The sequence below is a fragment of the Crocodylus siamensis genome, chromosome 2 (assembly GCF_052110815.1).
Source record: "Crocodylus siamensis isolate JL-2025a chromosome 2, ASM5211081v1, whole genome shotgun sequence".
NCBI classification, from domain to species: domain Eukaryota; kingdom Metazoa; phylum Chordata; order Crocodylia; family Crocodylidae; genus Crocodylus; species Crocodylus siamensis.
This window is the reverse complement of record NC_143396.1, coordinates 170178528-170240109: the sequence shown is the minus strand read 5'-3', so window position 1 is coordinate 170240109 and position 61582 is coordinate 170178528. Positions and strand designations below refer to the sequence as shown.

Here is a 61582-nt window from a genome sequence, read left to right as displayed (position 1 = left end):
TCTCCCCTGTGACATGGGAATTTGGTCATGACAGGCCAGGCTGACTTCATTTGCAGGATCTGGTCCAGTTCCACTTACACGGGAGGACCTGATTCTGAACTTGGACCTGCTTTTTGTTTCCAGTTGGGATTGTATGACAGGGTTTCTTACTCTAGCAGGGGCTGAATCCCATGGCCTAGGGGCCTCCCTCCAGTCTCAGGCTCCTATGAGTTCAGGGGACTGACTTGTACTGACAAAACTGAGAATAAGAAGCAGGCACCTGGGGCCAGACCCTCAGGTAAGGCAGGTCCGCATAACTCCACTAGCTTCATTGCAGCTGCTGTGATTTACTCCAGTCTATGCCTGGCCCAGGTGGCTTGCATCCAAGGGCAGAGCTCAGCCCCATGCCCTCGAGCGCCCTCCCACATTGCTTCATCGTGGTCGTCGTATGTGTCCTGACCTCACCTCGTGCTCCATTCCATTCTGGGAGTTTCCTGCAGTCACAACTATTGACAAGCTAAAGATTTTCCGTGACACAAAAGGAAGTTTTGTTTGAAAGGGCCGCGGGTGTGTTGTTGCATGAGTGTCAGTCGGCAAGGTCGCAGGCTGGGCTAGGGTGGGGAGCACAGAGAGGGCTCAGTTCGTGGCTGTGCCTGTTGGTTTGAGAGAGGCACAGCTTCAGGCTCCCGGTGCCCAAGGAGATGGGAAGTGTCCTCCCCCTGGACGGGCTCCAGTGAGGTAAATACCATGCTGAGCTTGTGCCTCTTTGCTCCTTTCTTTTCTCTCTCGTCCCTGAGCAAAACAGACCAGGGTTTTGTTGTGCTCCCTTACCTGGGCAAAGCTGGCAGGAGGGGGTCTGGCTGTTTGGAGCAATGGCTGGCTTGGCATCTGGGTAGGCTGCGAGGCCTGATCCTGTTGGGGGTGGCAAGAGGTACAATGTGTGCCTGGCTTTCCACACTATAGGCCCACGAGGGAAATTTCAGGTGACCTTGTTCTGGAGTCATCTGCATTGATGCTGGAACAGAGATGCCGAGGGGCTGCCCCATCTAGCACTTTTTACCCTCATTAACCTTTCCTCCCTGCTGGAGAGCAGGCTTTGCTGGATGGGGCTAACTGGGGCTGGGGCAAGGTTTGTCCATGATCTGGCTATTCCCAGCTCCCCTGATGTCTTTCAGGGATGAGGGCAATAGGGCGTAGGTAACCAGGGTGATGCCCAGCCAACTGTGAGGGCTTTGTGGGACTGGAGCAATAGGCTTCACATGCTGGAAGGCCTCAATTCTGCAGAACCTGACTGTGCCCAAGCTTCTCAAGAAGCACAGGGTTTAGTGTGGGGGGATTGAAAAAGCCTCCCCAGCCTGCCTGAGAAAAAAAATATATTCTGGGTTGCAGCCCTTCAACCACTATCTCCTATATGTAACCCAGAGAGAGAGTGGCTTCAGGTAGTGAGTGCAGCCAACTGAGAATGGGGGTGGGATTCTGGGGTGTTAGCTGTTGAGCTATTGCTTTCAAACGTGCTGGCTGGTAACGCAAGGCTGCAGCAGACTCTGTTGTTACAGTGAAAGGCTGGGCTTTCCTATGCAGCCGCATGCCTCTTCGGATTTTCAGAAGCCCCCTAACCAAGTTAGGTACCTCACCGCAATGGAGATTAAAGCCAGTCACCTTCGTGATTCCCAGCAGTGCACTTTAAATCACCATGACTGTGGGCAGGGATTTTGAGAGAGCCCTGTGATTCCAAGCTGCAGGACCACAATGGGGCAGGATTAATAGTGATCCAGGGGAAACACCATGTATCTGGGTCCATGAAGGCAGTTTTCCTTAAGCCCCTGGGGGATAACTGTTCTTCTGGCACAGTTTGGTACCCACGGAGTTGTTGGGGCTTAAAGCCCACTTGATGGAAATGGGAGACTCCTCCCTAGCTTGCTTCTGTGGCCCGTGGCTGAGGGCAGGTGAAACATGGGGTCATCTGAATCCCAAGCCTGCGTATGCTTGGGCCTGCATATAGGATGCCTGCCAACAGACCTCAGAAATATCTGAAGCTCTTGGTGGGGGTGGAGGATGTTTGCCAGTTGTGGGGCCACTTACGGTTCTGGACTGACTCATGGATTTGGACTCGATTTGGCTGGGAACACGAAACATTTGTTTAAAAAAAAAAATCTCTGAGTTCACTGTGTCCTTGCTCTTCACCCCAGACAGGTTGTTTCTGCATGGAACTGGCTTAGTTTTAAAAACAAGTAAGCCTAGATGCAAGGCAGGATCTTTCCCCTATAGAGGCTGGGCTGTCTGGCAGAGACCTGACTGCTACCCAGGGAAGTTCAGCAGAGAGAAAGCCCCTCTTTTCTAAGCCTAAGCAGAAGGAGGTTCCCTCCTGATAAGCCTACTGAGTATATTGGGAGCAACCTCTGCCTCTCTCTGACTGGACAGTTCAGCAATTGTATGTTCCTTCTGTGCAGTATGCACAACACATGCACCTGTGTGTGGGGCAGGGCCACCCTGAGCAATGCAGTGCAAACCCCAATCCTCCATAAAATGCATGACATGAGCTCCTGCTCCTGCAGGAGAGCAAACGAGCCTAGCTGCAAGGTATGATCCCAGGCCAGGAGCTGGGATTTCCTGGATGATGAGACCCTCAAAGACCTACCCTTGAAACCAGAGGTTGGGCCAGATATTTAAAGTGATTTTGGTACTTTAGGATACTGGAAGGAGCCTGATCAGATTTTCAAAAGCTGCTGAGCAGCTTAAGCTCCATAGGGAACCAACTTGTCTCTCTGAATGCGGAACCAGTGGCCTCTGTGGTCTCCACTCATTCTCACATGCACTTTAAAGCTACCACTGTCCCCAGATCTGTTTCTGCAGCTTAACCATATCTGAAAACCCAGACTTGTATCACAGTGCCTCTAGCACACCAGTCAGAGGAGGACTGCTGTCATGGGTGGCCAGGAGGCTACAAAGTGCTGTGCTCTCCACCACTTACCTTTAGTTCCTCTATATGAAGGAAGTAGCCTTGCAGTCAAATCCATGCCCCCACCTGCCTGCTGTCCCTCCCCACCTCCACCTCCACCTCTGAGCTGGCCTGTCATCAGCCTCTACTGGGATAAAGACACATAATCTACATGCAGAAGTGATAGGCAAGGGGGGGAAGTAAGTCCAGTTTCCTTGCAGCTATTAAGATCCTTCTTGACCCAGTGGCTAAGTATAGACAGTCAAAAAGCTCAAGGCTGAATCGATTCAGTCTTTGCAGGTTAGTCTAAACTGCAGAGATTAAACTGAGAAACAACTGGACATACATTCACTTTTGATTCAGGAAATGCAGCCACATGCCTGCAGTGGCTCAGGCCAGAAGCTTGAGGGGGCGCTACAGCACAGCTCTCTGGCACACAGCCAACATGGGTTGTGTATTCTCTTTCTCTTCCTAATGCCCCTGAGGTCTCTGGGATTTGCAGTCCAGAATCACAGCAGCATGACTCGGCAGGGCTGCTCATCACTTCTTCCTGCTTCTATGTGCCTCTGGGATTTGTAGTCCTTAGTCATAGCCATCAATAAGTTTTTAGCAGGGCAGGGCAGCTCTGTACTTGGGGGAAGGAAAGTTTAACCCCCGTCCCAGGTGCCAGATCCCAGTCAGAGTTTGCTTGTGGGGTAGTCCTTGCTCCTCTCCCCCCCCCACCCTCCAGCCCTTCTTTGCTGGAGCAGACAGCACAGTACAGCCCAGGGCTGGAAAGCATGCTGGGGGACTGTGATTTAACTTGAACCAGGAAGGAGTCTGGGACCAAAGTTTCATAAACCAGTTTGACCCAAATCAGTTAAGTCTGATAATATATTCAATCAGGTTTATCTTAAACCAGTTTCAGCCATTTTGAAACTGTTTTATGTGCACTGAACTTCCGTTCTGTTACAGGTTTAAACCAGTTTCTGATGATTAAGTGTATGTATAACTTCTGTCCCTAGCCAATGAGACTACAGTGGGGCTGGGGAGGGGAGAGCAGTATTTCAAGGGAATACAAATTGCATACCAAGGAAACAGGCAAAAATTGAAGGTAAAAATGAAGAGAGGGCTTCTATGACTACCCCCTTCTCAGCCATTTTGAGTATTGCCTCCCCAGCTGCTGGCTTCTCTCTCGGCCCGTTGGCACAGGCATTACACAACCTAGAAACCCTCCACCCTCCTGGCCTCGACTAGACTGAGGGGGTAGGGTCCCAGGCAATACTGTTCAATTTACATCTTGCTAAACCTGATGGAATTAAATCTGTCCCTCAGTGAGCTTGTCTACATGTGAGGTTTAGTGTGCATTAGCCTATTTTAATGAGTATTAAAGCATCATAAAAAGACATGCTCTTTAGCATTGTGCATTAAAATAGACTAATGCACCTTTTTCCAGTAGTTCACAGTGGAGGGCACCTATATACGAGCATGGAGGCTGCTTTGATGCGCTGGAATTAAAAAGCGTTGAAGCAGACTCAGTTAATCAAGTCTGCTGGAGCGTGGCAATTACCGTGTTCCAGCAGCCTCCTGCATCTCGTGTATCATCCCCACGCTTAAAAATGGTAGTTTGATGAGCTTTAGTTCAAGTGCCCCGTGTGTGTGTGTGTGTGTGTGTGGAGATGCTGATACATGAGATGCAGCAGTGCTTTAATTAGAGCTGCTCTTGGTGGGGCTCTAATTAAAACAGCCCCCCTCTTCCCCTGGAGCACACGTAAAAATGCCTGGAGGTACTAAATTGAATGTGCATTACCTAATGCACACTAATGAATGTGTAGAAACACTCATGTGTGACTTCACTGGTATCAATGGCATTACACCAGGGAGCAATTTGGCATGGGGAACCTAGTGGTATTTTAATTGTGTGTTGTTACTATTATCATCATTTGCAGTAGTGTTTAAACAGCTACAAGCAAATGAATGCCATGTGGTGTAGGGCTTTTTTTTTTTTTTTTTTTCCTGTTTTTTTGCACCGGTCCTGGAAGCACTTTAATACCAGGTCAATGCATGGAGTGGATGGAGCACGCTCCGGTTCCACCACCCAATACCAAAAAGAATCTGTTCAATATAGACCTCCTATGGAGGACATATCAGAGACAATTACCCTGGGAAAACCACCTTCCAGATCATAGTGTCTCCCCTACTAGCTAAGTGGTTGAACAGCTAACTGAGTTCACATGCACACACACACAGAGGAGATAAAGTGGGTGTTGAAGAGGTAAAAGACCCCTGTCCCACCAGCTCTTGCTCTCTGACGGCTTAGGCAGTTTTTTTGATTCATCTCAGAAAATGAGCTCAGATGTTTTTTGCTTATGCATGTTGTTGTTGATATACTCTGTCACACACACGCAAACTCCTCATGTGCAACCACAAATGCACACGAAAATGTCGAACGTGCACACATATCCATATAAAAATTCCTTAAGCACACACATTCATGCCAACAAGCTCTTCACATGCAAACACAATCATGCACATGAACTCTTTCAGATATACACACTTTTATATGCATGCACTTCTGCACGCAAATTCCCCACACATGCTTGTGTTCAAATGCACAGGTTCCTCACATGCACATTTACACACATAGGCTTGTACACATATGCACACACACTCCTCTTTCTCACAGACACTCAAATTTCACAGATACTTATGCGCATATATATACACATGCACGCATACAGGGACAGATCCTGCTCACACTAGGGTAACTTCACTGACACTGGTACGATTACTCTTGTTTTACACCAGTTCAATTGACTCCATGGTCTCCTTCCTCCTGCGTCTTCTCTACCTCTCTGAAGTTGAAGGAATATCTAAATCTTGGGGAAAGAAACAATCTACTGACTGTCCCCCAGTTTGTGCCTGGAGGTCCAGTGAAGCATTGCTCCCCGTTGTAAGCTAGATCCTTTGCTGCAGTAGGATGCAAATGTGACTGATGGCACTGTAATGTGCCCTAGTGACTGAACTTTTCTTGGGTTCCTTAGAGGTGGCCTTTCCAGTGCAGCGTTGAGACCTAATGGTGCCTTGCACAGACTAGCCATACGCTGAAGCTGCCCCTTTGCTATACATAGACAATCCTAGGAAGTTTTGATCCCACAGCCTGCAATAGCTTGCAGTCACTGACATTTTTCTTTTTCAATAGGAACCTTTTTTTTTGCACAGGATTAAAACTTGCCTGACTCCTGTGGGGCTACATCTCACCCTGCCTGGTTAACTGTGAGGCATGTGGCCTCAAAACCCAATAGGACAGGTCCTGGTCTAGTGGGAAATGACAGAACTCTTCCAGTTTCATGGAAGCCTCATCGATTTCCATCAAGAGATCGAGTGGGGCTTGAAAGTAACCTACAGTGGTTATTAAGGTTAGAATAATTGTCTCCCTTTCCTTTACCTCCCTATATTGTCTGTCAGTCAGTCTGCTTGTCTGTCTGTCTAGGCTGAATTTATACATATCTACCCATCCATGCATCCATCCATAACAGCTGGTGAAATCTTCACGTTACCAACCCAGATTGCTAGTTTCATCCTTGTCGGTTTGGATAGGGGAATGCCATCAAGAGTATTCCAGACAGACTGTGCTGCCCAGCAACTAGAACAAGGGCCTGAATAGCAGGATTCTTGGGTTCATTTCCCAGATCTTTCCAGAGATCTATGAGGACTTGGTCCCTGCTCTGAGGAGCTTGCAGCCTCAGGAATAAGAAGTGGATGAGGGGTTGGGGAGAAGGGTCTTGTAAGAATGTCTGCCCATCCACTTAATCTTAGAATGTCCTTGCTAGTCCATCCTTCTTTCCTTCCTCCCTTTCTCATTTTATTCACAAGAAATGTCACCTACCACAGCATCAAAGTAAAACACAAACACAGAGCCACAGGGCAAAGTCAGCCCAGCCACAAGTGGCAGTATCCCCATGGAAGCCCAGCAGATAGCACGAAAAGGGGAACCAGTTTGCTCGGGGTGGAGGTGGAGGCTGTTTGTGCAAAGCAGTGTAGCTCTGTTGATTTCAGCTGGGCTACTGGAATCCATGCCAGCCCAAGGGCTAGCTCATTGACCCCAGTGAAGCAACGCCAGTGTAGATCACCATGGGTGTGCTCCACTGACCCCAGCAAAACCATGTCAGCTTACACCAGCTGGGGGATCTATCCCTGCAGACTGTGCCCCACTCCCTCCCCTGGAAGCTGGGACCCAGCTTAGATCCCGAGCTTGGAGGCCAGGCCCCTGTCCTGCCTCCATCCTGGTGCTCTCATTCAGCTGCTCTTATCTCTGTCATTAGTTTCTGTTCTCACAATAAAACACAACGCAGTAAACTGAGATGGTTGTGATCAAACCCACCCAGCCTCCCCAGGCACTGTTGGCACCACCACTCGTCTGCTCTGTTATTCCTGTCCTCTGTGCACATCCCTTTCCCCAGCACTTTCCTCACAGCAGGGAAATATTTAGCAACAACCCCCCTCCCCGCCAAAAAAAAAAAATCCCTCCAGTGAGCCCCCACTCCCTCTGCTGTCTCTAAATTTACCAGCTGCTGCTGCAGCTAATAAGATCCAGTGGGGTCACCAGGGTGACAGCTGCTCATCAGTCACCCTAGCAACAAATCCTGTCAGCAAAAATCCAGAAGGGCAAAGCAGGAGGCCTGGTCCTGCAGGCTAAAGCCCCCTTGGTTGCAGTGAGAGGAACTCGGGATCTGGTCTCACATGTCCCAGGCACCAAGTTAAGAGGGGTGCTGCAATTGGCCTTACCCCTGCAGGGCCTGTGCCCCAGAAGCAAGAGCAGCCCCATGGCATAGTCGTGTCGGGAGCTCCAAAATAGTCCTGGGTACCAATTCTCCTTGTTATGGCTCTGAACCAGTTCAGCAGGCAAGGCGCTCCCAAAGGCCATGACATGGAAAGCTCAGGGCCACGGCTCCACTGGGCTGCCGCTCTCTTGGAGTCAACCCCAATTTTCCACAGATGAAGATCAGCCCCTCAACACCCAGGGTTTCCCCTGAGAGTGTCTGAGAAGACTTTCTGCCCTCATTCTCCCTGCCGTGACCGCAGACGTGAGCAGACGCCCCCGGGCCTGCTCAGACACCGCTAGCCATGTAGCCACAGCGTTGCAGAACTCGGAGCACTGCAGGGGTCTGTGGGTACGTGCTTCAGTCCCGAGCACCCTAGCTAGCTGGTTTAATGATGGCTCTGGAGGATGTTCATGAGCTGCAGCCACTGCTGTAATGGCAATGTGGACACACCCTGAATCTCACTATCTTGGACTGCCCTTCACCTCCCACCCACAGCTCCAGCGCCAAGGACATGTGCCACTTAAGTCACAAAGTGTTTGCACCCACAGAAATCCCTCTTGACTTGAATGGTGCATGCAGGCACCCAACTCATGCCAGGATGGGGGCCATGGGGTGCTATGGTGTTAGAGCCCAGTCCCTCTATCCCAGTTCTGGCCTGATTGCTACATCTAAGGCTATCAGCCAGGGACTGACAAGTGTGTCAGTGATACCTTTCATCCCCCCACCCCCGAGATTTTTCAGCTGCTTCATGCAGAAGGGGATGCTCCTTTTTTGCACCCTTTGCAGCAGCAACAGCATTGCCGGAGGAAGTGGCTGGTGACAAACCCAGTCTGCAAAAGGTTCTCATAGTGCAGAAGGCTGCAGAAGTGGGGACAGATTTCACCCTCCCCCCTTCCACCCACCCTCCCACCCACTCACTCACTGCTGCTCCCCCCTCCCCGGAGCTCTCTGTGCTGCTCGCAAGAAGTGCTGCTGAGCAGGAGAGCAATGGGACTCAAAGAGATGGGGGAAAGACTGACAGGAGCCTCCTGTCAGTCTCTTAGAGGTGGGGTGGTTCCTGTTCACCTAGCACTTGGTCTGCTTAGGGTTAAATTATTTTAATAGGAGTCAGGGGAGGGGGGGCAGGATGTATTTGCTAGCGAAAGAAAAGAGCCAGATCCTTTCCTGGTGTGAAGTGGCAGTCATGGTAGAGTTGATAGGGTGGGGCTGACAGGCAGTTTTATGCCTGGCAAGGTCCGTTCAACACATGACTCCACTTTTACACCCTAAGCAATGCCCCTGTACACCCACTGACTCCTGTGGGGGTAGGCACGTTCACACCAGCTGGAAATCTATAAACTGGGCATTTATAAACTCTTTTGGGAGAAAGATAATTATTTCAAGTTGTGTGGCTGTGCCCAAACATTTCAAAACACACAGCTGCCTAGTCATGGTGGACCCAATACTCCTCTTGCCTGCTGTGTCGTAAATCAGAAGCAGCTGTGTAGTAAATCAGGAGGATCTCCAACTCCATGTAAAGATGATACAGCTGGTCTAATCCCAGAGGCCACTTGTGCTTCGGAGGCAACCCAGGGTAACCTGGAGGATTGCAGTGATTCCAGCTCAGTAGATGAGGGTATGCTCTTGTTGGAGTCTCTTATGCCAAGGTAGATCAGACATAAGTCCACTTAATGGGCCTGATTTGGGGCTGAAGCATGTTGCGGGAAAGTCAGATTGGTATTACTAAACCCATTTGAAGTCAGGGAAACTGAAATTACATGCACAAGTGAGGATGTAGGCACACACTCCTGGAGCAATACGAGTTTACCCCAGCCGGAGATTTGATCTGTTGACTTCAGTCTAGATTTATGTCCCCATAACTGAGATTGTGCCCCAGCTCCAGGGTAAACAGTAAGCAATTTGGGCCCACTGATTTCATCTGCATATAGGACCAGGACTTTAATTTAATGTTGCCTGATTTTCAGGCAGCCTGGTGTGAGCTGTCCACAAGCTACATGGGTAGATGATTCTCACTGCTGCTCTCTGGATTTTTGCTGGATTTGGATCCATTGATCCTACCGTTCTGCTGCTGAAACTTTTTGAATTGCTACCAGCAAAATTTTGCATTTACTTTGGTTCCAGCTCAGTGGTAAAAATCCCATTAAAGTGGATGGCTATTTTGCCTGAAAGAAAGAGAGGGAGCCTTTTAAACTTGTTTATTTAGATATTGAAGCTATTGGTCCAGATTAGCAGCAGATGATTTCTTTCTAACAACCTCTTCAGTCATTTTTTTTACCTCTTCTCCTGTTCATTAATTTTCTGCAGACAGATGGTGAAGTTCTCAGAGGTGCCTGTTATTTGGAATCTCATTCAAAAATGTCTTCAGCAATAATTCTCAGCCCGTGAGTCCCTGGTGAAATCTGCATTGCAGCAATTCAAAAGGAGTGAGATTTACACTACAAGGCGGCAGCACCTAGGTGAGGGAAATGTATTCCTTTAGTACAATTCTTATACTTCACTTAGGGGCTACTTCAACCCTGCAGAAGAATTGTCACAGGGTTTTGTTAGCAATGACATTTTTCAACTGAAAAATTTTCCCAGCGGAAAGTACAGTTTTGCCGGAATCAACATTTTCTGTGGAAAAAGAATGTCTGTTTTGAAACAATTTTCATGTGGGAAATTAAAATGAAAAGATTCATTTTGAATCACCATTTTGAAATGAAATTAATTTTGTTAATGCAATTCAAACTGAAATTTTTCATTCTGAAATGTTGATTCAACTCAAATTTTGTTTTGACTTAATGTGAAGAATTTTGCTTCAATTTTGCTTCATTTAGTAGAAACAGTAAAATTCAGGGAGGTTATTTTCAGTTTGGAGATTTTAGGCCTAAACCCTCTTTTCTCTCTCCCTCTCCCCCCGTCCCCCACCTTGTTATTTTATTTTTTTTATAATCTCTGATCCCTTTAATTCACTGGGAAGAAAAGCAGGAGGAAAAGGTAACCGTGTAAATGAAAGTAGGGAAAGCATATGTTTTTTAAATTTCTCTACACTTCTTTCTTTATTGTTTTCCACCTAAAAATAAATTTGAAAACAAATAAAAACGTGTGAAAATTGTTTTTTTTCCCCCTTAATGTTCGCAATATTACTGTTTTTCTTTTTCTTTTGGCAGTGGAAAAATGGTGCAAAAATGAAAAAGGCAAGGAAAAAAGAGAAAATATACCCCAACTTTCAAAACTCAAATGGAACCTAAAATCTTTTCAGTCAAAATGAACCGAATAGGTTTGATTCAGAAGGTAAATTCCTGCATTAAAACTCTATTTTCCCTCAGAAATTTAAGTGTTTTATTTTTCCTTTGGAACTTTCAGCTTGAAAATTGTTTGGTTTTTTATATAATTACGTCCCAACTCAGACTTTTAAAAAATCTTTTCTAATTGCTAATCTGTCTGTTCAGAATGCATTCTTACTTTCAAACTCCAGACAGCTTATTTGAGCTATTCGCTGTTTGCATTATTGTTAAGTTGAATGTACAATGTAAATATTAGCCCATTTATAAATATTCACACACCCAAGGTCTAACACTGGAACCTTTGATCACACTTTCTAGTTAACATACATTCATAAATAGTTTATAAAGGGAAATTACATTATTAATAGGTGTAATAAACACGTTACTGATAAGAGAAGCAAGATACAGATGGTTACAAATACATTGTTCCTCTCAATATTGAGGTGATAAGCAAGTCGGTAAGTTATTGTGAGTGAAAGTTTGCATTTAGGGGTCACATTGAGATTTGTTTTCAAAGTCGCACACAATTTTCAGTGTTGTTCACATAGATCATGTCCGGATCAAGAATGTCCCTCTGATCTGCAATTTTCTTTTGGCCCTTGTCTCTGTCACTTGCTGCAGAGTTACTGCTTTCCCCTAATTAGACTTTAGAAAGATCTGAAGCACAAGCTCTCTATTTCTGGCGGGTAGCTATGGTGTGGGCTATTTACTGCTAGCCCAAGAACCGGATTTGTTACAGTTTTTTAATTAACATTGGAAAGCTGCTAGTTCACTGCTGCTGCTAATGTGGTTTTAAAAAATGGTTCTGTAAAAGCCGGTGCTAATCACAATATTTTCATGAGCAACAAAGCAACCCCCATTCCCCATGTAATCAAACCGTTCCTATTAAAAAAGGATTTTTGTGTAGATTCTTCTTGCACCCTGATGCTACTGTATACCAAATACACAGTGAGATTGAGAAGGAGCCGAAGAGCCCACTCTTCACAGCTCAAACTGAGTGAAAAGTGTAAGTTAAACTGATGCACTATATGCAGTTGAATGGACTGAATGTTGTAGTAGCAGCATTGTTGCAGCAATGATGGTTCAAGGCCACAAGAGAAGCAAGATTTGTGAGATGAGGCAATACCTAAAAGCTCATCTGACATCTCTCCCCACTACATGCATTGATTCAATAAGAGAACTAAGTATTTTAGTTTCTTGTACTTGAAATGGACTAATGTTTTAATATGAAAAAGGGGGCAGAGATTGATATCTATTTAAACAGCAGCACTGATTTACATTAGCTGAAGATCTGTCCCCTTGACTCTAAAGAGATGCAGATGATTTACAGAAGCTGGGAATCTGGCCCCAAATTTTGAGAGGTCTCTTCTACGGCATCTAAAACCTTGGAATATCTGAAGCTCAGAGGAGCACAATTCACTTTCAGTATGAATTGTGAAGCTGGAGAAATGATACACATTTGAGATGATCTGAAATGCAGCTAACCAGATGCTGGATAATTGAGGCTTGCCTTATATGGTTTTGAATGTTACCCGTCTCTCTCAATTGTGTTTGGCATACAGATCAGCCTAGCCTTTCATTCCTCTCTGTCAGGTGGTGTAGCTGTGCATTATGATACATTATTATAATAGCTTTACTGGGCCTGAATCTTATTAACGCTAATGTCATTTTACACCACTCTGCCCAGGCAAAAGAAGCCTTAAAGTGAGTAGAAAGCAACTCCAGTTTGAATAAAAATCAGCCCATCATTTGTTATCACAGTATTAATGTATTAATAATTACTGCATTAGCTATATTTTTCCTGGTGACTGGAACCAAAATGTCAATAGATTAATAGTCCTACAGATTTTTACAGGAGGGCAGCTGTCAGAAAGATTTTGGCCTCCTTGTCTCTCTTTCAGAGCCTGAAATAATTTGTATTCACAGATGGAGGGAGCCTGTCACTTAATTCCAAACTCATTATAATTCAGCTTTTTTCTGTAAAGAACATCTATAGGGGCAAATCCTCAGTGGGTGTAAAATGGTGTCACTGTAAAAGTCAATGGACTGGATCTAATTTATGCCAGCTGAGGATCTGGACTGATATCATATTTTCTCTCAGAAGATACATTTGTGAGTAGAAGAATTTTAAAGGTGCTTTCAGTGTTTCCTGGACATGGACAATCATTTTGTATTGGCTCTAGCAGACGTGGGTAGTGGTATTTTCAGTAGTCTGTATGGCAGGGACATTAAGGCATTTTGCTTTGCTTCCAAAGCCATGAGTTGAAGCTCTGCTCTCAGCTTATGCCAAAGGTTGTCCCCCACCGATCCAGCTGTACATGAGTATCTGGTCATTTGGGTACATGCAGGCTGGAGAATCAAAGGTGGCTGATGTAATGCTGGACACATCACGACCTTGTGTGCTGTTGGCTACAGAAATGGGGGATGCCTCAGTTATATTTGGCTTTTTGGCTTAGGAGGATTTTTTACTCTGTAGTAATAATGCTATTTATTTATGCATTTTTCTCTGGTCTGGATTAAGTGAGAGAAGAATCAGGTCTATGGTTGTGGTGAGGTTGCGGGTCTAGGGTTAGGGTAGAGAGCTGACCACTCGTTAGATAGCAAGAGAAATGTTTCATGTGTCTCTCTCTGCCTGCGTAGTGTCAACAGCCATTAAGTAACAAGCCAAAGAAATGTGCTGATGCTTACAGAAAGGAAGCTCTAGCCTGTCCAGGGGGTAGGAGTTTGCCTCCTATGCTGCTGGACAGATATCTGTCTGGAATTGTTTAAAAACAACACAGCCTGGCTTTGTGCCAGGCAGTGGACTAGATGCCCTTTGATGTGCGTTCTAACCCTAGGATTCTGTTATAAAGGGGTGGCAGGTTACTTGATACACATTTATTCTCTCTTTGTCACTGAGATGTCAGCCCCTCCTCTCTAACCTTTTTCACAAGTAAAGTACAGAATTTTGAGACATTTGAATACGTTTTACTGGGAGTGTCAATCTGAATGACATCTATCTGTCTGTGTATCCATCCACCCAGTCACCTTCCCATTTCATTCCACCTATCCATCCATCTCATACCAGATGGTCTATCTATTCATTCATCCATTTTTTTGAGTTCTTGCTTGCTTGCTTGAATATGGTTTTTTGTTCATTCTTTCATTCTTTCTTTGTCTCAACTACAGGCTGTCTTGGTTTTGTTGCTATTTTGGTGCTTCATTCAGCCTTCCTGTGGCATAGGGCAAAGCCTTCTTTGTTTTGGGGCTGCGAGAACTTCTCCGAGTCAGTAAACAGCTGAAGGATGTGGCAGGGAGTGAATTTTCCACTGAGGCTGGTTTGAACTAGTCCCTCCTAGGTAGGTCTCTCCTCACCAGTACCTCCACCCTCCCCATGGTCTGCAGAGCAACCACAGTGAACATCAATGCTTCATAGCAGCTTGATGGTGAGGAAATGAACTCCTTTCCAGCACACGTAACAGGAGATAATGGTACCTGGGGAGGGAAATGGAAACCCACAGATGGAACAGATAAAGGAGCAGAAGGGATGGGGAAGGAGATACATTTCCGGGTTTAGGTTTCCAGTGGAAACAGCCACCTTGCCCTATTGTGCTGTGATGTGTTTTGCTGCATAGTATAGTAGAATGGCTCAGAAGCCATGGGGATGGGCATGATGGGCAGAAGAGAGAAGTCACTGATTCTGTTGCATTGCATGCTATTTTGCTGTACTGTGCAGACTATAATCTAGTGGATCAGAATATAGCATACTCAGGTGGCATCTAATATTATCATTAATGGACTCTGGTTGCTACTTGCTATAAAAAGTGTGGATAGTCAACATAACACTCTAACCAGGGGTAACCTTGCCCAGTCTGGTGGACAATTTTCTTTGGTAGAATCAGGGGTAAGAACCTATCAGCATAAGGTACACCACTTTAGATTTCATCTCAGTCCATCCCAGGTAATCCTCTGGTCATGGCAAACAGGCTATTACTTACTCCCCTGTTTCCTGAAACTGAGGCACAGACATAGCCACCTACTGTACACAGCATTATGTCCACTCCAAATCCTGGAGTAATTTACATCAGTATACAAAATGGATGTACATTACACCATACTATGTGATCACCTGTCTCTGCTCTTAGGTAGTTTTTTTCTTCTAATATCCAACATAAATCTTATTTGCTGCAGAGTAAGCTGATTTCTTCTTGCCCTTCCCTATTAGCAATGGAGAGCAGCTGGAGAGCAGTTGATAGCTATCCTCTTTGTAGCAACCTTTTGCCTATTGCAAGACCTTTTTCATGTCCCCAGTAAACACTTCATATTCCTCCAATTTTTCCTCCTAGGCAATGTTTTCTGAATTTCTGATCTTTCTTGTCACCACCCTCTGGACTCATTCCAGTTTGTCTACAACTTTCTTAACATGCAAAATGTTCCCAAAATGTGGATGGTAAAGGTGCCCAAAGCATAGATGGATAAGGTTCCACACTGGTTCCCATTCTTATTAATTCCGACTACCCCCAATTAATCCTGGCTACCCATATGCCCTATGGTTTCCTAATCCAGCGCTCCCCTGACTGTAATGGACTTTGGATATGACTGGATTACTTGTGAAGGGATTAGTCAATAATACCTCTCCCCCTTAACTCAGTGCTAACCCCTGCAGCGTGCTCCAAGGCTCTGAGCTGCCTAGGGCAGCTTTCCTCAGGGATTCCCTCCACCAGACTAATGATCCTGCCCTATTCCTCAATATAACCATCCTGGGAGACAGGGGCTGTGCCATATACTCTGTTGCATTATCTCCATGCTTCTAACATTGCAGTTTGAACTGCAGTGTGGCAGGTACATGGGGAGGCAGAGTCAGTGTCACGCTCTTAGCCTCAGAACTTGGCATTTGAGTGCAAAATGTTCTTCACAGGATGTTATATTGCCAAAACAGTGTCTTGCCCTTTGGATGGTGTGTGTGACAGCCTCTCTCAGATTAGAGCCACGCAAAGTACAACTTTCCTGTGCCCTTAAGTAGTGCATTAGACTATGGGATTGTGTATTGCTGGGCTTTCAGTTATATTCCCTTATAGGCTTGCATTAAGGTTTACTGTTGTGCGCTAAAGGGCACAGCACTAGATTAGAACTCTAGGATGCCTTAGCCATGTGGGAACACTGCTCTGATGTGCTGTAACTACAGCGTGTCAGAGCAGATTCAATTAATCAAGTCTGCTAGAGCGTGCTAGTTAGCGTGCTCCAGCAACCTCTGCATCTGGTGCATTCAGCATCCCTCCACTTCAAAATGGCAGCAGGGTCACTTTAACTAAAGCTCATGCAATGGCATGCTGCCATTTTGAAGTGTGGGATGCTGAATACATGAGATGCTGTAGGCGCTTAAATTAGAGTGGCTCTCTCCCACTCCCGGAGCACATGTAAAGACGCCCCTATATTTTCTCCCCGTCCTAATAAAGTTTGGCAAAGTATGAAAACACCTTCTGAGACATCTGGCAAGTTTTAACAACAAAGCGGTTCCCATTTGGTTGTGTCTGCACAGCCGTTTGCTTTACAACTTCCCATGGCTTTGTGAGCAGGAGTTCAGCGGTATTGCAAATGCTCACGTAGACAGTTGCTGGTACTTTTACCTCCACCTTCTCTGACCTAGCAAAGCAGATCTTTGCCAGTGGCACTAGTGTCATCATCACTTCGGAAAGCCGCAGAGGGTAGGAGATGGAAGGAAAATACCCTAGCTAAACCAATCAGGACTCGTAGTAGAGATGATATCTTTTATTAGACCAACAAGATTTTTGCAAAAAAAATTCTTTAGTTGCAAGCTTTCAGGCACAAACAACCCAGCTAAACCAGGCAGTGAGTGGATGGAATAAGAGGGACATTGCTTTTTCTTACCTTTGTCACTAGATGGCAGTAATGGCTGAAGGAACTCCTGCACATTTCAGGAGCTGAAGTCATTTCCTTGTGAGTGGGGTGGGGTTGGGGAGGAAATACCCTTCGAGCAGTATTTTTGAGATCTGGCCCTGAATCACTAAGAGGTCCAGGACCACGTTGGGCAGCGAGATCCCCTCAAAGCTATGAGGAAGGGAAGCCTCTCTTTCCCTCCAGGGTAGAAGTAGCTGTATGGCCTCTTAGCACAACCAGAAAGACACTAACGAGTTCATCCTGCTGATGCACAAAGACCTGCACTTTCCACTTCCCCGTGGGCCAGCCACGGGAAGCCTGGAGAGCCCTTGGGATCTCCCAGTCACTTGGTCCCTGAGGCTAGCCTTTCTGCCTCTCCCACGTAGCCTAAACCTGAATTAGCCTAGTGTTGGCCAGGCCCATGCATTGCAGGGAGCAGCTCTGGCCCAGGCCAGCTGGCGGGGGTGAGAGCAGGCCCAGAGCATGAGAGAGAAACCACATCCTGTGTCAGTTGTTGAGCGGTGGGGGAGGTGATGCCGGCACATGTGAACAGGTACAAAGGAAAAGAGCCAGCAGCACAAGGTTCAGTGCATGTCTGGGCTACAGGACACTTCTGGGGGATTTGCTAGCACAGAGGCTCAGCACATCCCTGAGTTTTCAGCATGAACCACAGTGTCTAGCCTTTGCCTTTAATGAAGGGACTACAGAGATGAGGATATGTGCATGTATGCAGGGCATGCTTGTCAGCCTTGTAAGGAATCAGCTCTGCAGTACTGAATGCTCTCTGCTATTCAGTTTCCACAGGGAAGTTGGTTGCTTGGTAGGTTGTCTGTGTTTGCAGGGGGAGGTGAACATTACACAGCATAAAAATACATAAGGGAGAAAGCAGTTCCAGCTGCCTGGAGGCAATCTCTGCGCGAGCAAATTGATTTAGCAACCAGTGCACCTGTAACAGAGGCTTCCTGAAGAAAGACATCCTTAAGTGTGAGAGGCAAGGATTTTGGCGGCAATCTCTTTTATTGGACTTACTACAGAGCTGGGATAAAGTTAGACTAACTTTGAATGCAAAGCATTCTTCTTTAGGTCTCCTTAACTGTGCCATGCTTAACTGAGACATCCTTTACTGAACTGAGACAGCCTTTCCCGTACCCACTCAGGGCCAAACCCCCAGCTCTGGATGAGGAATCCTTGCATAGTAGATTGCCCAAAGCCATCTTTCTACTCTCCTGAACCTGGCAAGAGCTGTTGAAGCTCCTTCTGTAATTTAGGGCAGTTTACAGAGCACTTGAAATGAAACCAGCAAGAGTTGCTGTCTACCCATGACTGTACGGTACTCCCGTCCCCACCATGCCTCCTCTGCAGTCCTCAACACAGGGGCGGACAATTATTTCAGGGAGAGGACCGCTTACTGAGTTTTGGCAAGCCATCAAGGGCTGCATGACAGGCAACCCAGGGCAGATAAACATTAATTTTCTAAATTTTTTAGGAGCCCCATGGGCCAGGCTTGGTGTGCCGTATCCAGCCCACGGGCCACATTTTGCCCACCCCTGCCTCAACAGGACATGGCAAATGTGGCACAACTGGCACAGCTGAGGTTTTTACCATCTGGAAATCTATAATTATTCTAAAGGGGCATGGCTTTGACCTATTTGGTCATACAGAAGGGCTGGACAATGGATTGGGGTACATAACATTCCCAACTGCTTGAGGTAACAGTGCCATCGTAAACCAAAGAGAAAACATCCTGATGTACAGACAAGAACTGTCTGGCTTTGACTGCTCGGAGAACTGCCAGTTTCCTTCCAGCTTAAATTGCTTTCCTTTCTGTAGCGAGGTCTACAAAACAAGCCATGGCTGATGCTTCTAGCATGAGCCTATTTTTATGGTATGGATCATAATCTAATGGAAACAGCCCCATTTCCCTCACCCCTTCTAGAAACATGTGCCCTTTGGCTGAAGCAAAGCCAAGAAAATTGCAACCGGAGAGGAAACTGGGGGTGAAAGTTGTAAGCCATTGGGGAAAAATAGGGCTTAGAATGGAAACAAGAATTCAATCTTACCTCTAGGGATTGGTGCTATCCATGTTACGTCAAACACATTTACACTTTGCTCCAATCACAGCAGCCCCTGTGGTGGAAATACAGGAGTTGGTGTCTATCAGAAACCATAGGAAGCAGAACTGTGTATGCTTCCCTCAGGAACTGCCTTTTCCTTGCTCTGTGATTTGCTCTCAGTGAAAGGCCTTTAAGGAAACCATTCAGTTGTGTGAATGGATATGGTGGGTGGGAGGGTGGTCCACCCCCCACTTCCCCGTCTTTTTTTGGCTGGAGTGCAGCTAGTGAGTGTGCTGTCAGTCAACATAGGAAGCACACACTGGGAGAGGTAAATGGATGATGAACCATCCCTGCTTCTCTCATCCAAGTGTTAAAATCTCAGCTTTGAGCCCTGTAGTGTTGCTGGTGGAAGAGGCATTTCCACATCCCAGACTGATGACTGGTGCTCAGGTGGGGAACCAGACTGAGCTGAGGGGAATGACCTACACGAGGCCAAATCAATCCTGCACAACAGATTATTGACCAGGCGGAAGTGACAGTGACATCCAAAATGTGTTGACCCTTTCTGCTCCCTGTAGAGCCCGAACCTGCTGCATACAGCATAAGCATAGACCCTGACAGCTAGATGACCAAGAGGGATGGTGCTCCCTTTCTACTACAAGGGAGAAAGCAAAAAGGTGATCATGGCCAGCTTCTTTTACATGAATGATGATGTTGCTTATCCGTAATTACCCCTGACAAGTGGTATTGTTTTAGTTGGAATTTAAGTTTTTCACATGTAAACGTGAGAATAAATAATCATTGGTACCTCCCTCACAAAAGTCCACAGGAATTGTGTGGGACGGAGGCCAGTGAGAAATTATCTTTCTGTCCTGCAGAACTTTTTGAGATTTTCCCACTTTTCATTGATGCAAAATTGCAGGGCAGCTCTGTGCCCCAGGCAGTGGCAGCACATAGGGCAGTGCCAGCTGCTGTGCTGCCAACAGCAGTAGTGTGGTCAGTTGCCAACTGTGGTGGTGGATCGGGGGGTGCAGTGGTACAGCTGTACCCCACTTTGATTTCTGCTCACCCAAACCTTAAAACCAACTGCCTTGGAGGAGTAATGGTATTTCTATTCAGGCAGCACTAAGAGAGTCAATAGACTTCATGGCTCATTATCATCTCCCTGATTCCTGCTAATCTCTTTCCACTCCACAGGTGTTAAATACCCCCTCTCTTTTTTATTGGTCTTGATGTTCCACTATTCAAGCAATCCTTTCTTCTGCAATGTTGCTGTCTATTAGCCATGGACAGATCTAAGTTTTTTAAATGGGGGAAGGGTGCAATGGTGTGGTGCATTATCACATATAACACAAAACATATTTTTCTCCAGTTAAACTAGATGCTTTACTAATAAGCTAAGAAGACTAGCACATTATTATTCAGTTTAAAATCATAGCAAAAACAAATATAACTATTGGAATAATAACTCATTTCCTAGAAATAACCAGGAATAGCTAACAGAAAGCAGAACTGCAGAGGATTCTTTGAATAGTGGACTATCAAGGCCATTAAAAATAGCAGTGTCTATTTTTGTGCTCCCTTGGTCCCTCATTGGAGGCGGTCTCCAGGGCTGCTACTCTGGTCTCTTCTACCCTCAGTTTTGCTACTGCAAAACTGGGACCCTCAAGTTTGTTTTTTTGGTGGAAAAATGCAAAGTGGAAGACTCGCTTCAAAAGAACTGGGGTGTTCACCAGGGATGTAGGAGACCCAGGGTCAAATCCATCCTCAGCCAGAATTTCAAACCAGGGTCTCATGAACATCTGATTCACCAAGCTACTGGCTATTTAGGAGGGTTTGACCAGACAATCTACCCTGTGGGGATGTCTGCTCCATGTTCACAGAGACCTGCTCCTGAACAGGCCCTGCCACAAGCAACTGTTTACACAGGCCAAATTTGGAAATGTAGCTGGGAAGTTGATGCAGGGGATCAGGGCAAGGACTCAAGAGGGATCATAGAAGGGGTACTACAGGGAGGCTTCACTGCTACATTTATGGGTTTAGTGTGTACCCAGGATTGTCCTTCCCTGGGCACATTGCCTCACAAGTCCTTTCCCAGGGCCGTTTCCATGAAACTGTTATTTTCTCATAGAAAGTGTCAGTTTCAGCAAATTGGCACTTTCTAAGGGAAAAACATTTCTGCAAAAATGCCCCACTGCCTCTAGTGCAACATGCACTCTGAGGATGGAGGCAGGGAGGTCGTGGTTAATAGGTTAATAGGTCTCAGCTGGGTAATGAAGCAGGGGCCCAATGGGGTAGGAATCTGGTTCTGCCAATGAGCTGCAGACTTCAGAGAGGAGGGAGTCTGCCCAGGGCTCCCGTTTTATACGAGGTTCTCCACCTCGAGATCCAGAGACCATTTTCACGACTCCTGTGCTGTACTCAGAAGCACTGCTGCAAAGCTTGCGCTGTCCAAAGACACCATTTCAGACCTTCAATGAACAGATTTTTCCCCCAACCCCTTTGATATAAAAGCTTCTTTAATCTCACAACATGCTTAGCTTGGTACAAAGTGCAGCTGCCTGAGCCGCTGAGAGCGGGAATACATTAAAACCCAACACCTCTCTGCTCCTGCCAGGGCATATGTATTCTCAGGTCCTGGAAGATACATTCATTATTGCCACCCACTGCCATCTGGCCCCTTGAGGCCATGACCTAGATGCTGAGGTTCTGGTTTAGGGCCCCACCACCAGAGTGCAGGCATCTGACAGCTAAATAAATACCCCTGAGCCAGGTCTAGGAACAGAATCTCAGGCACAGCTGGAGGGGTCAGGAGGAATGAGTGTGGCGTAGGGGCTGGGAGCTTGGTGGGTGGCTGCAAGTGATTTGCTGTGTGGCCTTTGCCAAGTTACTTTATCTACCTGTGCCTGGGTTTCCTCCTGTATAATTCTTACCTACCAGGTAGGGTCACTATGAGGATTGGCAGGCACCCACAGGGCATGTGGTATGAATCAAAGAATCACTGGGCTGGAAGGGACCTTAAAGTTTGACCCCTGCCCAGAGGTGAGACTCTGTTCCTAGAGCACTCCAGAATGCACAGGGACAGGCAGTGAGGAAGGATTAGCCCCGTGGGTCACAGTTGTTACTGTGGATGTTCACAGAGAAGGGTTCTCTCATTACATTTCTTTTTAGCATGAAAAAGGGGGATTTTGACCAGCGTTCTCAACCTCAGAGCATCTGGTTGGGTTGAAATGTTCTGGGTTGAAAAAGACCTAGGTTCCAATTCCCCTCCCTAAAGAAAAATGTTGATGAAAGTGATTTCTCCATCCCCACCCATTTTCACCTTTTCTTTGTATGGGAAAGAAGCCATGTCCCCGGCACATCAGTGCTAAAGGCCTGATCTCCCTAAGAAGATGCTGCCTCTGCTGGGGCCTGGACCCAACACGCTCTTTCCAGGGAAAGACCTTTGTGTGGAGAGCTTTTGTTGTGGGTTCAGTAACGGCAGTAGCAGTACATTGCCTGCCATTGCCAACAGGCCTCAACCCAGCTCTCACTTGTTACTCAACCACTCCTCTGTGGGGGAAGGGAGTATTGCAAGATCCAAATGTCCATGGAGCAGTGGAACAAACGCTGGGGTGGGATTCAGAAGACTGTGGTGTATAGTCTTAATTCTGCCAGATGCTTCCTGGGAAACTTCAAGCAAGTTGCTTCACATCAATGCCATTGCAAAGCCAGGGTGCTATGGAAGTGCCATTAGCTTTGCATCTCTGTGCAGGGTTGGACGTGAGATTCCCTACCTCCATGACCTCAGGGCCCCTCAGTGAATGGGGTTCATGTGCCACCAGGAGGTGGGCTGTCAGCCTGCTCTCCATGACTGAATGGAGAGGTGCTGGGGGTAGGGGGGTGTAAAGTGACTCAGCCATGCTGACCTCAGGTGTCTGCAAAGTCAGGGAGGAAATTCAGATGTCAAGAGTGAGAGGCCTTGTCACTGTGACAAACCTGTCCCTTGACACTCCACCAGTAAGACACCTATCATCAGGGCCCAGTGCAGCAGCACAATTGTCCCCCCCACACACACCCACACACCTCTACCCATGGAGGAGAACTTATCACCTGGATTTCAACCAAGGCCCCCTAGCCCTTGGCTACAAGTTGAGCACTGGACTATTGAAGCCAGGTCCAGGCTCATTGTCCCACTCCACTTAAAAGAGAGTGAAGCCTTCAGTTATGTCCTGAGGGCTCCAGGTAGGCCTCTGCCATGTCTATCACCAGGGTTTCCGAGTGCCTCTCCTAGCTGTGAATAGAGCCCACAAAGCCCAGCCTGCCCCCAAAAAGCTGGGAAGAGCCCTCCACAGAGGAGTCATTTACAGCCACAAGTTTCCTGAATGGCTGGTGCTGGTTCAACACCAACAGAAAGCCCCGGGCAGGGACTTGAGGGAAGCAAGGGTGGAAGAGAGCTAAGCTGCTTTCTCCAGGTAGTTCAGTCAGAAATACCAATCAGTGGGGTGTGAAGCCCCTTTTGGATCTTCAGGGGGTTGGAGTGGGACCAGCTGATCTGTTGTACCATGTGCCAGGCCATTCTGCATTGGTTCTTGGGTCTGTTGGCACATTCATGGTTGGTTCAGGAATTTGGTGGCTGAAGCTGGGAACTTTTGGAGATGACCCCTTTGGAGGTGGCTCTGGGACTTGCTGGCTCACTCAAGACTGGTTCTGGGATCCGGGATCTTCTTTCAATCTTCCAAGAGTCTCCTGGCCTACTCTTGTTGAGACCATCTCATGGATGAGCAGATCCATGAAAAACTGGTCTTTGCTGAGTTCAGGGAAGACAGTAGGCATGACAGAAAGGTTGAGAAAGAGGCCCCAGACCTGCAGTGCCCCCCACCCCCCACCTTAGTACTCAGTGGTCTGGATGTCATCGTAATCACTGTCAGTTGAGGAAGAGTCACCCCCAGGTCTATGGTTGCCTGATGGTGCGGAGAGGGGTATCCACCCTGAAACAAACAAATCTGGTCAGTGGGGACTGGAGCTTGGTCTGTAGAGGTGGGCCTGACAAGGCACCCAGCCCCCACTCTGGCTTCCCACCCACTCCTTGCCTTTTATAGTCCCCCTCACTTCATTGAGATAATGTTACCCTGCCTCATCCTCATTTGCAGTGGACTGGTAGACCCAACTAAAGTGTTTTGACAGCTCTGGGATACCTCTGGGTTTGTACAGGGCTTGGCAGGGCTCCTGATCTGGATAGAGAACAGTTCACTCCCTGACATGCCCTAACTCTGAGAACCTGCAGTTTCTGCAGGGCAAACCCAGCCCCATGGTAGGGAAGCCATTTGTCATCCAGAGAGTAGGGGAAGCGGTAAGCTTGGGACCCACAATCTTTCCTTCCCATGCTCATCTGCTCAAACTATGCTGGCACCTTGGGCTTGAGAATGGGGCTGCAAGAGAGTGGGTAATGGGTGCATGTCACATGTGCTCCTGATCCAGTCTTGTGGCAACTGTGAAATGGCTGAGCCCTCAGGACAATGAGCAACCATGGCCTAAGGGAGCCCTAACTGCCAGGTTGATGTCCATCTGTCTGCCCATCCCTCCTGCTTCCTCCATCCATCCCTCCATCTCCACATTCATGTGTTCATCGCTCTTTCCTTCTGTTCATCTCTGTTCAGTTATTTCTCTGTTCCCTTCCCCATTCTCTTGCTCTTAGTACAAGTCCCAGCCTGAACCATGCTAACCCTTGTGAATGAATGTCCCAGATGGCAGGAATCTGGGCATTTGGGGTTCTGCCTCCTACCCCTACACTTTGACTTTGGCCCTGCCCTCCCTCTGATCTGACATCTCTTCTTAGTCCCACTGCTGCAGCTGGACTCCTTACCAGGGAGGGAGGGTGCATGTCCAGTCTGGGCTCCCTCATGCTCCTTCCCTTGGACATTTTCATACCATTCTCCAGATGATGTGCTGGAGCTGTCGGCATTGTCAGTTCCTGCTGGAGACAACTCATGGGTCAAAATCAGGATCTGGACTCTGCTTACTGGGAGCCCAGGAGGAGGGGCAGGAGGTTCTCTCCAAACAGCCTTCCCTGGGTTATCCCGCCCTAGAGGCAGTGCTATGGCAGAGGCCTCAATGGCTGTGGGGAGACCTTTCTGGATCCCACAAGTGGAAAGAAAAGGGGCTGAAGGGCTCCATCCATCATGTCTCTCCTAGGGGAGCAGAGTGCATGTAGACCAGTGTATGTGTGTGTGTGTGCATGGAAGGGAGGGGGTGAAGTGGAAAGAGGCCAAGGTTCAGGGGAACCATACTCCCCAACCTACTGAGGCAACACCACAGTCCCACTACCATCAGAACAACAGCCCAGGGTTGGAGGAACATGGTGGCTCCCTCTCTGGCTGGTAGCTGGGGTTGCGATCTTGTGCCTGAGGACAAGCTGCCTTGCTACCATGCTGGATATTCTGTTGTTTTCCATCCTGGGACCATAGATCCAGCCCCAATTTCCCTGCCCTTGGGGCCAGGGACAGAGGAGAGATCCATCCTGAACCCCAGGGTGCCCTTTCCCATTAGCTATTGGAGCTAGTGTGTCTCTCTCCCCTGGTTGGCCTGGCTCACCTTGGAAGGAGATCTGGGATCCACTGGTGCCTTGAGCAGGCGGGGCTAGCAGGAGGTGGCTTCCAGCAGCTGGCAGGGTTGGGGTGCTCCAGGACAGCTGTGTGGTATCACCACTGTTACAGTAGTTGGCCTCTGTGGGTGAGCCATATGAGATGCCTCCCGTCTGCCAGGTTGGAGCAAACACAGCAGGGGGCTCTGCAAGCAGAGGGGGCTCTCCATCAGCACATGAGGGGGCAGTGCCAGAGCCCAGCCTGCCCACAAGGGCCACAGGGCCATGATGCTATGCACCAGTGATGGCCTCTGTGCCAACACCAGCCCTGGCACATTCACACTATCAGCTGATGGGATCCTCCCCTTTATTCCAAGCACCGAGACAGACAGTAACGAAGGTCAGATGATGGTGTGAACACCAGGGCAGCCTGATGCAGCCCTAACCCTAGCTGTAACCCTTTCCCAGTTACCTGCCTGCCTGTCAAGACCCACTGGGTATCAACCCCTCCCTCCAACTGGGCCAAGATGCCCCCTCTCACCTGGTGGCCAGTCCTGTGACTGCAGGCTCTGGTTCAGCTCCTCATGGTTGGGTGCTGCAGGGAAGCTGCTCCCAGGCTGAATCTCATCTGGTTGGTGCCTGAGGGAGTCTGCAAGCAGAGGTCAAAGTGACTCCAGCAAACCTGGCTTGGCCCAGCTCAGGTTTCTAGGAATAGGGCTAGCCAAGAGAGACCACTGCTACCTTAGCCACTGTTGAGCCACCTCCTGCTCTGGATCCAGTCAGCCCCTGCACTCTCTGATGTGACTCCACTCTGAGCCTCATTTTATGTCCTCTGCAACTCACTGGTAATTCTAGCCTATCTTAACCTGTATCCCAACCCCAAGCTCCCCCGCCCCTCAGCATCAAAACTGCTGCCAACATCTCCACCCTGTGCTCAGTTACCATGGTAGGAGGTACAGTGTGAGAACCAGGGAAGCTGAGAGAGAGGGACAGGCGAACAGACAAACACTGCTCTTAAAATCATCATCTGCTAAAATTAACCCTGAACATCATTTCATCCTTAAATTATCAAACCCTTAAATGAACCCTTTCCAGGGCACTGGCAGAACTCTGAGTGTGTGGGTAAGTGAATGTGAGTGTGAGTGACAGTGAGTGTGGGTTGAGGGGGAATGGGTTGGGGAGTGAGAGCCCGAGGCAATTGGTCAGAACTAAAGGACATTGGTAAAGCAATGCGAGTGAGTGTGTGCGTGTATTTGTGTGTGTGCAGGGGTGAAGCCAATGACTGTGGGTCAGGACTGAGGGCAAGAGGCAAAGCTGTGCGTGTGTGAGTGGTAACAAGGAATGCAGGCAGGCATTGTCAGAGCAGTATGTTTGGGGCACCAGGCAGTGAAAGCGGGAACCTGATGGAGGCAGGGGGCTGTACAGCTGGGGGGTTGCTCACTGTAGAAGGTGGAGAGTGCCATGGGCGGCTTGCTGCTGAAATCATAGTGTTCGTAATCAGAATCGGAGTCCTCAGCGTTGGGGATGGGCACGGCTGGCATCTCTGCAATGGGGACCAATGAGGCATTGGTTATCAGTTGATGCATAAGGACTGCTTTCTTCAGGCTCCTAGAGCAGGGTGCCCAGCCTAGGGCCATGGCATCCCTCCATCCTGACCCTGACTAACATGGGCTACCTGCCCCCCCAGAATCTCCTGGGGTGCAAGAGCCACAGCTCCCTTGGGTAGGACTGGGCCTAGATTTATGTGTGTGAAACATGGAAGCTGGGAACAAGGCAGGGAGGACCCAGCATGCTGTGTATAGATTGGTCACCACAGTTACCTGGCAAATATGCCACAGGCTGTGGACCTCAATCTGGGTGCCTCTGGTATGACATAGGCAGTGAAAGAGGAAGAAAAGCTGAGAGGTGGGGACAAGAGGCGTTGAAGGGCAGATGAAGAAGGAGTAAGTAGAAGGATGGGATGTGGGGGAGGGGTAGATGGGAAGGTTGGGTGTAGGGAGGGGAAATGTGTGGGCAGGGGCATTGGGAAGGAAAGGTAGGGCAGGAAGAGTGGCATTGCTACCTTGTACTCTGGAGACACTGGAGGGGATTTTCCTGTAGTCATTGGAAGCCCCTGCAGGCATGTCCTGGCTCTGAGTGCTGTGGTTCATCAGGACTGGGCCCCCTCCCAGGGAAGAGGACACGGCATGAGCTGTGGAGAGACAGGGAAGGTATTCTCATTGGGCCTGTCAGTGGTAGGCACAACCAGGGCAGTACCCTCACCACACCCTGACATGTGTGTGACATATCTCAGGTCTGCCTCATGGTTCCCATCCCTGACCCTGCAGCTTCTGGGATCTGGCTCATCCAATCAGTCTGGATACCAGTATTTCTCAAGCTGTTTCCCCAGACCTCAACAAAGTCCCAAAGGTATCTTGGGAACAACGAGAAACAACTTAAACTTGGGGTTGCTTCAAAAACACCCTAAGCCCTCCTATCATCCCTGCCCAGGGAACGGTAAAAAAGGAGCAGATGAACTGATTCCACTGGAGCAACACCAGTTTGTCTAGACCATTGTCTCCAATGAAGAGACACTGATTTACACCTGTGGAGGCTGTTGTCCCATTCAACGTTACCCCATAGCTTGGGGCTGCTATGGGGCCCTGTTCAGATGATGACAAGCTCACGGGATCCATACTCTAGCCAAGGCAAAGCCCCAGCAGCATGAAACACAGCAAACACCACTGTGGCAAAGGGCCAAGATGTGATGTCCCCTTCTATGCCCAAACTCCTCAAGCAAGACCCCACCCTAGCCCTGCCCCAGGCATCACAGCTACCGTGTTTCTTCCTCATCCTCAGGAGGGCAGCAGTGAAAGCCAGCATGGTGATGAGAAGGATTAGCCCCAGGATAATAATGATGATGAGGAGGGTCCAGTGAGAAGGCAACTTGGCTTCCAAGTTCAGATATCCTGATGTAGCTAGAAATGAATGGGGTTGGAAGCAGAGGGGAAGAGAGGATTATGGGTGTGAAGAGAAGTGAAGATGGAAAGAGGAAGTGAAAGACAGGCAATAAGTACACAATGCGCAGGGATTGCTGCTGGGTCCTGTCTAGGCCCCAAACCTGCCAGCTGTTTGGTGCCCTGTCTCAAATTGTTTTCAGTGGAGCTCTTAGTTTGAGGCAGTCCCCAAACCCTGGAGTCGTGAGGTTCTGGCAATGGGCTAAGTCAGGGGTCGGCAACCCCCGGCACGCATGATGAGCATGGCACGTGAGGCGATTTTGCTCAGCATGCCATGGCCAGCCCCGGCTCTGGGTAGCTGCTGGAGCCCTGGCTGCTCCCAGCAGGGCTTGCAGCGTCCCAGCTGCTTGCTGGGAGCAGCCCAGGCTCTGTGGCTGGCAGCAGCTACCCAGGGCCGGCTCCAGCCGAAAGGCTCCAAACAGCTGCACCGAGCTCTGGAGCCCTGGCATCAGCTCCGTACTGATGCATGCATCCACATGTTGGAGCAGGTGGTGGGGGAGGGGCCTGAGGCAGCGCAGCCCTGGTCTCTCCCCTGCTCCTGGTGACTGGGCTCCGGAGCCTGGCGCAGCTGTTTGTAGCCAGCCTGGGCTCTGGGCAGCTGCAGCAAGCAGCAGGTAGGTTGCAAACAGCTGTGCCGGGCTCCACAGCTCTGGCATCAGCTCTGTGCTGCCGGAGCCCAACAGCTGTTTGCAGCCTCCTGGCTGCAGCTGGCCCCAGCTCTGGGCAGCTGCTGCCAGCCACGGATCCAGGGCTGGGGGGCAGGGGACAGCAGGGCTGGGGGGGCAAGGGGCAGCAAAGCTGGGGGCAGGGGATTTGGCTGGGGGGCAAGGGGCACATGCAGGGCATCCTGCTATGTACCCCCTGCCCTCATTTTGTTTTTCTGGCATGCCAGCACTCTGGCACCTTCCAAGGTAGGCATTGTGGGGGTTATCAGCACTCCGACCAAAAAATGTTGCCTACCCCTGGGCTAAGTCTAGTGCCTTGCCTCAATCTCTCTCTAATCTCAAGGTGGGAAAGGTGGCTGAGGTGATGGGGCCAACTGTGTCCTGACAGCTCTTATCCTGCCAGCTGCCCTGTGCACGTGGGCCCTTGAAGTGAATGCCCAAGGCACAATTGTGGCTGCCACATGTAGAGAATCAGGTGGGAGTCAAGGCCGGGGCACAGTAAGAGCAGCAATGGTGAGTCCCTGCTCTTAGGGGGAAATGTGCTGATAGATGGAGCAGGGGGCACAGGCTGATGATCACCCCCAGCTTGCCCTCAGGCAGGCTTTCAGTGGGTTGCCCTGGGCAGAGGAGGTGATGCTGTGGAATCAAGTGAGCAGCTGGCACTCATCTGTGGCCAAGCCACAGTGAGAAGACCTGGTTGGGGGAAGGGAGGATGAACACTTACTTCCTGGGAGCTGGGGGCCACCTGGTATCATTGTTTCCAGCTGAAATGGGTCCAGCGAGCCCATGGAGCCTAAAAATCCACCGCAGAGAGTGGGAGAAGCATTGGTTAGCTGTGCTGGGCAGAGAGAGGTGGAGAGAAAGGCTGACCCTTGAGGGAGATACTCAGGGGAGCCCTTCCTCATTGAGGTGAGGGGTGGATGGACAAAGCTCTGTGTCTGCAAGGCCCCAGGGCTCCCCAATCTCACACTGTCCACCCCTCCACTACCCCTTCCCACTGCCAATTCTGGGGGTGAAATCCAGGTCTCCAGGTGAGAGCAGTGTTACCATTGCAGATCACGCCAGCAGCTCGGGACTGGTGGCACACAGACATTTTGTTGTAGTGCCAGATGCATTGGGCCAGAGAGGTCTCATGCCCCAAGCACTGGTAGTTCATCTTGCCCTGCAGTGTGTGGTTGAAGTGCAGCTGTTTGGTTGGGGGGCCACACCCCAGCGACTGGCACAACACGTACTGCTCCTCCAGATACCAGGTCCCATCGCATACTGTGTTCCAGCTGCCTTTGTAGTAGACTTCTGCCCGGCCAGCGCAATGGTCCTTGCCCCCCGACAGGCGCCACTGCTGATGCTCTGGGAGAGGAGAAGGGTCATTAGCAGAGAGGAAGATGCCCAGCCTGTGCCAGTATGGGTATAAAGTGGGTACCTGGGAAGTGGGTGGTCTCCAAGCCCTGAATCTGCTTGGAGAGCAGAAGGATTTACCCCTCTCCATCATCTACTCTTATTGCCTGTCCCAACTGCAGAGATAGACAGGACTGCTGCACCAGAGGACAGATGGAAAGGAACACTCCTCTAGATAGAAGAACACCACATTGGAAAGACAGGCAGACAAGAACACTCCACTGGTCAGACAACTGTTCAAGAGAGCTCCAGCAGACAGACAGACAGATGGAGGGCTTTACTCAAAAGACTGACAGGCAAAAGAACCCTCCTTGATGGAAACAAGGACAAAAGCAGTTCAGTGGACACACAACCAGATGGAAAGCCAGACCTGAGCACACCACGCCTGCATCTTCCTTGTGGCCACAGTCGTGGCTTCTCTCAGCGAGGCAGTCCCACAAGGAGGACTCATTCCCAACACAGCGAACCTCATCCAGGTGGATGGGGCCTGTCCCCTTCTGGAAAAAGGAGTTCCCTGGAGCCCGGATGGCCCAGCCACAGCTCAGCTGCTTGCACACAACATCAGCATCATCCATATCCCAGGCATCATCACACACGGTGCCCCAGATATCAGCCTCTGACACTTCCACGCGGCCTTCACAACGGCTTCCCCCGTCAGCCAGGCGCACGGCTCGGTGCCCTGCAAGAGATGAGCACAAGGGAAGTGACCAGTCCTCCCACAGAGGTGGCCAGCCCTCCCAGAGAGGAAACCCCAGGGAAGGCAGAAGGCTGGGGAAGGGCAGACACAGGTGGGGACAGGGTAGGAGTGCTGGATGGAGCTGCCTCAATTACAGTTCCTGGTGCAATATTTATAATGTGCTGAGCATCTTTGGTAACAGAAGTGAAGTGACCTATGGGAAACTCGGTGACAGAAGGTCCTGGTAGGTCCCTGGAAGGGAGGAGGAGGAGGAGGCAACACTCCCATGTCACTCAGAGGGCATTGATTTGGCCAGTGCATAGAGGCAGAGGAGGACCAGTCATTGCCCTGCATGAGGCAGGTTGCTGATAGGGATGGAGGAGCAGCAGAAACCTTCACTGTGCTGAGACCAGGGGGCTGAGATGGCTCCCCAAGGGTAGCAGGCAAGGGTCAGCTCTGGCTCTGTGGGACGTGGCCTCCTACCTGTGCAGGTGATATGGGCCAGCTCTCCACTGCAGCATGTCCTTGAGACTGAGAGCTGCACGAGGCAGCGCTCCTCCTGGCTTTCCAGCCCCCCACAGCTGATGTTTATGGCTGGGCAGCTCTGAAAAGTGTACAGGGGTTCTTTCTCTGCTGGTGCTGACTCCTGCTTCGCCACACCACAGTTCAACTGTCTGCAGACTGCATGAGAAGCCTTCATGCTCCATGAATCCCCACACGCTGGCAGCCACATCCCATGGTAATGGACCTGCACGGTGCCCTTGCATGTGCTGCTACTATTCACCAGGCGAAAGGGTGTCTCCTTTGAAAGTCCTGTTGGGAAGCACATATTATTTCAGAGACCACCCAGGAGATGGGCCCTTAGGGCACCCTGCATAGTTGCAGGGGTGCCAATATGGACCATGCCTGGAGCAGCCCCAGTGCAGGTGGTGCCCTCATGGACTACCCTTTGCCAGGCTTGTTTTGAAATTCTCTGCTCCAGCTAGTGGGGCAGAGGGTGTCTGTTCACAAAGCCAAGTGACTAACACAATACCCTTTGTGAGCATGGCAGGTGAAAAACACGCTGCTACCTACACAGCTTCCTTCCTCTCTAATCAAAACATCATATAGATAAGTGCCAGGCACCCCTGGGTAGCCACAAAAAAACCCAGTAACCATGCTGTGACACCCTGCCTCGCTAAAGAGGAATCCAGCAAGGGGGTGTACTGCAACAGAGTCTTGGTATCCCTGCCACCACTCAGTGCCTTACCTGTGGCATCAGGAGCCACTGTCCTACCATCCTTCCTCCTTTGGGCACTTCCATCATCCAGTGTTGCCGGTAATACCCAGCCCATCCTTGCTCCAACTGCTCCTGGCTATTGTCCCCCCTCCTCTGTGGCCAGCACTTGTGTGTCCAGATTTCCTCATGAGGAGCCAGAAGTTTCCAGATACAATGTGTGGCCAACATCCTGGACAAGGGAAACCCTTGGTATACGCTACCCCAAGCCCTGACCACGGGAGAGTTGCATATTGCAAGGGCAAGGGGGCTTTTCCCCAAAGCATCCTCACCTGGTTCTGCATGCATGTTCCCATCACTGCCACGTGTGATGTTCTCAGGGAAGGCAGAAGGCACCACTGACTCCGGTCGGCCTGGGACAAACACAGAGAGTCTTAGGCTGGAGTGAGTTTTCCCACCTGGTGCCAGTACAGATCTCCTGATGCTCACTAGGGATGCACACTCAGGAAACCTCCCGGCCTGGACCAGTCTCTGGTGCTTAAAGGGCAGCTGAGCCAGCAGCTGCATACACCAGATGTTGACCTGAACCCAAAGGTAGCTCTGCGGCTTGCTAAGTTGGGCTGCAGATCTTAGGAAAACAGATTTCCTGCCCCTGGCCAGTACATGACTTAGTCACAGCAAGTGTTAAGGAATCTTTGGGGCGTGAGGTATGTGAGAGTTATGAGAGCAGAAAAAATACTTAGGTAGATAGACACGTATCTAGGGCGAAACTGGTGTAAGCAGGAACAAGTCCTCTGACTGACAACTGGAGTTGCAGTTGTACATGCTTGATGTGCATTTGGCCTCTGAACCTCAGTTCTTCCAGCTTCATGTAACTTCTGAAGTGCGTGCTATCAGGGTTTGCAACCAATCACCCACTCGCTGCACCTCCAGGAGCCACCATCTTACAGAGGTTCCGGTATGCTCACAAATGGCTGGCGGTTGCTTCCTCTTGGGTTACTTTTTATACTGATTTTTGCAAACTGTTTGCAAACTGAAGGCCAGATGCTCATCTGATATAAACTGACTAGACTCTCTCAGCCCCAGTAGCACCAATTCATCCCCACTGAAGGCCCAGATGAGAGCATGAAAGAGCTCCTTTGCTAACCAATTCACTCCAGGAAGCTTACAGAAAGTGCTCACTTCTTTCTCCTTCAGGGGGAAAATCCCTCAGAATAGAAAAGGGTAGGGAGCAAGTAAGACAAATGGACCCTGATCTCATGGAAGAAATATGTTAATTTGATGCCATTTCGGATAAGCCCCGATTAGCTGGAGGTCTTGGAGGACTGCTGAAAGCCACCAGGAAAACATGCTGTTGTCTACAGAGAACCCAGATGCCACAGTGCTGTGGCCCCCATGCTCTGCTGGAGCAAAGTAGAGCATCTGCTCTCAGCATCCCCATCTCAGACTCTGCAGCAGCACTAACCCTAAAGCTTTGCTCCTGCTACCATGGGTGAAGCAACTGGCCTGGGACTGCCCTGGAGTACAGTCCTGGGAGCCAGATTTGTCAGCGCTCATCTCTCGGTGTGTTCGATTGGGAGGCAGTGAGAAAGCTCCCAATGCTCAGGTATGCCCCTGTGATGATTGAGAAGGTCAAAGGAGCCGAGCAGACAGGCCTGGTTTCACCAGGGACACAAGGGAAACAACAGCTGATCCCTGAAAGCGCTCACCCGCTAAGCATCCACTGATGTGTGCCAGATCCTTGCTGCTGTGATGTGACAGTGATACCCTGACCACAAGGCCCCAGGTGGTGTAAATCTATGTAGCACCATGGGCTTCAGTAAAGTAATGACAACTTACCCCACAGTAGAGGATTTGGGTCCTCCTCCCTCTCTTTGATTTGTGAATAGCCTCTTTTCCTTCACCATCCCGTACACGCAGCAAGCTTATCATCCTCCTTAGACCCCCCTGTTCCACTCCTATCCTTCCCAGTCCTCTCCAATCTCCTCTGATTTAGCCCCCAGTGCAATTTTACTACAAACAAGACCATTAACACTAACAAGGGATGGGAACCATCAGGAGTTGGGGCCTGACCAGTCTAGTGCCAGTTCCCACCAAATGAATAGGGCTTCTACCACCAAGTAATTTTGCACAGCGTGAACCCAGGGCTATGCATGTGCAGTCAATGATGGTTCAGTGTAAGAGTATGAGAATCTGGCCCTTTGTTGTGTGGTCACATACCTTCCCCTCTCTCAGCAGCATCTCAATTTTGCCTGGTCGGTTGTCAGCCTCCAGAGGCAAGGATCACACCAGGCCTATAAACTGCTTTGTACACCCACAACATCATTACGACCATTTTCCATGTTTCTCTGCTTTAGTCCATTTTATTAAGAGATAGCAGAAGATCACCTGCTCAATGATTTCATGTTCTGACGGTTTTCTAATCTGCTAAATGTTCCCTTGTATCTGCTTTTTTGCTGTCCCACCTCAGGCAGTACCTAATGCCAAATCCTAATGCCAAATGAAGAAATGTATCCCCCACTGCATTAGCGCAAGACTATATGCCCTGGAGAGAGCTTCCCTCCTGACTCTGCTAGTGAATAGTGCATGCCCTGAAGAAGCCTTGCAGAAGACACTATTTTGATTCTCTTAAGTGTTTATACCTTCTTCAAACTGGGTTTAGCCCTGACTTGTTGATACCTCTCTAGATATTGCATAGGCATCTGGGGGTGGGTGAGGGTGAGAGAGAGAGAAAGAGAAACAGGGGAAGTGGTGGGTGACCCCTGGGGTTGATGGGAAATAACCTGCTTTCTGGTGACTGGAAATGCCATCTATATGCCTTCCTGCTAGAAATGCTAACTGAGAAGCTGAGCTCCTTGGAAAACAGAAATACAGTGATGTCTCTTCCTGTTTGTCACTTACTACTGTTGATCTATGGGTTACATTTACACTGCAGAAAAGTGTACATTTAAATTGGGATTGGTGGATCAGAGTTAGCTAATTGGGGTTACAATAACAAGGAGGCCAAGGTTATTTGGGTTTCAGCTCAGCTTTGGCATTTCACCGGCAACCCCAGACTGGTCCCAAGGCTAGAATCTGAGCTGCTGAACCCAGTTAAAACTGTCTCATCTTTCCTGCTCTTTTAACCCAAGGTCAAAATATTCCTCTGAACTAAATTGCATCTACCTTCCAGACTCTATTTCCTTCTTGGCTCCCTCTGCTCCAGCCTTATCTCTCCTCCATCCATAGTCTTAGAGTGAGAGCAGCACCCCCCACCAGTGGCCTTATCACTTTCTGCCTTGCCAGCCTCCTTTTCCCTCATTGCATGAATGATGGCAGTTCCCAAAGTCCCAGAGAGGTTCATCAGCTCTCTGGAGGATGAAGGCAATTGAGGAGCCCGTGCTGGGTAATAACAGCAGAAGGGACAGTCTTGTGGTTAAAGCAATGGACTTCAAATCTTAGCTAGGTTTCTGCAGAATCTCTGGGTGATACTGGCAGGAGTCACTGAAAACATGAGGCATGCCACAGGTGGGCAAATGGGGGTGAGGGTCTTTTGGGCTGTCTCTTACTATTGTTTCACAGCACTGAGCACACTATTGTTACTATTGTAAGCACATTATTATTACTATTGTTACGCAGCACTGAGCACACTGGGGACCTGGCTTCTGTGTCTTTGCTTGTGCATCTCTGATTTAGTTTGATTTAGTTTGTCTATCTGGTGCAAAGTAGGGGTGTGAGAAGATTCGGTTGCCGATTCGATTCAGAGATTAGGCCTGATTTGGAGGCTGAATCACTGAATCTGAATCGAATTGGGGGACCAAAAAAACCCCTCCAAATAGATTCAGAAAAGATTCAGAAAAAGATTTGGAGATTTGGAAGGCAGTATTTCAGGGGAACAGAAACTGAGAAGAGGGAGGGGGAGCAAGGACAGAAAGACTGACCTCTGTAGCTGGCCAGTGACTGTAATCTTTCCCTGAGTCCCCTTCAAATCACAGTGCTCTGGTGGAGGGACGTAGAAACAGCATGTAAGCCTCTGTCTGCAGCCTTTCTGTCCCTTTTGTGAGCTGCTTCTGCCTGAGCACTGAGAAGGCCCCCTGTTACAGGCTACCATCCCTGCAGTTTTGACCCCACTGCACCTTAACACACACACAAAGTCATACGTCATGAGTTTTGCTTGTTAACACCTTGAGGTTCAGTTTCTCAGAAACCCCTGCACCTATCTCCTTGAAACTTGGCAGGGCTCATGCTTTCAGAAGGGGCTACCATCTCTGCTGTTTTCATCCAAATCTGCCAAAAATGACAAAGTTACAGGTATTTCAGTGATTCCCCATTATAGTCTATGGCTGAATCTCCGAATCGCTCTGAATCAGCATTGAATCTTCTGAAGCTGATCTGGCTGAATCGATTCAGGACAGTGATCCATATCTCCAAATTGAATCACTGTCCTCCAAATTGGCCAAATCTGAATCCAAATCAAATACTTCCCTATTCACACAGGCCAAGTGCAAAGCTACCCTGCCTTTGCTTGACATCAGACTAACGTCTGACCTGGCTTCTGACACCTTCAAAGGATGCCATAATATTCTCAGGAACTCAGGATGGGGAAGTCATGCATCTTGGTCCGCTGTGTCCTCAGGAATCCCTAATACCACTACTTCAAGCCAGCTCACACAATCACAGAGCGCAAACTAGAAACACCAACAATACTGTACACCATGGGTAGGCAATGTTTTTTTGGTTGGAGTGCTGAAAACCCCCACAATGCCTACTTTGGAAGGTGCCGGAGTGCCGGCAAGCCAGAAAAACAAAATGAGGGCAGGGGGTACATGGCAGGATGCCCTGCATATGCCTCTTGCCCCCCACCCAAAACCCCTGCCCCCCGGCCCTGCTGCCCTGTGCCCCACAGTCTTGCTGCCCCTGCCCTCCATCCCAGGCTCTGTGGCTGGCAGCAGCTACCCAGACCTGGGGCTGGCTGCAGCTGGGAGGCTGCAAACAGCTGCGCTGGGCTCCATATCTCCGGAATCAGCTCTGTGCTGGCGGTGACTGAATGGGCACCTTGGGGCTGGCTGCACTGCCCTGCTGTCTGCCCCAAGGTGCATGTGCAGTTGCTGCCAGCATGGAGCTGATGCTGGAGCTATGGAGCCCCATGCAGCTGTTTGCAGCCTGCCTGCTGCTTGCTGCAGCTGCCCAGAGCCCAGGCTGGCTACAAACGGCTGTGCCAGGCTCCAAAGCCCAGTCACCAGCTCTGTGCTGGGAGCAGGGGAGAGACCTGGGATGCGCTGCCTCAGGCCCCTACCCCACCAACCACCTGCTCCGACATGCAGGTGCATGCGTCAGTACAGAGCTGATGCCAGGTCTCCAGAGCCTGGCACAGCTGTTTGGAGCCTCCCAGCTGCAGCTGGCCCTGGGTAGCTGCTGCCAGCCACAGAGTCTGGGCTACTCCCAGCAGGCAGCTGGGACGCTGCAAGCCCTACTGGGAGCAGCGCAGGCTCCAGCAGCTACCCAGAGCTGGGGCTGGCTGTGGTGTGCCAAGCAAAATGGCCTTGCGTGCCATGCTCGGCACACGTGCTGGGGGTTGCCGACCGCTGCCCTACACCTTGCCACAGGTAAAAGCAGTGAAGATGAGAGCACTGCCACAGCAAGAAGAGGGAAGTATCTGGTTAGTCAGGAACCTGGGAGAAAGACCATGCTCCACAGTACAGAGGGAGGTAGCTCTCCTCTCCAAAAAATAGTCCAGGCCAATCTGACCTAGGGGAATTTGTCCACAAATTTGGTGATAAATACAAACCTGAGCAGAAGAGCAAGGCCCTCTAGCCATGAACCTCTAGGTTTATAAGAAGCAGCAGGAACATCGGCACTCTCTAGTTCAAAGCCTGTAGCCTTAGGTCTGGTCAACATCCCAGTGCTTTAAAGGAAAGTGAAACCGTTCCTCAAAAGCCAGTAGCATTCATGAGGGGGAAAAATCCTTCCTAGCCTTTACAGGTAACCAATAAAAGTCCTGAAGCATGGTGTTTTCACATACCTATACAATGCAAGATAGTGGTGCTACTAATACAATTATTAAAAAGAATGCATTATGCACCTTCCTGCCCTTAGTTAGTGACTTTTCTGGCAGGAGTTTGAAAATAGTTTGGTCTGAAATCCATTCATGCACAAACTTACTCTTCTCTCTCTCTCTCTCTCTCTTCCCCCTTGCAGGGTGAGCTACCCAGATGGAAATGATCACCTCTGAAAGCCCAAGGCTGAACGCTGATATTGCAGCTCTAATACCCAAGGATCAACCCCAGTCCAGAAGAACTGCTGCATCCATGACAGCTGGCGTGCACCACATGGCAGGGTAGCACTGGGCCCTCAGGTGCCACTGCACAAGCACAAGTACATTTTGCATGATACTTAGTGAAGTCGACACTGCTGGCATCTTGCGATCTTGCAAACGTGGCCAGGAGGGGAGGGGCATGGGGTCAAGAACAAAGCACATCGCCTGAAATCACTCTGATTCTGCTGACAAGGATATGAGACCTCCTGTTGGCTTAGAATTTGTCCCTTCGGGCATAAGTCTGGGCCAGAGCGTAAAATGATTCCTGTTCTTGTTTTCTTTCCAAACAACCAGGACTTACAAGAATGTTTGGTGAGTCAACCTTGACTGTAAAGCTTCCTTCCCCTCACTGCTGTCCCCACTAAACTGTACTGTGCTCCCATATCACACGCCATTGCTGGCTGTCCACACAAGTGTCAAGTAGTAGAATCTCACCATCCTCCCAGCCACCAACCCCACAGGTCAGATGAGTTTTGTTACCCTGAACCAGGGACTTTGGAGTTAAAGACAAGCCCACAGCCTGGTACAAAATCCACACACCTCAGAGGGAGCTTTTCTATTGAATACCAGGAGCTCTGGGTCAGGGTCTAAGTCAGTAGCCCAAGGCCCAACAGTGAGTCTTCCCCACTAACTCTTAGCCCCATGTGTTAGCTCACCCCCTGTATAGACCTCCCTTCTTCTCCTTTACACCTTCAAGTGATGAAGACACCTGGTGATCAGCACGGAGTCCAAAGATTGAATTCCCCTTTGGGATCTGGCCCACCAACTCAAAAACATTCATGCTGGTTTACCCCATCTCCATATCTGGCCCATCACAGCAATGCCACCTTATCCAAGGCAGGGAGCTTGCCCAATGGAAGTGAAGCTTAATTACACCAGCCATGGATTTGGCCTATTGACTCCAATGGAGCAATGCTGATTTACACCACTCCAGGATCCTGCCCACTGACTCACAGTGGAGCCCGGACAAATTCACACCTGCAAGAAATCTGTCTTGGTGACACTGATGCTTGCATTTTGGCCCTTTATCTTCCATGCAGCAACAGTGATTTACATCATCAGGGCCCATGGGGGTCACAGGGGATTCCTGTAAGCTGTTACCCCATGTGAGCTTGAAGCTGAGAACCCAGCCTCCAGTACTGCAGATGGCTGTTGTGTAACTGAGCTGTAAAGGTGTGAGTGCACGGTGTTTGTTGCTGGCTCCTCTGCCCTCCCCCTGTATCACCTCTGATTTTTGCACCTGCCTCTCTGCTTAATGGCCCTGCTTCCTGGCTGCCCTGTCAGATCAGCTAAGTATGGGGTAGAGGCTCCGTTCTCTGAGAAATCCACAGATCCTCACTAGAGACCTGGGCCTGATGAGTTTGACACATGGCTAAATGTGGGAGGCTGCACAGGGTCCAAACAAGACTGGGCAGAATGAGAGAGCCAGATGCTTAATGGAAGAATATTTATAAGCTGCTTGGAGAGGATCAAGCTAGGAACCCTACAGAAATCAACATAAAGGGGGAACATTTGCAGGGTGAAAATACTCCTAAAAGAGAAGCCGTATAGCTATAAATCATTAGCCTCCTTATGATATGCACTTTTGTCCTCCCCTTCACCTGAGGCTCCCCAGCCCTTTAAAATTGCATTATTACTTATTATTATGGTTGCTGATTGAAAACTATTTTTCACTGAAACCTTTTTCCAGAGGGAAATTGGGTTGTTGATTAAGCAATATTTTTTTTTGCTGAAAGCATTTGCTTTTCTTTTTTCAAAGCCAATTTCTCCTTAGAAAACAATCAATCCTAGAAGCTGGCCATTTTTATCTGTTTTTTGTGTTTTTCAATTTTTGACCAAAAGTCAACATTCCCCATGAAGAGATGAAGCACACATAATTTTCCTCATCATCTCATTAGCAGAGCAGCAAGAGTCCAGTTGGGCTTGGGGCCTTACGGCCTTGGGCACGGCACAGCCATATAACCAAAAGATTATTCCCCCATGACTCCTTCCCCTGAGAAATAAGGTCCGTATCCACAAAGATATTTAGGTACCTAACTCCCATGATATCCATGTTAATGGTGGAGACATGTAGGCTCAGGTACCCATGAGGAGTTAGGTGCATAAACCCCTTGAGGATCTGGGCCAGAGAAATTTAATTAATTAATTTCCAAGTTCACCCAGAGAGTTACTGTCAGAGCCAGGAAGACAACCCAGGATTTTTTAGCTCACGTTTTTGTTCTGAATATCAGGCCAGCCCTTTATTGTGTGAGTGTCTGTGGGGGGCAGCAGAGGGGGCAGGAAGGAGTCAATGAGCCTCAAAATGACTGAAAGTTCATTCCGTGGCTGACTATGGTAACAAGTAATTGTGACTTGTGATATGCATGTTAAAGAAAATCTAGGTACACTACAGAATTGTCAATGTGAGCATTAAAAAACAATCAGTTACACCTGACTGTCCCCTAAAATCATGACATTAGCTTAAAAATAATACAGATTGTTTGTTTTTATTTTAGAAGTATAACAAGCCATTTTTGTGTCCTGGTATCAGCCGCAGCTGGGTTTCAGCTGAGGTGGTAGCCAGGCTGGTAGTGGCTACCAACTATGTGCCCTCTCTATGTCTATGCCCTGCCTTGGTGCCCTACTTACCCACCCCTATTACGCCTGTGTATTGGCCTTCTGGTTTATGAACCTTTTGGCAGGACTCGCATTTTTGAGATTTCCTCCTCCAATGCAAGGGCTGAAGACTTTCATTTTTAAATGAAAACTGAGACGCTTATGGAATAACATGACTCTGGGAACTGGGGCTTTTAGAAAAACAACAGGTAACATGGGATTCACAGTGCAATCATGACAATTGGCCACCTTGTCCTTGATACACTGAGACAGATTCTGGGATGGTATAAATTGGTAGAATTCCATGGAAGTTGATGAAAGCCGGCTGAGGATCTGGCTCTTGGCAATGAGTCATTAATTTAGTGGCAGTCCGTTCCTTTTGTTGAAAAACAAACGAATGAACTTGAGGTGTTAGAAAAACTTAGGAGGAGGAAGGTGAATCGGTTGATTCCACTTTTCAATGAAATGTTGAAATTTTCCAATAACAGAGCTTGTCAGAAAACAGGAACAAGCAACTATTTCTTGCCAACATTGCAAATATCTCAGAGTTTTCCAACCAGTCCTAGCCATGCTGTGGTATGGATAGGCCGTTACCTATTCTGGAGTGCACCTCAACAACTGAGAACCTTTACACTTGGTGATGGATGCTCATCCACTTGTCACAGAAATAGCTCATCCTGGCCCTCAGTATCAACAGTCCTTAGCACCCAACAGCACTCTCTGTTCTTATATTTTTCTTGTGTAATCAACATAACTGAATAATTATCATGGCTTAGGCCCCAGTCCTCTAAAAGTGATGTGCATGATTGATGCACACAAGAATTCTCATAGAAATGGGTCGATTTGCAAGCTATAAATGAAATGTGTACTCAGCTTTTTGCAGGATCCAGGCCCTTGCTTTTCAGGGAAAGAAGGCAGAGAACACAGGACAAGCTAAGATTATGCCCGTACCCTCAGCTGGTGTACAACATCTCATATTGATTTATACCAGCTGGGGACCAGCCAACGGAGGGCAATCCACTTGGAGGGTCTTTATTGATTCAGTCTAAGGCCTAATTGTTTGCAGCCCCGTGAGGCAGAACTGAGGAATATGCTGGGACATCATATGAATCTCAAGCACATTAGTTCAGTCCCTCTCAGGGAACCTGGGGAGATGACACTAACTCAATTTGCTCCTGATCAGGGACTGTGGCTCTTGCATAGCCCAGGGACACATGCAAGAACCAGTGGAGTGTTTTCCCAGTGTGGCCATCAATATTTGAGGGAGAACATTTTGGGCATGCCAAAAGTCCTTCATTAAAAAGGTCTTCAATGACAGCGCCAATTTTGGCAAAAATATAGCTCTGCTTCATTTGGGCCCACTACTCAAGGATACTGCTGCTTCTTTCTAAGGGGTACAGGTGACTTGATAAAAGACTTGTGCAGTGATAGAAGTTGTAATTTAGAGATGGTCCCTAACTTAAGAGACTGCAGAAGTTGAGAGCTGATCCCTCATTTAGAGTTAGGGTCTGCAGGGGCTTGCCTGCTCCACAATAATGTTTCTGTTTAGTTCTTCTCATTTGTGCTTGACTGTCTTTAGTGAGCCCGGTGATCATTACAGCTTGAAAGCACCTGATGGGAAGGTGAAGGGCATAAGGGAAAACATTTCTGGGAGTTACCTCTGCTGAGACAAAGAGTTACAGCTGGATGCTGAGAACGGAGGAATCATCATGAAAACATAGCAGCCTTTAGTTAGTAGTGAGGTCAGATATGCAATGGGGTTAGGCATGCTGGTGCCATCTCTGTTCACCATGACTAGAGGAGCACATCATGACCACCCATGCTGGTCACAGACATCCTAGATTTTCTGGTTTCCAACTCCCCACCCACTGGTAAAAATAAAGGCCCTTGGCTCTAACTGCCAAGGTTTTCCAGAATGTAAAGGCATCCCTGGCCTTAGTTCATGGGGATATAAACAAGGCCCTGTGTGCTCCTCACACACCAGGGCTAAACCCTGTGGCAATCGTCCCGACACTGTGCAGCAACATTCACATAGCTGAATGCTGCAAGATACCGGTCAGCAACAGCTCATTAGAAGGAGTCGCTGACTTATGTTCTGGTAATGACTATTGTCAACAATGATAATTATCAAGGATTTCTCTCCCCCCACCCCACCACCACCTACCTATGCTCTCCATAATGCACAACCCTCTAATCTCCATCTTTGCCTTCCTCCTCCCTGGACCCTTCAACCTGCCATCAGCTGGTTCCAGTGTGAACCATCTTAGAAGCATACACAATAACCCCATTAACACCCCTGGCTGGCAAAGCTTCTGAGCAAGAAGTAGTTGCAGGCAGGTCAGAAAGGCAGAAAACAAAATGTCGGGTGCTCAACGGCAACAAGATGGCAGATCCCACAGCTGAAATGCCGAAGGCTGGAATCACTGTCTTCACAAAAACCCAGCTAGGATGAATGGGGCTGACTACCTCCTTGAATTCTTCCTTTGGGCCATCTGGACACTCAGGCAGAAATCACTGCCTCCGTTCTGCTCACTTCCCTTTATCAAGGTTGTAGCAACAGCCAGAAGCACTGGAAACCACAGGGTGAATTCCAGGGCAGCAACATACTGGAATGGGAGGGGTGAAATACAGCAAAGCCAAATATAGGCTGGATATCTGGAAATCTCTTTCTGGGGGTAAATCTTTACAACTTTGGAACCCTCCTTCCAAGCAAAGCGGGGGACGCCCCATCAAAGCCAGAGTGGACAAGATGCTGCTGGGTGCACTGAAGGGAAACAATCAGACACCAGCAGTTGAACTAAAGGACTGAGCGGATCTGCTCCATCTTTCGCTCACTGGGCTGAGTGATATGCTCTTTCCATCAACATACTCATTCTCACAGCAAACGTTCACAGTGATGATGCCATTGCTGTCCTGCTGAGTAAACTGTCCTGGATTGCTCCAGCCATATGAATGACTTCCAAACTAAATTAAGCCCTTTTTGACTCCAGCCCTTCATCTCTGCTTTTAACCTCAGGACCCCAGAATAAATGCCCCTCTGCAGCATGTTGAACTGGGTAGGAGCAGCCCTGTATTTGTAGGATGACCCTCTGGCTCCTCTGCCAGCCGGGGTGGCTCTGACCTGGCTCAACATGCTGCAGTCCCAGGTGCACGTGTACACACAGCTCCTGGGAGTAATAAACTCTGGTGTGATATGTGCCAGAGTTTATTGTATCACATTAATATGCATGTGTAAACATACCCATTGAAGACCTGGTCTATAGCTACCGAGTTTCCAAAGTGGCCTCTGATCCTGAGTGTAGACCTTGAGGTTCCTACAGGGTTAGATTCATGGGGGTGCCCCACAGCTCAAAGTAAAGACAGCTCCCAAATACCAGGCTCAAGACACCTCCAAGTAGAGACCCCTGCTCCTTCAAATGCCAGTAAGTGGTGTCCTCCCTATGGTACAGGAATAGAGGGTGGCAGGACCTTCACATGCGAGCTTTGTAAAGCAACTGGTCCTTTTCATGCTGACCAGTCATACCCCCCAGAGCACAATAGTCACCAAACACCCAGTTGCCTTTCTGGTTTGCAGGCAGCTGCTGTTGCTTGTACTTGTGAAAAATGACAGACACCTAAGCCAGGGCTGTTTTTAAAAATGAGGTCACTTTATCCATTCCATGGCAATGCAGGCCTGCGCCCCTGCATCCTTGAGTGCTCTGTTCCTTCCAACTGAGCAACAGGCCTTCCACCTCTTCGTCCCCCCAGGGAACCAATTTCACAGTCTAATAGAGCTCATTGTCAACGTGGGTTTATTTTAGACTAAACATACTTATCTCTTCCCCACTGATAGGTTATGCCCTAGGGGGCTTGTATCATTTTAGTCTTGTCTCTTTGATTCTATCCTCTCTCTTTCCTCATTCTCTTTTATTTTTATTTAACTTATATGGACGGCCTGTTTTTAGTGAGGGTTTTTAGTGGAGAGCAGACAGCCCCGCTGAGCTGCAGATCCCCCATCCGTGAATGCTTTGATGTCTATCGCTGGAAATGCTACACGTTCTGAATTCATTATTCTGCTTTTCCATTTCAGTGGATTTATGCCAGGGAATAAGGCAAGCTAGGGTGCTTCTACTGTGATGGGAGTGGAATGATTTTCTGTAGAAGACATAACACGAAGAATCACCTTTCTTATGTCCATGAGCAGAAAACTGGACCTAACCTTCCTTTTTCTATGCATTACTTTGTATTGGCCCAGTAGTTATGACACAAGTCAGGGACCAAAGAAACCCATTCCTTGCTCTGTATACCCTCAGGAGAGGCATCTATCTCTCTCAGCTACCCCATCTGTACAGCATTTTTCTGCTTCACGTGGGTGTTTAAGAAAGGCCCAGATGCTCTAATAATGGAGGCTGTATGAATGTACCTACTGCCTGTTGGATGAAGATAAGCATTAGCCATTTAGAGCCTTAGGTACTTAATATAGTGATGTATTTCAGCTCTTGTGCTAAGATGGGTATGAACTGATCAGATTGAGGGATTTCTTAATAAAAGGGCAGCAGCAAAACTGTGCACACAGGTCAAATGTTAAAATGAATCCTCGGCATAACTGCTGATTTCAAGACTTCAGACAATGGTCTGTGATAACCTGTGGTTATCTTTATAGATCTCACAGAAAATGTGTTCTATATTAGCTATACCACAACCATCAAGAAAGATGCATACTATTCTTTCATAACGTGAGATTTACCACTGTTGTATTCAATTGTTCCTTATTGTTTCAAAGCACATCAAATATATTAAGCTAATGTTGTTAACATAAAATCTATGTGATGTTAGAGGTATAAAATGCACTTAAAACACAGAATGGCTTCTTCCTTCACTTATAAGGATGTTCAGTATAACTGGTAACAGAAAAGCAAGAGATGCTATGTAATGTATACAACAAATAACTGAAGTGAACACCATTAATTAAGTTAATAATCTCATGCCGGGATATTCAGATCAATAATAGCCTACAGAAATGGAGCATTTGTTATTATTAATCATTATATGGCACTGGCATTCTATACAATGAATATTCCTGATTAAAGTGCTTATAAATCCTACTATTATTTTTATCAGTTGATAGGGTCTTCATGTATCAAATTCGTTAAACTATTGCTAGCATGTATATATTGGGATGCATTTACCTGAGTGTAACTGTGCTAAAGTCCAAAGTGTTCCAGAAAGGATAAATATGAGCAATATCTTTTTTAATATGAAATTATCTTGTGGAAATAAATAATTATCCAAAAATATACTGGGTCTGGGCCTTAGCTGGTGTAAAACACAATAATCTGTGGAGCTATAAGAATGTTTGTCTATGGATAATCTCATCTCTTGACATTTTACCATCTCAGAAAATTATTACAGGATATTTAAGAAAAAAATAATAGTAACATTTTTAGCAATGCTTTCTCTCATTTTTCTTCTGAATGGTCCCCAGTTTAGGAATAATGAAAATAAAGACGAGGGCAAAAATTAAACACGATGGTGGGCATGATGGGTTACAAAGCAGCGATGGATAATGATGCATTTGTTATGGATTTAACACTGGCAATAGGCAGGGATTTCACTGTCCTGGTAACTGCATCGTCTTGTTATGCAGGTCCGGCAGTGGCACGAGCTTGCCCCAACCCCATGGTTCTATACAGGGATCTCACAAGGATCCATTCTCAATATTTATTCCATATAAATAACAATCAGTTTTCATTATCCAGCAACACCAAACCCAGTTCACTTAAAAATGAAATTGCTTCAGACAAGGACAATGCTGTATCACCAAATTACACTCAGGGCCGCAGCAAGGAAGAAAGAATCCAGCAATACAGTAACAAGGAAACGAAGAGGCAGAAATAGCATGCACCATTGCACTGGAAACAAATGAGACTGCAATAACCAGTCAATCAATCAATAGTAATAATATCAGAGGATTTCTATGTTATTTTCAGCAGTAATCATTGTCCTGGGCATATCTGAGGTGTTAGAGGAATAGTAATAATATGAAGAAAAGTCTAAAAAAATTATAGGTTTTTTCAATTGTTACTCTTCTCATTAGAAGACTAGATACAGGAGTTATAAAAAAGAAGGAATACTTCATTGCTGGGTTCTCATTCCCATTTGATGATCATATCTAATTGAAAACGCAAGAAAAGACTGACAAACACTATCAGTTACAGAAAGAATTGAAGAAAGTCATAGGCAGGGAAAGTATGAATACCAATTGTTTGTGGAGTGCCAGGATCCCATGATGAGGTTATCACAAGAACAATGCACATATACATTGGAAAGCAGGTCTCTTACCAGACCATAGATTCCTCAGAAAGCACCACTGACGGCACTTCTAACTGACCGAGGAAGGTGACAGCATTCAAGACTCACTGGTCTAAGTTAGCCCCCCATTAGCAGTTGTATACCCCCTGTGATCCTGGTGGCAGAGGTAAGCAGCAATAAAAATGACATTGATAATGATGATGCAATGCTCTGAAGAACTGTACTAGCATTAATTAAGTGATTATGGGCCAGGTCCAGAGTTGGTGTAAAAGATGTAGCCACCCACCTTCAGCACAGACAGATTAATTTCCATCTGTTAAAGACCTGGCCCTTCATTTGGAAAAACCGTCACCCTTAGTTCGAAGGACTCTCAGATGATACATATGGAAAAGAATAGACTTTCTCTGGCATGACAGGCTCTGCAAGGAACCCCCTTTCCCCCAGGAAATAAACGCTGGCACCTTGTCTTCACTAGGAGAAGAAAAAGCTGATGGGGACTCCCTTAGGTGCTCTATTAAGTCCCCACAGCAGAGCAGAGCGGCAATGTACTGTCTCTCTTTCTCTCACCTGAGCAGGTCTTCTGGAACATGCCTCTCGGGAAGAAAACAGACATTTCTAAAATATCTCCCCTCGCTCATCTTTTGTTCCTCTGTTTGGATTATTCCCTGCTCCCTGGCATCTCCTCCAATATATCCCTATGTTCAGTCTTATGCCTAATGGATTCCCTGAATTTCACCTTGGGACCTCATAGACTTCCTACCCTAACGCAGTTCTGTTTCCAGGACAGGGGCTATGGTTGGGCTGGGCCCAGGACAAGAGTCCGCTTGCAGGTGCTGAGCTTCAGGTTAGGTGCGGAGCTAGAGTAAGAAGATCCATGTTTCCTTGGACAGGAGAGAATAGAAAAATCATGGTCATGTCCCTACCCTCACATCAAGGGGTGTGTATGCAGGGAGTGTAGCGCAGAGAGTTAAGGGGCCCAGGACTGTGATGTGCCATGGGTTCCAGAGCAGGGGAGTAAACATGGCTCTTGAAGGGTAGGGGAATAGAAATGCCATGGGGAGGGGGGGAAGGGGATGGGGCATGAGGCCTGGCATGCAGGGCACTACGTTTCTGAGGCATTTGATTTTCACCCTTATGCCTATGGTAGACCCAATCCTTCTATTATTGTTGGGAGGCCTACACAAAGTAAGTTAGTTAAAGCTTTCTAGCCCGTTCCTTTTGGAGCAAGAGACCGTGCTATGTAATCCCTCATGGCCTGTGGTAGCAATACCTCCTTGAAAGTTAACAGCCTCAGCATAGAGGCCTTGGACTGAATAAGACATGAGTAACGAACTCTCCTGTCTCCCTATAGATGGTTCACCACTCCAAGGCAGTGAGAAGGTCCATGGGTCAATGGGAGGCAGATCCCCCATCCTCTGGTATGCCTGTTCTGTGGGTTAAGAGCTTGCCCACCCCTGAATAGGGCAACAGAGCCCTATTGACTTGAGATGGGCAGATGTAAATTACTTGAATGGGGCTACGTTCAGTTGTCCAGGACAGGGCCTGAATCAGACACCATATGATGCAAAAGGCATCATGTACCCAGCTACCGAGAAGAAAGCTACCTGAATCTTGCAACCACGATTCAACCAAAGAAGATGAAAGGTTAAATTCATGGGGATCCCAGCATTAAGAGAAGGAGAGAAAAGGGGATGCTGAGAAGGAAGAAGTGGGTACCTGGTCTGGGTGCCGTCACGGAGAGAGCCAACAGGAACACCTGAAGCACATCCATTACTCTCACTGGCACAGGCTGGAAAAGAATTTCATCGTGGGTTGGGAATGGAGGGTCCAAGTAGTCTTCCTGCACTGTCTAAACCTTTTTCTTTTTCTTGTCTATGGTTTTTGCACAGAAAACTCTCTGCCTCTTTTTATTTTTCTGGCTTGTGGTTTTGGTTTTCAGGAAGCCAATTCAGCATCATATGGGTGGAAAGAGGAAGACCCGACTGGTGCAGAGCAGCTGCAGTGTTGACTGCTACACAGCAAAGTGCAGCAAGACAAAGAACAAATTAGTCGGGGGTGGGGGCGGGGAAGGGAAATGAAAACAACCTATGGGGATGGGACAGTGGCTGCATAGGCTGGGATCTACGCTGGGATCACCAGCTACTGTAGAACCCACCAAGTATCAGGCCATGCATGGGGGACCTCTGAGATCACACACAAAGACCAAGGGCTAGGAGTGGCCTGGGAATCTCCAGAAGTCATGTGCATAAGGGCAGTGTCCTTCTGTTCAGCTGCTAGGAGGAACTGCCAACTTGGAGCCAGTATTTGCTGCTCCTGGTATTTTCTGATATCAGTCACTGGGCTGGCATGTTGCTTGTGTCAGGAGCATTCTGGATGTTCTTCGGGAAACAAAGCCAGTGCTGTCTTTGGGTTTTAGACCTCTCTGTTCCTCCGTGGGACCAGCTTTCAGCTGGACGGAGGGCTTTGGTGTGGAAAGTACAAGTGTGACAAGGTGAACAGCAGCCTCCTGGCTTGTTGGAGTCTGATATCCTCCTACCCACAAGAGAAGCAACTGTTTGGCTTTCCTGCCATAGTATTTCATAGATTTTCTTCTGTCCTAGGCTCCTGCTATGAAACTATTGATAACAGCTTAAAGGCATTTGGCTCACAAAGCTGGCTAGATACTGGCAATCAGGTCTTGGGCGTCTGCCCACAGGTCTCTGAGCCAATGATCCCACGAAAGTTGCTAAATGGACCATGATATTCTAACAGTGCTTCTATAGACCCTTCAAATCTACCAGGTGAAACATGATTGAGAGAGCTCCCTCTTACACTGTGCTATTTGACTGTCAGTAGGAAGGGATTGATGTGAGGTGCTGTCACATCAAAGGGAACTGGTGACATGTCACGCATGCCTACCAGGCTGGAGACTCCAGGCCCAGCCCCTGCTGCATGGGGGTGCTTCAAACACCAGGGACAAAATGGCAACCAGGCACATGCTCCATCAAGCATTAACAGGCTGCCCTCTAGAGGAAAATAACGAACACCATGCCTATCCACTGCAGGACTGATGCTGCCTTATACAGGCAAGCATGGCCTAATGGGAATGAAGTGGATTCCTACCTACAAAGTTACTGATTAGCAGTAATATGGACCAAGGAATCCCACAAACTCAACACTATTTAAAGTCAAGCTCAGTGAAGTAATAAGATTCTTTCTACTATTTTGCCCAGCCTGTGTCTGGGTCTGCACCCCAGGATGGTGTGAAAGCCCTCCAGAACTAAAAAGGTGCATCACTACAAGCAGAGCTAACACACTAGGGCTCCCTACTGACATCTATAATACATTTATTTCCTTTGTGGGTTGGATACAGAAAGGACATCTTGCAGTGCATGCTCACCAGTAGGTGGGTTACCCCACGTTTAGCGGAAATAGGTCTTGTGTGAGTGGAGGCAGGCACTATTTCCAGGTGGGACTGGAAATGCCATATAAGAAAAATATGCTAAGACCTTGGTTCTACTTCTGTCATGGTCAACTGCTAAACCTGAAGTGACTTTTGTAATGCAGGACTGAGCCCTCTGAGTACATGAAGGTGAAATTCTGAAGGACATGGTAAAGCCCATCAAGCAATTCATTGTCCAGAGAAGGGAGATTAGGAGCATCTTCTCTCCTTGTTTCTTAACACAAGACTAAGAAAACATTCAATGAATTATTGTAAATATATACAATGTACTATCATACTGTGGAATGCACTGCTATCCAAAACAGCAAGATTCAAAATGAGACTTGACATTTAGATAAAGAAAATTTGGCTTTATTGTATGTAAACAATAAAATTGGCAGGAATATTACATCTCATACTTCAGTAATTAATCTGGTTTAAGTATTAGAGGCCAGGATACAACCTAGTGGGTGCATCTACATGTGCAGTTACTCCAACTGAATAAACTTTGGTGCAGTTCATGCCAGAGTCAGCTGCTCCTGGGTGCAGTGTTTACACATGTGCCTGGGATCACAGCAATTTGACCTAGGGTGGAGCAGCCCTGGGCTGGCAGTCGACCTGGGAGGTCAGCCCCAGGCCCTGGGTGGCAGTGTGGCGTGGTGGAGGGGCTGGCTGGGGCACAAGGGTGCTACAGTGTGGAGCTAGCTGGCAGGTGGCCCCTGCATTGCAGCACCCTCATGCCCCAGCCAGCCCTGGTCACCAGCTGCATGTGCATAAATGACCCTCCCATAGGATAGTACTTGTCCCAGACAGTACTATCCTCCAGTGTAGTTAATTAATTTACTGCACCCTAACACAGGTTAGACAGTGACACTCTCCTGCAGAGCTAATTAGTCAGCTCTGCAGTAAAGCTCGTGTATAGATGCACCCAGTATGGAGACAGATTATCCCATATCTGCTACGATGGAGGTTTTATACCTTCTTCTGTGGTACTGGTCATTCTCAGAGATAGCATACAAGGATAGACAGACCTCAGATCTGATCCAGTCTGTTAATCCCTACATCCCCAGATGCTTTAAACTGTAGGAGAGTTTGATTCTGGCCTTAATTTCTCTACTTAAGTCAGTTCTTGGGAGAAAGTTGCTCCCTTGGAACCAAGCACTGATTTTATTTATCCCCTGACATAGGGGTTTGCCTGCATGCTGTTTGTGGCCACTTCTGTGCAAGGACTCCTGTATACAAGGTACATAAAAGTGAGCTACTGCGAGAAAATACTGTGATCTTTGCATTACTTATTTTTCCTCCAGTGACAAGGGGAACTGCAAAGCCCTGAAATATATAACTGCTCATCAGAAGGCAAAAATATCTGTCTAAAAGTATATCAAATAATAGCTGACCTCCTTTAAGCCATATCAAGGACACATCACATGACAGATACTAAATAGCTATACACTATCTAAGAGACTGTTGAAGAACAAGTCATAATATACCCAGTTAACATAACTATGTGGGTGTATTTCTTTCAGCAGCTGCTGCTGAGATCCAAGCATGACAGATGAGACTGGATAGGAAGAGCTGTCTGCCAGATGTCAATTCACATGACACTGTTTCCATACAACCCAACTGGGATTAATTTTCAGAGTGAGGTTTCCCTGAGGCACTCTGTCAAACTGGGAGGAATAATGTGGGTATTTTACCAGTGATAGACAGTTGAGACATCACTATTTAACTATAGAGGGGGATATAAGAATAGAAGAGAAGATTAGAGCAGTAAAGCTTTTTTTTTTTAAATCAAAAACAATGTCCCCCTACCCCCCACCCCCGCAACAAGCTAACTTTGGGGTCCAAATGCTTAAATGGTATAAACCAGTGAAGACATGCTGATTTATAGAGGTGAAACAATACACCAGAAGTATGCCCACCATAAAAAATATTCATAGATTAGTACAGCTGCAGGAACTCTGAGGGGACTACTGTGAGGCCCAGGGTCTCTGTGGGGAGCCACTGGGGCTACGTGGTTGTTCTTGGCTTCCCCGACACTCAGATTCCACATGCTTCTTCTGTAGCATTCCTGGGCCTGGCAATGGCCCTCCCAGAGTCCTCAGGCCTAGCTGAACCCCCACAGCATCCTAGGGCCCTTCAGGAACCCCTGCATTCAGGCATCTCTCTCATGGTCTGCAGTCCTTAACAGTCTGATGTCAACCAGGCAAACCTGCAGCACCTTCCCCAAAGTACCTGCAGTGATCCTGTTGCTTCCCTTCAGCCACTCCCATGGCTCTTGGCCCAATGACAAGTAAACATAGAAACACAGCAACTCATCTCAGCCTAAGACTTGAGCTCCTTCTTCTGTGCTTCTTCTTCCACAAGGATCTGGACCAGACTCCCCACTCTAGCCTAGGAGCCAGGCTCTTAATGACTCCTCCTTCCAGTCACTAGACACCTTCTCCCTTGCAACAGGGCCCAGGTGCTACTAATCCTCTATCTGCAGGTCTTTTCTTCTTCTCATGTCTCTACACCACATTTACACATGTTTGTGCTCATTTGTTGTACTTTGCAAGGTCTTTGATTGTACATGTGTGTAACAGAGCACAGCATGTGCTGTGTTACTCTCAAGGGTGTGGGCAGCAGCAAAGCAGCCTGCAGCTGGTTGTTTTCCCAATCAGGCCTAATTATCTGATTGGGAACAGGGTCCAGGTGTTCACTATAAAAGCAGGGTCCTGTTAGAAATGGAATATTGTTAGAAATGGAGTATTGTTAGAAATGCACAGCTTGCATCTTGCACCCGATAAGAAAGAAACACTGCCAAGGACTTTGTTCCTTTCCTAGCCTTGCCACAGCTTTTCTTATACTAAATCGCAGACTCTCCCCAGCTTCTCCCTAGCCTTTCTCATACAGATTACAGAAGCTGGAATTCAACTGACTGTGTCCTTGAAAGGGGAGGGGTTTGAACACTTGGTGACCTATAGTAGTCTCTGAGCATGCTTAATTAGCTGATGCATATTTACCTCTCCGCCCTGCATACTTAAGTAGTTAATTATACTATACATGCGATGTATGTAGTGATAGAACCACATGTATGCTTGTATGAAACGGAAGTGAGCTGTAAGAGTTCCTGTTTCTGCACACGTGCCCAGGAGGGAAAAGATAAATACAGCCTGCAAAATTCCTTGGTGGGTTCAGAGTAATCTGAGTTTTTGACTCTGCTCTGACCCTATTTGCAAATACACCTTTTGTGCCATCTAATGAGTGTGTGTCTGTGATTTTGGTGGCCTCCAGAGAAATGAACCGCTTTAAGCATCAATCTGGCACCGGCAGATGGGACGTCTCTGGATCACCTCAGGGCTCAGTGAACAAGATCGTCTCTGCCACCACGGGCAGTGCGCACCGAGCCACCTTTTTGGGCTCGCCCAGGGCGTTTGATACGTGAGTGAGGGTACCCGAGAGATTAAAGGCTCCTGTGCAAAATTTTTGGTTTCTGAGGACGCCAGACACACATTCCGGCATTCTGATCGAGATCTCTGGGGTATCTGAGTGAGTATACGAATTCCCTTGCCCAATTTGGTCTGGATCCGGGAACAAAGACGCGTTCGATTTGGTTTAATACTGGGAAATTTTCGGCCTGGTATATGCGAACCGTCTGTAACTAGTATCTTTTGGTATTTGGTGTGCATTGGGCGCACTTTTGTGGGCATATGGGTGCAGGTCGCTCCCGTGTAGAAAACTCGGATACGCCTTTAAGTTATATATTACAAAACTTCAGTAAATTTGCAAAACAGGCAGATTATGGAGTGAAGATGAAAAAGGGTGATTTAATTAAGTTTTGTCAACTCGAGTGGCCAACATTTGGGGTCCACTGGACCCCGAAAGGCTCCTTTGTAGTAAAAGAAGTGATAGCTATCCATGAAATAGTTATGCAGAACGGATATTAGAATCAATTTCCTTATATCGATTGTTGGTTGTGGGTGGTTCAAAATCAGCCACCTTGGATTAAGAAATGCTTAGTAAAGTCTCATGTGATGGTTGTTAAAGGAAAGACTCGAGGAGGACCGCCTGTACTCCCTGAGTCTAATGAGGGGGGGAATTCTGAATTGGCTGAGTATCGGACCCACTCTCTGGTCACCCTGTCAGGTAGCGAGGATGAATCAGACACCTCCTCGGGATCCAGTCCCTCTGCACCACCACTCCCTCCCTCAAGGAAACCACCACTGGCGTATCAAAGCATACCTAATGATTCAGAGCGTGAGCCTCAGCCAAGTGCCCCATATGAATCAGGGAATAAGGGCTATTATTTGCGCAAGACTGTAGAATCACAGCCGGTGCTGAATTGCCCGATGCGAGAGGTTATTGGAGAGGGGGGCAATGCAACTTTTGTCGACACCCCATTTAGTACTTCAGATTTATTTAACTGGAAGAATCAGAGCCCCTCTTTTCGTGAAGACCCTGAAAAGATGAGGGACTTGTTTCAATCTATTGGGCAAACCCATCGACCCACTTGGGCTGATGTCCAGATAATGCTCCAAACCCTCCTGACCCCGGAGGAGAGAAGATTAGTGTTGGGGACGACAGAGCGCATTGCAGCAGCCAGGGTAGAAGCGGAGGGAGCTGCTGGTTGTACCTTGCGTGATACCTGCCCTGATGAGGAACCGAGATCAGATAATCATACTGCAGAAGGAAGAGAGCTGAGTGCACGGTATCTGGGGATTATAGTGGAAGCAATGGGGAAGGCAGTGCCTCGGGTTACTAATCTGTCTAAATTGTATGAAGTGAGACAGGGAAGAGAAGAGGATCCCTCAGCTTTCCTCGGGAGGCTGTATGAGACGTTCCGCAGGTTTTCGGACCTAGATCCAGAAGCCCCAGATAATCAACGCATGGTATATCTTATGTTTATTGGTCAATCTGCTGCTGATATTCATAAGAAGTTACAGAAAACTGAGGGAGGTGCTGGGAAACCGATTTCAGAGCTGGTGGAAATTGCATATAAGGTATATGGGAATCGTGAGCATATGCAGGAGCGCAAGGAGGATAAAAAGGCTCAACGACAGATGGCAGCGCTGGCAGCTGCTATAACTGGAGGTAACCCTGGAAAGGCTGGGATGCAGAAAGGGAAAGGAGAAAGAGTGGGAGCAGACGTTTGTGCTTACTGCAAGGAGAAAGGACACTGGAAGAGGGAATGCCCAAAGTTAAAGGAGAAGAGAGAGGGTGAACCAAGAGGTCACCTCATGCGGGCAGAGGAAAAGGGTGAGGACACAGAATGAAGGGGACGGGGATCTAAGACCACTACCCTTTGGGTTGGAGCCCGAGAAGATCCCATGGTAACCATTAGGGTTGGTGGCAAAAACTTTGAAGCCTTGGTGGATACTGGGGCTACATTTTCAATGATTCCAGAAAACCCCCCTGTGCAGGAACTAGTGAACAGCATGTACTTGTGGAAGGGATTGAGGGAACGCAATCCCGACTCCCTGTTTGTAAGCCACTTCTCACCAAAGTGGGGGACCATTTGCTTGAGCACTCCTTTGTATATTCTCCAAGTTGCCCGGTTGCACTACTTGGGCGGGACCTACTCACAAAATTGCAAGCTGAGATATTTTTCAGAAACGACCAGATGGTGGTCCAGCTACCTATCAAGCAGAGCTCGAACTATCAGATGGCTCTCCTGGAGGACCGACGCCCTGCAGTAAGTTCTGAAGATCACGTGACTGGAGTAGACCCTTCGGTATGGGCTGATGGAACCCCTGCATGAGCTAAGTCAGTCTCCCCGGTAAGGATCATACTCAAGGATGGGGGGGGGCCCGTTCGGGTAAAGCAGTATGCACTCAGCCGAGCGGCCAGAGCTGGACTCAAGCCGTTAATAGAGAAATAAAAGAAGTGCGGATGGCTAGTGGAAGGGTCCTCACCATATAATACCCCCATTCTTGGAGTGCCGAAGGCAGATGGGGTCTCATACAGACTGGTCCAAGACCTGCGAGCAGTAAATAAGAAGGTCCTTTCAGACCATCCTGTAGTCCCGAACCCACACACGATTTTGACACAAGTACCGGGGGAAGCTGAAATATTTTCAGTGCTAGATTTGAAAGATGCTTTCTTCTCCATTCCCCTTCACCGAGAGAGTCAAAAGTTGTTTGCTTTTGAATGGGAGGATCCAGATACTTTCCATAAAGCCCAACTCATGTGGACAGTTCTTCCACAAGGATTCATAGCAGCCCCCCATATTTTCGGACTTGCCCTTCAGAAGGACTTGGAGGAGTGGAAGGGATCACACCCTGCAGTGACTCTCCTCCAGTATGTGGATGACCTGCTAGTTGCAAGCCCAAACTTGCAACTCTGCGAGGAAGCCACCAGGTCACTGCTAAACACTCTAGGGGAAAAAGAATATAAAGTCTCTAGAGAGAAAGCCCAAATATGTCAGCCTCAAGTTACATTTTTGGGATATAAGCTCTCAAAAGGAGTCAGAGCCCTGAGTGCAGATCGCATACAGGCAATCCAAGGGCTAACCTCACCTAAGTCACCCAAGGAGCTGTGGGCATTCCTAAGGGCTAACTGGGTTCTGTTGACCAGGGATACCAGATTATGGCGGAAAGGCTAGACCATTGTATGACTCACTGACTAAGGGGAGTCTCACTGAATGGAAATGGAATAAAGAAATGCAGCATGCCTTTGATCTGCTTAAGGCAGCATTAACCCAGCCCCCTGCCCTGGCCATCCCAAATAGTAAAAAGCCATATCGACTGTATGTTCATGAGAATCGATGGGTTGCATCAGGGGTGCTGACACAGCCATCAGGCCCAACTTGAAGACCCGTGGGATATTACTCAAAGGTTCTAGATCCAGTTGCACTTGGGTAGCCAGCCTGTCTTCGGGCTGTGGCAGCCACAGCAGTGGTTGTTGAAGAAGCCCAGAAGACAGTCATGGGTGCGGATATGGAAATACACCCCCCACATGGAGTTCCCCAGATTCTAGGGACTGAGGGAGGAAAGTTTCTCAACCCCTCCAGACAATCACGGTATGAGATATTTTTGCTCTCTAATCCAGGACTTACTTTCAAACATACTACAGCCTTGAACCCTGCAACCTTGCTGCCGGAGCCAGGGAAACCGATGCATGACTGCCTTGAGGTCCTGAATCAAACCACACAAGTGCAGCCTGATCTTGCTGAGGATCCAATTGAAGACCCAGATCCTGAATACTTCATAGACATTTCCAGCTCTGTCATCGATGGAAAAAGACGAACGGGATGTGCAGTGGTAACCTTGGATAAGGTAGTATGGAGGGAGTCATTGCCAAGCTCATGGTCAGCACAAGCCACGGAACTCACTGCGCTCACCGGAGCATTACAGCTGGGGACAGGCCAGCGGGTTAATGTATACACTGATTCTCGCTATGCTTTTTCTACAGTCCATGCGCACGAACTATTGTGGAAAGAAAGGGGTTTCATTACGGCTTCTGGGAATAAGATTGCTAACAGCCCTCAGATTATCAAGCTACTAGAGGCACTCCACCAGCCTAAATAGGTAGCTGTCATTCATGTGCGGGCCCATGGAAAGGCTGTTGAGGAAAAGCATAATCTTGGAATTGCAAAGGCTGATGCGGCAGCAAAGGAAGCCGCATTTATTGGTGGAGAAGCAGAGGAAGCATCCAGGCAGGCCTTGTCCCATGCCATATGGCAATACATCCGGGATTTAGTCCCGCAGTATTCCCCTGAAGAAGATAAATTTGCACAGAAAGCTTGTGCAAAAAAGAACTCCCAGGGGTGGTGGATAGTACCGGGAGGAAAGGTCATGATACCCAGGCCATTGCTTCGGGAAGTGCTGCATCAGCTTCATGCAAGAACCCATATGGGAGGCTTGGCTATGGGTGATCTAGTGATCCGCTAAGCAGTAGCCCCAGGGCTATATGTAGAAACTCAGCGTATTGCTACCAGGTGCATCACTTGCCAGAAAGTAAACCCTCGAAGGAAACCGCCTGTGCCAATGGGAGGTAGACCCTGGGCAGCGTACCCTGGACAAGCATGGCAGATTGATTTTGCCAAGCTCCCACGGTCCGGACATCATGGGTTTTTACTTGTCATGGTAGACCAGCTCTCTGGTTGGGTCGAGGCATGGCCCACCAGGACTGCCACTGCGGCTACAGTAGCGAAGTATTTGTTGCAGGAGATCATTCCCCAGTATTCTCTGCCTGAATCCATCGAGTCAGATCAAGGACAACACTTTGTGGGAAAGGTAGTTCAAGAAGTCGCACAAGCTCTCAAGATCACTTGGAAACTACACACACCATGGAGACCACAGAGTTTAGGACAAGTGGAACGCATGAATAGGACCTTAAAGACTCTACTCACCAAAATCTGTATTGAAGCGTGCCTTAAGTGGCCTCAAGCATTGCCGCTAGCTCTTACTTGTATTCGAAACACTCCCCGACGGGGCATTAAATTGACCCCATATGAAATTATGTTTGGCAAGCCCGCTCTAGTCTTACCCCCTGGGATGCGAGAAAATGTAACTTTTGAATTAGGTAATAGCAAGCTTCATATGTACGTTATTGCTTTGCAGTCTGTCTTGTCTTCTCTTCACAGGCATGCAGCCTCCTTTCAGCGTCTGCCTTTAGACGTACCGGTACATGACTTCTCCCCGGGAGACTGGGTCTTGGTGCAGCGGTGGAAAAAGGAACCTTTGACTGAGAGGTGGAGTGGCCCTTTCCAGGTACTTCTAACAACCCACGCCGCTGTAAAGATTGCTGGCCATGACCGTTGGATACACCATACCCGTGTGAAACGACATCCACGAACGTCAGAGGACACCAACTCCCAGGACGAACTCACTCCGGATGCTGAGTCGTCCTCGGAACAAGAAGCCAGCAAGTGGAGCTGTGAACCCACTGGTGATCTCCAAGCGCGCCTGAGACGGCTTAATCAAAGTTCAGAAAATTAGACAAGAAAGTAAAAAGAAAAAGTTTAGGCTGTATTTGATCTCAAGAAAGGGAGAATATGGTGGGAATCTTAATAAGCCTTGTTGTTATCTATGTAGTAAGAGAAGCAGGATTGAGCAGCCCTAGCCGCCAGCCTATATCCCCGCTTCTCCCAGTTGCTCCCCCCAGGGACAAACTTGTATGTTGACATGATGGAAAGAATTGCAGGTACCTTCAATCTCACCAACTGCTGGGCCTGTGGGGGACTCCGAGAGGCCGGAGAACAGTGGCCTTGGAGGGCTTTTCCTTTGGCCCCAAAATGGTTGGTAAGTGATAAGGTGGATGTTAAGAGTACTGGTCAAGAATGGGATGAGAACCACAGCTGGGATCTTTCTCAAGTGGCATTAGGAGAGTACTGTCTCACTAGACTGATAACCACCACAGTTGAAGGGATGCAAGTTGCAGCAGTCCCCCTCAAAGTGCAGACTGTAGCAAAAGTCATGGTACTCAGAAAAATTCCTCGTAATTATCTTGATCTACCTAAATGAAAATGGGGAGCAGAAAGCATCTTGAGGGGGGAATATTGTTAGAAATGGAATATTGTTAGAAATGGAGTATTGTTAGAAATGCACAGCTTGCATCTTGCACCCGATAAGAAAGAAACACTGCCAAGGACTTTGTTCCTTTCCTAGCCTTGCCACAGCTTTTCTTATACTAAATCGCAGACTCTCCCCCAGCTTCTCCCTAGCCTTTCTCATACAGATTACAGAAGCTGGAATTCAACTGACTGTGTCCTTGAAAGGGGAGGGGTTTGAACTCTTGGTGACCTATAGTAGTCTCTGAGCATGCTTAATTAGCTGATGCATATTTACCTCTCCGCCCTGCATACTTAAGTAGTTAATTATACTATACATGCTATGTATGTAGTGATGTAACCACATGTATGCTTGTATGAAACGGAAGTGAGCTGTAAGAGTTCCTGTTTCTGCACACGTGCCCAGGAGGGAAAAGATAAATACAGCCTGCAAAATTCCTTGGTGGGTTCAGAGTAATCTGAGTTTTTGACTCTGCTCTGACCCTATTTGCAAATACACCTTTTGTGCCATCTAATGAGTGTGTGTCTGTGATTTTGGTGGCCTCCAGAGAAACGAACCGCTTTAAGCATCAGTCCTGAGCAGCAAAGTGAACAGCCTGCTGCTAGTAGCTGGAAGAATACCACTTAGCTGGAACTGCTGCTTGTAACATCCTGGAGTTATGGGTATGGCTGGAAGCTCTTGGTCCTGAGGCATGATCTAAAACTACACCCTGTTGGGGCTGTTTGGTGTGCTGGGACTGCTGGTGGTGGGGCAGTCTCCAGAAAATGCCACACCAGGGACCTCCCCAGTGAAGGGAAAATATAGGGAGCCAGAAAACCTCAGCTCCCCACTGCCTTGCAGGTGACCCTGTGGAGGGCAAAGGCTAGGGGAGCATATCCTGAAGAACAGAGCAAAGGCCCAGGCTCACTGTGAGCTCTGAGGTGGGGTCCTGGCCAGGTGATGGGGCCAGGGACAGTCCAGGTTCATTGCAAGCAATGAGCCTCACTAAGGGAGCAGTGAGGCTTGAGAGATGGTCCCTGAGCCTATGGGGAGCTATGCATGAAGCTCCTGGGGCAAA

The 61582-nt window shown here is 48.1% G+C and overlaps 1 protein-coding gene and 1 pseudogene across 3 annotated transcripts; both read right to left on the bottom strand.

The window, feature by feature from the left end:
- Window positions 1-4915: 4915 nt before the first annotated feature.
- LOC149871278 (U2 spliceosomal RNA) lies at window positions 4916-5120 on the bottom strand (annotated as a pseudogene).
- A 16300-nt stretch (window positions 5121-21420) lies between these two features.
- Window positions 21421-49614, bottom strand: CD6 (CD6 molecule). 3 transcript variants are annotated; one of them, XM_090032224.1, is made up of 13 exons: window positions 49327-49614; window positions 32762-32842; window positions 31697-32026; window positions 30908-31216; window positions 30190-30489; window positions 29867-29935; window positions 28298-28438; window positions 27544-27672; window positions 26923-27024; window positions 26023-26130; window positions 25493-25687; window positions 24765-24875; window positions 21421-23889 (listed from the first exon to the last, which is right to left on the bottom strand). In XM_090032224.1, the coding sequence occupies exons 1-13, from the start codon at window positions 49379-49381 to the stop codon at window positions 23789-23791; spliced, it is 2031 nt and encodes a 676-aa protein (XP_089888350.1). In that variant the 5' UTR covers window positions 49382-49614; the 3' UTR covers window positions 21421-23788. The 3 variants fall into 3 exon arrangements, with proteins under 3 accessions (XP_089888350.1, XP_089888351.1, XP_089888352.1); XM_090032225.1 differs by having other exon boundaries at window positions 24765-24872; XM_090032226.1 differs by lacking the exon at window positions 26923-27024.
- Window positions 49615-61582: the final 11968 nt, after the last annotated feature.

Coding starts and splice junctions, on each gene's coding strand:
- CD6 (XM_090032224.1), bottom strand. CDS start 49,381: ATGGATGTGCTTCAGGTGTTCCTGTTGGCTCTCTCCGTGACGGCACCC. Junction 32,843..49,326: donor CGTGACGGCACCCAGACCAG/GTACCCACTTCT, acceptor TGTTTGTCCCAG/GCCGACCGGAGTCAGTGGTG. Junction 30,490..30,907: donor TGCAGGCGTGGTGTGCTCAG/GTCTGGCTTTCC, acceptor CTCCTCTCCCAG/AGCATCAGCAGTGGCGCCTG.